Source organism: Apteryx mantelli, chromosome 2 (genome assembly GCF_036417845.1).
Source record: "Apteryx mantelli isolate bAptMan1 chromosome 2, bAptMan1.hap1, whole genome shotgun sequence".
Classification (NCBI taxonomy): domain Eukaryota; kingdom Metazoa; phylum Chordata; class Aves; order Apterygiformes; family Apterygidae; genus Apteryx; species Apteryx mantelli.
The window spans coordinates 63161081-63233169 of record NC_089979.1 but is presented as its reverse complement, the minus strand read 5'-3'; positions in this window follow the sequence as shown (position 1 = coordinate 63233169).

The following is a 72089-nucleotide window of genomic DNA, read 5'->3' as shown; positions in this document are numbered from 1 at the left end:
GCTGTCACTGGGCTAAGGATAAGAATTTTTGAATCATGATTTTTGTCTCATTTGCTTGTAGGTCAGCTCCCTGAAAAGTCTTGTATGTATCTCAGGAAGTTTGGGTCAGGTCCTGTAGGAATATAGTAATTGCTTTTAACTTCTGAGGTCTTCAGTGTTTTACTTATTAGTCAAACAGTTATAATATCCATATTAATATTAGTAGAAAGCTTTAATTGGTAATATTCAGAAAATACTTGTATGTGATATGTTCAATTATTTTTTCCTCTTCTAAGAAAGTAAAATACATTTAAAAAATTGAGGATTTTTTTAAAGTATCAAGCAATTTGAACTTGTGAATATGATTCATTTGATGAAAAATGACTGAGAGTTTACTCCTTAACAGGGCTGTAAATTATTAAGAGTTATTCCTAAAGATGTGAGGTAATCATGTGGTTTTCAAAACACTCTCTTAGAATGCTCATTGCAAGTATGGATGGATATTCAGATACATGGAGACATGAATATAGTCTTATGAGAGCTGCAGGAACTGTCTCCAATCAGAATTTCTGTATTTTACTGATAATAACATATCAGAATGCTAGCTTAGTCTTTTACTGTCTCTGTAGTTCAGGGTATGGTGATACTTTAGGAATCACAAAAAAAATTTCAAGGAGATAGGCGTATCTGCCCTATCTCCTCAGTGCAAAGCTTTTTAAAGAATATTATTCACTGAAATCATTATTCTGACTCTGAGTTTAACAAAGAGCATCTTATTTGCAAAAGGCAAGTATAGAGCAGAGGAAAAAAATCTTATTATGCTCTATTGTGTTGGACCTGGCCATCCTGTAACCTCACATCTTGTTCTCATCAATGGTGCCAGGATTTTGAATGGCTTTAGTTTTGAAAAGCAGTCTGCTCCTGTGCTTCTTACAGTTTTTCTCCTTGATCTGATTCTGTAATCATTTTTTTTTCCTTAATGGATTCATTTTCTCTAGCAATGGGTGAGCAAAAGATTGTATAAATTCAGATTATCAGTACCATTCACATAAGATGCATGTGTTAAAGTCCTCGGTTGAGCTAAGGGAATTGACTATATTCTGTTTTCAGGGAGCTCTGCAGAACTGGAGGTTACAGATGCTTGTGGTTTTGTTGATAGCAGAGAAAACTAAAAATTTCTTTAAACCCATCTAATGATAGAATTTGAATGAAGATGTGAGCCCCCTGTGTTCATCTTTTTAATACACAGTGTGAAGCTTTAGTTGTTTCTTTCAGTAGAAAGGAATCTTTTTTAATTATAAAGAACTTCACTAGGATATTAGATAATGAGATGCAAGAGTCCTTTTTGCAGCATCGTTTTTCCTTCAAGATGAAAGTGGCCGCTAGCTGTATTACTTCACTCTTCCTCATGGACAAAACACTAATGCGCTGTAATGTGTTGCTAAAGGTCAAAGCAAAAGTGGGGTGAGTCTTCCCTGCTGTGCAAGCAGAGGTGAGCAGCTTGGGGAGGAAGAAACAAACTTCTAGGCTGAGGAAAACAAAAAGATGACCTACAGCATATGTCAAGAACAAGTGAAAACCTGCCTTACAAATGTTTTGTTCTTTTTAACAAATTACAGCAATATAAGGTGCTGATAGAGCAATGAGATAAAAATGGGACATGATAATTTGTCTTGCTTTTACTTATTTTACTCTGATTTTAGCATGACTGTGGGTCTGCACTCCAACTCGCTTCAGGGTGTAAAGCAAATTTGAAGGACATTAAGGTCCATGCTGCCTACTTGTGTTGTGTACTTTTTTCAGGTCGCTTTAGTTATTCAAGCATGTCATATTTGTGAGTGGCTCTATACTGAGGCATATGGCTGAGGTACTCCTGAGCACATTCTCATATAAACTGATACAGCTCCAGTTAACTCAAAAAGAAACTGTGCTCTCCTCACTCAGATTTTATGACCTGGTAACTCACTGACTTGACTGGAATTACGATGATTTATACCAACACTTATGGTTGATTCTTGTCTTGCTAATTATTCAAAACAGCCTTTTTTGCTTGGGTTATTGAGAGGTGTTGGAGGAACAGAAATCTTTAAACACAAAAATCCACATTTTTCTGTCATTTATTACTATCTCAGTTTGGGATAACTGTTTAACTCAGTGAAATTTCTCTATTTTTTTATGGTTCTGTAAGTAGGCTTGAACTAGGATCAAAATTCAGAGCCATACATTCGGTTTTCTTTCTATTAATGTAAAAATTAAAAATACAATATACAATACTAGGTTTAAAAGGAACAATTTAGCAGCATGTAATAAACAGAAGTAGTTGAAAAAATGCACGTAATGTCTGTTTGACTATTCCCAATTTTAATGGCTTTAGTTTTTAAGTGTGTGCCTATTGTTTATTTGGATATGAACTAATTTATTTTGACAAAGAAATGATAACTTTCAGACGTTTAATCTGAAAGGGTTTACAACTGTATGAGCGACAAGGAATTTAAACATTGTCCGTGATGTTTTTCTAAGGTTTGGTTTGATTTACCTTCTGCCTTGCTGTTTTGCCTCTTTTGTCTGTGTCTTACAAAGATGCTTGTATGAGCAAGGACTCCATAAAGTATGTGCAGCAGCTGCCACCTTGTAGTAACAGTAAACGGTTCACAGGGTGCTTTTGGCTGCTGTGGCCCCAGGGAGTGACCCCTGTCATTTCACAAGGTTGGAATGGGGTAAAAATCCCAGACTCCCTACTTTGAAAGCTCACATCTCATTGTAAAGCCTAAAAGGACTTCCACTTACTGCAAGCCAGATACAAGCATGCTAGTTCTTGCTCCGACCAGAGCTGAGATATAAGCAGACACAAATGAGTTTGCTGAAATGTGTTTATCCTAGGAAAGCCAAAGCATGTGCAATGATGCTTTGCTCTGCTTTAAGTAATAGGAAAGAACAACAAGAAATTCACCAACATGGTGAGTGTTTGGTGATTTTCAAATCTCCAAACTTTCTTTTTGCAACCTTAAAAGTATCATAGTGGAGAAGATGCAGAAAAAGCCAACAGTTCGAGTGAAGGTAATGAAAGATGAGAAATGAGTCTTCATCTGGGAAAAGATGAAAATAATGAGGGACATGATAGAAGTATATAAAATCATCAGTAGCATAGGGGAGCTGAATGAGGAATGGTTGTTCAAAGGTTTATTCACTCAGGAACTAAGCGAATCAAATTGAATTAGTAGTAGGTTCAAAGCAAATGAAAGAAGACACGGCACATAGCTATGGAATTTCTTGTTAACTGTTTGTGTGGATTCCAGAATTGATTTTTCTTCCATGATTTTGTCAGAAAACTCTACCTCTAGCTCAGAATGTCCTTTCAGTTAAAATGCAGGGGCTGGGACAATATCATTATGTGCTAGACTTGTTCATATACTTTTCCTTATTATTGTCAAACAAGCAGTATTACAAGGTTGATTATGTGTGGGGTTTTTTTTTATATTCTTTTGTTATTTTTCACCTGAGAAGAGAGAGGCTCAGAAAAGCACAGCTGCATGTGCATGTGTGTGTGTGAATGTTTGTGTGTGTCTGAGATGATGACTAACCTGGAAGAAATAAACAGAGGGGATGAGCAAAAGATTTTTTTTTTTTTAAGAAGAATATCTATTGACTACTCTCATTACATAAAGAAGATGAAATCATAATTTGTAAATATGAGGCAAAGAAAGAAAATAGGACCTCTCTCCATAGTACATTCTTACAGCATATTAAAATTCAAGGTTGCAGAAGGTTTATGGAGGCAAATTCCATGACTGGGTTTTTAAGAAGTGCTAGATAAATTAATGAACTGTAGTGTCATTTACATTTATGCAAACTAAGATAAAGATGCTGTGGTTTAAATTGTGAGAGGAAGGCCTGCTGTGAGCCAAAAGAATATACCTCATACACTGTGCTCCTGTTTCTGTATCATGACTGGGTATTGAGGGGATGGGAGGTGTGAGGTGGGTTCTTTCTTCTTAAATACTGGTCTGTGACAGAGAATATTAACTTAAAGTCTGATGTACTATGGAAAATCCTATGAGTAGTACCAGGGAATAGAAGGAAATATAATCCTGAATATACTCACGGAGCTTGGAGTTTATTAGTGACTCTTTGGTACAGAAAGTGCTCAGTTTTTTGAAGTATCCAAAACAGGCAGTTTATTGCCTGTCTTACCAAAATCTTTTGTCAACGGAAAAGTAACTTAACTCCTCTGGCTCTATTCCCCCATACCTACAGTGGCTATAATAGTATGTTCCATGACTCTGGGGTCTCTGGTGGTTTATGTATGAGATGCATTACTGAAAGCCACCACTGCTAAGGAGTCTTAGTCATTGTTGAACACTTAAGTTCCAAGGTCTGTGGCCATTAATTAATCCCATGTTGTTAGCGTGAAGTTGTAGCTAACAATTGATAATGTGACAACTCAAGGACAGAACCTGAAAGTAGGACAAGGCTTGGACTGCAGATCCTGATGGAGGTCGCAAAAAGATATGTGGGTTTTACTTCAGGAATCCGCACACATACTTCATGTATCAAGAAATAGAACTGAGTTTTTGTAGTTTTTACCATGTAGCCTGAGAGTGTATGCCTTCATGGAAGCCACAGAAGTGTCTGTAATATAGTAGAGTGCTACAAAGAGGGTGTTAACCTAGCTAGCTCAGCTCCCATACTAATGTATCTGTGGAAACCCAAAGAACTGGATAAATAAGCTCATTCTAAAGTTGAGGCTGATACAGGTAGATTGCTATAACTTGCGTTTTGTTCTTGTGCTTCTCCACATCCTTAAAATCACATGAATTATTTCAGCATAGACACATTGGAACTGTAACAAGCTATATATGTAAGTCTGTCATAATAGGTAGTTTCTGTTCATTTCTTTTCTGTCTGAATGTACAGATCTATTTTTCCTAAGCAGTCAAGGAAACATGTCTTGTACAACATGCTCTCAAAAGATGTTTCAGAGATCTAAGGATAGCCTAGCCTCTGCAGCAGCCCTCACAAGCTTGCTGTTAGAATTAATTTCCCAGGGTCCAAAACCAAGTAATACCTTACTCAGGAGCCACCTGAACCTACTTAGAAAGCATAGGTTTTATTTCCTTCTCTCTTCAGGGTGGCTTTTTAGGAGGGAAAATTAGCTCAGTTTAGAACACAGCATGAAATAATATCAGCTAATTTCCATCTTAGTCACCTTTTAATGGTTTCCGGGGACAGTTTCAGCTAGCTCATCTAAATTGCTTGCTTCAGTCACTGTTAGTCTTTCTTCTGCATCCTGGAATGTGGCCGTCCAGCAGTTGCTAATTAAGAAGACAGAAGCTTTGTTCCTGAGTTCAAACAAAATATTTAATCTTCACATAGGTTGACATTTTCAAAAGTGGCTAATGGGGGTTTCCAACCCCCATTATACAGAGTTTTGCTGCCCAAAGCCAGTGGAATAAAGTCCTTCTAAATACCCAGCTGCATATTTAAATGCCTGAATACCTTTGAAAATCTGGTCCACAACTTCACCTAATAATTATGTTCAGAGAATTCATGGGCCTGCAACAAAAACAGGGTTCAGAGCAAGAACTTTCAACTTTTCTTTTTTGTGCTGTACATACATGATCAGATGCGTACTTGTAATATAATTCGTATCTGTTATTTTTTATATAATTAGTCCCAAATCTTTAAGATTTGGAGGCTATATGACTCAAAATTCTATCACCAAATACCCTTGTAACAGGAACTAAGACCAAAACATGCATATTTAATGGAAAAATAAATAGACGAAGTCTTGACTTTTAGGCAGTTCAAGGCCTCCCTCTACCCACTGAATTTCTCACTGCAACTAGGAGGGTAACAGATGACGTATGTCAGTGGGATAGTATAGGAGTTCTCTGAGAACACTTTAAAAGGAAGCAAACCCATCTCCCAGGCCTTCTGTAAGCCATCCAAATCTCTGTGATTCTCTCTTCAGACATTTGAATAGTCTGTCTGACATTCAGTTTCATGAAAGAAATCCATGTCTGCCTATCCATTCCTTGGAGCTTCAGGGCTGCTAATTATAACCTGGCATTTATCTTGGACATGTGGAAACCCCTGTTTATTAACTTAGTAGGTCAAGGCTCATCTCCACATGATGTAGAAGTTAAATAGGCTCTCAAATTGCTTTCTGTAAATAAGACTCATTAACCCTGTTACCCCTAGAACATTTCCAGTTTAGGATGTTGTCCAGAGAGAGAGAGAGAAGGGTCTGCATTTTAATCTTGATGCTGAATATTCACTTTCTTCTGTGTATTCATTACCAAATCCAGCTAACACTGTGGCTTTTAGTATTAGAAATGAAGAACAGAGAAACTCAACCAAGAGATTTGTTGAGCCAGGAAACGAGACTACTGTAGGAGAGAGAGAAAAAGCCACATCTGTTGCAAACAAATACAATTCCATTAGAGTTGATGCATCTGAGGCTGGTATAAATCAACAAAACATCATTTATGTTGTAGAATTGTTATATAAAGCAGAAAAAAAGTTTCAAATAAGATAGGGAATCATTTAGGAGGGAAAAAAACCTTGTCAATTTCTCAAAAATCTATTGTGTACTTGTTTTGTTGTTAACAACTTTTGTCCCTTATTGCTTAGAAAGTATAAGCAAACACTTAAGTGGGAGATACTGACTTTTAAAATAGAACGGTACTTTGATTACAAGTTTCCAATTTTCTTTTTATGGCCATTATTGTCAGGGCTTTGGTGTATATCATGAATAGCAGAAAGAGCAGCTTGTCCCTTAATAAGTAGCCTCAGAGTGTGGGCATGGAGTGGTGCTGAGGATCAACAGCTACCTACAAACTAAACTGAGAGACTACTTGGAGTCCAACACGGCCTGTGACGGGCCAATGTAATTTAATCCCTGTGATTTATCCTCGGTGTCTTGAGAAAAGATCTGGCTCCTGCTCTTTTAATACCAGATGAACTGTAGAGAACATCAGTGGAAATGGAAACCAGCATGAGGCAAGCTTGTATTAAATAGCTTTATAGAAAGAATGCACTACATGCTACTAAGCCAGCTAATGCTCTTATTCTTTATATCTCCTTTAAAACGATCAGTATTGGGATGTACATTTTTTGCAGATTGTAAAAAATGAAGATGTATCGTATCTTTTATAGCTGAACGATACACATTTTTAAGTATAAAATTAATGATTCACATAAAATGCAGCAAACAAAAAGCACACTTAAGAGTAATGTGGTGTTATAATAAAAACAGTGCAACTGACATGGAGTTATTATTGTATTCTGGATAACAGTGTACATACTGCAATGTTCTGCAGAAAGAGTACTAAATTCATAGAGTGCTTAGCTTACTGATTAGTCACCTCCCTACTGTAGTGAAAATTGAAAGATGTTTTTTTAAATAGTGATATTAGAAAAACCTAAGAGCAATCTTCCAATACTTTAAGTTTGAACTTTTCAAGTGTCCTTTGTTCTGATGGACTTGGTTTCAAACCCACATTTGTTTTCAAAATGATTTAATTGCTGATTATTAGATACTGTATCTGCATTCCCATGTGTCTGCAACAGCAGATCAGGCACTTAAACATCTAACTACTAATACGTGTGCAAAACTACAGAAAATGAGACATGCAGACTAAGAAAAACCAAGCTGAACTTACTGTCTGTTATGCCCAGAAAATGAATGATGAATTGTATTTTTAACATTGATTTGCCAGAACAATTTAGGACTATTTTTTTCTGGCACAGCCCCGTTCATGGAGCAGCGTACAGGGCTCAGCTCAACTTCAGATTTCGGTGTGCTTATCCAGTGGGATTTGGTGGCATTCCTAATGCCGTAATTCCAGCCCCTGGGCAAAACAACCATGGATTCAGTGACCCTGAACCACTTTTACCCTTCATCTTCCTCTATGCCTCTTTTCAGGATGTACTTCACAAAATTAGTGCCATATCATGGCCCTTAGCGTTAATGCAGCCCCACTGCTCCCTGGCTGGCAGGCTCTCATGCAGAGAGCCTGTGGTTTCACCATGATGGAGCTAGGTGCCTCTTGGGTGGCTCTCACTCTGTATTTTCACTCCTCTTTTTCTTGGAAGTACTATTTGCAGATGAATGCATTTGGCACGGCAGAGCTGCCGGAGCTTTTGCCTTCCCTGCAGGAAAGAAAGGGATTTTGAAGATATCACATACTGTTCAAGTAGGACGTGCTGGCCCAGACTTCACTGAATGACCTCTCCTTTTAGGTGTATCAGTCCCACTGTGACTTACTAATTTAGCAAGCCTGAGAAAGTGAGGGAGTGAGGTGGAAAAAATACAGAGCAGAGATTACCACATGCAAATCATTGCTGGCTCCTCAAAAAGGTCAGTCTGTCCTCACTTCACTTTTACCAGCTTATCCCATTTGCCACCCCTATCACTGCCCAACCATTTACTTTTATAAAATAAAAGAACAAAAAAAAATGGTTTCAAAAAATGAATTCGTATATATGTAAAATTAACCTTTTGTGCATATGTACAGGCACATGCACATGCACATGTATAGTATGTAAGACATAAATGATGGTTAATATTTATATATGTATGTATAATACAGATATATGTTAAATAAAAGTGAATGTATACATTTGTATGCAAGTATGTATACAGACAAGTAAAATATACAGTACATGTATTATTATTGCTACTATAAGTATTATTCCAGGCATGTAATTTCCAAAATGCCTCCCTGAGTTTTCACAGTACTTTCATCTTATTACCTGTGAGCCACTGCTTTTGATGTTGGCATACTTAATATTTTTCAATTTGATGTTTTTATTTAAGATAATGTTGTTTCACATGCTGAAACCATTTACACTGTCCTTTTAAAATAATGATATTGCTTCTAAAATCTTTGTTCATTGAACATTTTTTGCCAAGTAGAGGAAAATCTTTGCTGACCTTACACTGAGCAAGGCCAGGGTGAACTCTTGTTAAGCCATGAACTCCTAGTTCAAATTTGTAGTCTTCTATGCAGAGACACATTAAAAGAAAAATAATCTTTTTCTTCATGCTATACAGTATCTCTAATGAAGCTAAAATGTACGGTGAAAAATACTGGGCTGTAGGAAATAAGTGATGATGTTGGGGTTTGCGTGACCAAGATGGAACTAGCCTCGGGAGAGGTGCAGACTGTACTGGCAAGCGTGCTAATCCCACACAGTGATGGGTAGCGGATGACTGCCCATGGGAGAAAGCAGGGAATGAAAGACATGTACATGCACAAGTACAAACTAGTACCACATGGCAATACGTGAGATATGAGGGTAGAGGACCTGTCTTCTCCTGCCCTTTCCTCCTCGCACTCTCTCTCAAACATATCTTGCTAGTGTGAGGAATCTGAGCAACTCTGGGCTGAAGTAACCTCTTTATGTTCCGGCTTTCTTTGGGAAAAGAGGCGATGGGTTAGCTAGGATTTGTTTTTATTTTTTAGAACTTGCAGGTTGATTTGGGTTATTAACTTGAGGCTTGAGTTCAGAATAGAAGCCTGAAGGCTGTGTTTTTGGAGATGAAATAGGTGGATGACAGACAAAAGGAAAGTGAACTGGGTATCTGTGTGCACAGAATGATGCTTGCACACGGAATGGAAGCCTGCACTTTTTTTTTTTTTTTTTTTTTAAGTCTACTGTTTCTACCTTTGTTGGGAGATTTGATACTGAGAATTGGGGGAAAAAGGGCAATGAAGTTGGGGGATTGATTCAATATCTGTGGTCATATTCTGTGGACATCTAGAGTGAATGAAGATGACTAAACACCTCAGAGATTTTCCATAAAAATGGAAGTTCTCAATGTCCATCAAAAAGTGAGCAAGTCCTCCAAAAAGTGGATAGAGCAGATATTATCAGAACCAAAAAGTAAGTGTTTTCACTCTTCTCATTATCCATCCCAAGTACTCAAAAAATCCACTTTGGAGGTTTCAGCCTAATTATTTCTGTACTTTCTAAAATCAAAGGCAGAGATCCTTTGTAAATTTATGATATTATAAAGATGGTTAAATGTCTCAATAAGCTATCTTTTATTTTAAAAGCTGAATAAGGATTTTTTATTGTGAATAATATTATTATATTGAATGCTGCAGAAGAATATTTTGCTATTTATTTTAAAGGACTGCCAAATATTGTTTGCTAGATATTTTTATTCCACTCCTTTAAAAGAAATTTTAGCACATGGTGAAGTTCTGTGATTAATCGAGTACTAACCAGCCTATTCATTATATATGGGAAAGCTAGGAAAAACTACAGTCCTGGCAGCTGGGAAAGCTCCTTTAATAATTTTCTTGGAGTGGGCTAAGTTGAAGAGAAGGGTTGCACCTCAAGTGCTGATGCAGTTCCATCGCAGTGCTCTGGGTGCTGATCTGCTGAGCTGTCTAGGTAAACCTGGAGAGAAGCATAATGATTTATGCATTCCCTTATTCACAAGTCAGCACTGAAAGAGACAATTCTCGCTTCTCCAAGTCATTCTAACTGCACAAGTTACAACCTAGCTCTGGGAATGTATGCAAAAGGTTGTAACTTCTTAAGAAATTTAAGCTCAGTGATACTTTTTATTTTTTAATTGAGGAATGGCATTGAACTCTATGGCTTTCCCTGGAATGCAGCTGTTAAAAATTACTTGGTTGCCTCTGATGGCCTCCAGTACTACCTCCAGCAGGCATTTTTTCCTGATCCCCACACAGGAAAAAGAGGGAAATCAGCCTAGTTTTTTGAATGATGAATTTTTATAACTAGATTGATTCACAAATGAGCAGAAAATGCTGACAGTTGATATTTTCCTCTCTAGGATGACTTTAAAAATCCCTTTTGTATAAGAGTGGGGTCCTACTTGTCTACAGAAGTGATATGCAATTTGTTGTGGTAGACTTTGTAGCGTGCCTGCTTATTCCCTCAAGAGAATATAAGTAAGTCTTTCCTCTTCTCCTCCTCCAAATATCTATAGACAAATGGCACCAAGGAAAGCTATTGGAAAGAGGAAAAGGGAGCTATTTTTCAGAGATTCTGAGCCCTTGTGGCATATGAATTGATTACAATTAGGGCTATGGATACTCAGCACTCTAGAAATTTCCTTAAATATTTTAACAGACGCGAAAATCTCTCATTTGTTCCTGGAAGAGTGGTTGCATATGAAACTCTGGGGGGAATAGTTCAAATAAATGGCTCTGGAGGCCTAGGCTTTTTCCATTGCAGAGGTATTGCATGTGCTTCCAAAGTCTGTTGAATTCCTAAATAGACCAAATCTGAACTTTTCCAAGGAGAAGACATAACCTTATATTCCTTATTGTGGCTCTCTGTCTCCTCTTCAGCTTCCTGGACAACTTTATTCAAATTTACACATTATTCTAGCTCATCAGAAGAAAAATACTGTAATTTTATGTTCTTGCCATTATCCAGACTTCCACTCAGCTCATGCCTCTGTGGGAGGGAAGGGTGCCACAAAACCTTTTTCAGACCCCTGGTGCCGCAGTGGACGTCCTGCATGTTTGTGCTGGATCAGTCTTTAGGGACTTTTCTCTGTTTTGCTTTCTGGACTCCAGGCAGAAGGATTCCTCAGCAACTGGCTACTTCTCATTAGCTGTGAGTCCCTCCTAACTTTCACTGGAAACTAATATCTTGAAAATACGTGTCTGGGGAACAAAGGGGAAGAAAATTCTACAAGGCAGAGAACTGACTCTGCAGCTTTGTGTCATGCCTCCAGGTCATCAGTTCTTTAGATGTGTTTCCAAATTGTTATTATAGCACCCTGAAATGTTGTCTGGATTTTAAAAATATGTAACCACCATAGATAGTTGTCCTCCCAAAGCAAGCTCCAGCTCTGAAAATTATAGCTCAGCTGTTCAATCAACACAGCAGTGGGCAAATGTTGGTGTGGAAAATACTCAAAGCAGTTTCAATTAACAACAATTAAATTGTATTTGGTTTTAAAATGGGATATCAGGAGTGAGGAGTGAGATGCATAATATCCCTATAGGTGATAAATACAGATCTGGCCTGCTGTTCATCTGGGTTTTTCAGATTGCTTCTAGGCAGTAGTAGTATCAATGGTACCATGGAAGTGAGTAGAACAGCACCGTTAGCAGGAGGATATAATATAAAGAGGGAAGGAAAAAGTAACTTGTTCAGCTTGATGGAAGCAGAATGAACCCAGTCTTTTCTCAGCATCTATTTTCTTCCTAGGCCAGGAGGAGGAAAAGAAAACAGAAACAGTTGTCAGCCAGAATGAAGATATCACACAAGAGAACAGCACAACTTCCTAACTACTGCTGGTCTCAAATTATAGCAGAAAATATATTCATCAGAATATAGATACAAGAATTTCAATCATACTTCAGACAGCTGAATGCTACTAAAATGCTAGCTTTGCAGAGCCCTAGTAACTCCAGAACTTTTTCAACAAAACGATTTTACTTAACCTGAGTTCTATTTTGCTGAGCAAATAATTTAATAGAGAAGCCCTTAACATTTTCAGTGACATTCTCAGTAACAGCTCTGTGTGCTTGCTGTCCAGTTCTTACAGAACTAGGTAATTTATGCCCTCATCAAAAGAAAAAAAAGAAGCCACATTGATTTCATTGATAAGTGTTTCTCAAATGTGGAGCAATATGGGATGATTTTTTAAAATTGAAATAGAAATAATATTAATAGCAATACAGTGTACACTCAAACTATTGCCAGATCTTTCTAACTGTCCAATTGCTTTAAGCTGGAAGAGTCAGGAGCAAGCAGAATTGGAAGCACATGGTATGCTCAACATGCCGTTAAGTAATGATTCCCATTATATAATAATAATTTTATTGCAAATTAGTTATTTGTATTTAGCTAGAACATTATGAGGTAGAATCAGACTTGTTTAGCACTTGGAAGTGGTGTTCTCAGCCTGAATTCGGCCAAGCAGGGGCAAGTGGCGTACCAGAGCTTCACTTATTAGCAGATATATTGCTATACTCAATGACCACCTCATTATCATTACAGTGTATAAACTCAGTTTAACCAGATGAGTCAGGGAGACGGTGAGCCAACAGGGATTGTGATGAGCTTGTCTGTTTGCACATTGTTGTTTGCTCATAGGCAGCTGCAGAGAATGGCATTTTGTGGGAAATATGTTCTGTACCAGCGTCTAAACCAATCAACACTGGAGTAAAAATTGATGTATTTTGCTGGATCGAAATACTTACAGCAGTGCCTGGTAAAACAAGTTGAATTTCTGTTATGGATGCATTAATTTTGGTTGCTCATTTAGTATGAGAGTTCTGGCCCTCCAAGAGTTTTGACAAATGCTGAACCTGAACTGAATATTCCAATTTTTTAATATGGGAAAAGGAAAAGGTAAATAGAAGAAACTGTTTTTGACTTAGCAGGTTGATGATGTTATTTACTGTAGAATAAGAGCAGTTTCAAATATGAAACTGACAAGTTTGTTTCTGGAATAGTTGGGATAGCAGTAATTGGGAGCATAAAATTGGCTAGCAATTACTGAGGCTGAAGCAGCAGTATGATTTTTCAAGACTACTGTTAATCAGCTTTTTGAGTAATTCTGAAAATGAATGGGATTGTGTGTTTAAAAACATTTTATGCGTACTTAGATTAATTGAAAGGAAGGCTGTGGTTTTCAGGCCTAAAATATGGGTTAGATATTTTGTAGGCAGTAAAGTGTTTTACCTCAAAATGTAGTCCAAAATTTGGTCATCAATGGTGAAACCTCACGGGCTCCTCAGTTTTTGTCATTAAAATTCTCAGGCAACCTAGAGTTTTGTTTCATGGCATGCTAGAAACTCTTCTTTTTGGAAAGTATTAAGTAGCTTGGTACCAGACTGGATAATACTTTTTCAATCTTGAATCTCCCTTCTTCCCTCTCCTGAAACAGAGTTGCAGAGAAGGCTAAATGTTAATCAAATAGAAATAATTTTAACAAAAAAAGGCAAAAATTCTGAAAATGTCAACATATTTTGATCCAGCATCTTCAAAATCAAATGTTTACTTTTGGAAATGCCAGCAAGATTTCATTTTTACAGTTTTGAAATGGATCCTTTACTTTTTATTTAGATGTAGTATTTTATTTATTATTAATAAAGAAAATAAAACCCCCCTTTAAATTACACACACAATATGGCTTGTCCCAATTTAAGCTCACCCAAAAGGAAATTTTTGATATTGTTTGACCTGCAGTATCTCCTCTCACTCTCTTTCTCCTTCTTTACACAAACTGTAGAGGGAATCAATGGCAATTTGATTCTTAACTGAAGTACCTAAAATAATTACCTGGGATTAGGCGGAACAAGTTCAGACTCAAATGCTTAAAAGCTGGTTTAAGATTCAGGAAAATAGTGCCTTTTTTAAAAAATGAATTTTAACCTAAATTTACAGGTCCTATAGAATTTTGAAGAGAGGTGAGTTTATTCCCTTGAATTTTTAGAAGATCTGCAAGGCATGCCTACAACAGCCTTCTCCTGTAGTCTACCAATATCAAAGCTAGTTTTGAGCAACCTAGCTTGACTATCAAAAGGCATTTGACTGCATAGTTTTGTAAGGAATCGTTAATGCTCCCAGGAAGTGGTGTATTAAGCCTGTACAAAATGTCATGCTGCTCTGCATAGATTTTTTTTTTTTTTTTTTGTTAGGTGTGATAGCTTGCTCACACACACTACACTGTGCTTTAGTCTTCATTCTAGACATGCCACAGAATGATTTTCAAGGATGCTCGCTGTTGACCACTGTGAACAACACAGAGAGCTTGCAAAAGAGACAGCATAAAGCCAGTTAATGAAGGGGAGAGCCTTTCAGTCTGCAGTTGTCGACACTGATGTGCTGATAGGGAGCGATGAAAAAGTATTTTGAAAATCCGACTGATGCCAGACTGAAACCAAGTGAGATGCATGAAGCAGCACTATGGCAACTCTTCTTTATTATTCAAATAGCACATCTTTATAATCTTCCTTTTCCCTGGAGCAGTGTTTCCATGCTGATCCCCATGCAGTCCTCTTTTTCTACAGACTGCATAGATCAAGCTTAATGTTGGATAAATAATAAATCAAGTTACTTGGGGTTATACGTGTTGTTTGCCCAATTGACCAAATTGTTCCTGCTGCACTGTCCTTTTCCATTTCAAGTGCTATTAATACCCACAGCATGACTTGAGAATTAATTGCCTATTTAGTGCTGTTGTTCTGAGGAACAGTTGAAAACTTATGCTAATAAATTACTTGATTAGTGTCATTTGACACAATGTGAATAATTTGTCAGTGGCAAGTGTCTTTCCTCTTGGGAGAGTGAAAGTTAAGCAGAGACAAAATACAAAAACAAATATGTGAACATCAGCATCATAGTTCCTGGAAAAGAACATGAATATCTTCCTCTCTTTTCTATGTCACTGAGTTTCTTGTTTATTTTTTGATAATCTTTCCTGAGAAGCAAACTTTTTTTTTTGTTGGGTTGCCACTATAAGAGTAATAAAATGCATGAAATTAAATAAGCTACTAAGAGTTTGAGGAAATGAGTGAGAAAATAATTCTATATTTTATGTTTAAGTAATTATTGTCCTTACAATATACAGGATATTTAAAAGATTCACTAAGTTTCTTACTTTTACTTTTTACATTTCACTAAGTTTTTTTTTTTCTTTATAGGATGAAGGCAAGGAAAAGATGAATTGTTTAAAAGGAAAGGTTAAAAGTAAAATCTCTCTTCACAAGAGAGATTTTTCTATTATTTTTCTTCATCATAAATGGAATCTTGCTTCCGCCGGTAGTTGGTCTCTGGTATGAAATCAGTAGTATATGAAATTTGCCATCTTAATAGAATCCATTTAAAGGACAGCTTGTACATTTTGTCTGTCCTTTTGAAGCAGTGGAACATAATGAGTGTGCAAGATGTGGCAAAACCCTCAGAGATGAATATAGGAGACTGTATGTCTTGCTGAGATGTTCCTCTACGTCAACTAATTTGATCTAGTTAACCTCAATATATGAATTCAAACCTTGCTATATGGTCAATGAACCCTTTTGAAGGTATTAAATTAGACAATAGGGATATTCCCTTATATGTGTTATTTGGAAAAACACTTTTTATTTGTCTTTTACCATCTAGTTAATGTGGTTTCATGGTTTAAGGCTAAATATACTGAACAGTAGTATTTACCTTCTGTAACTCTGCAAAATAGCAGTAACAGTTCATTTTTTTTCCAATAAGACTCTTCTGTGTTAATATACAATATGGGAACCAAGCTGGAACATTTCCTATCAAAATAACTGGTGTGACTCCATTGATTATTGTTTGCATTGCTGTAATGTTTGTGTGTGTTAATTTTGGACGATGGTCCCACTGTTCTGGCTGCTGTATAAATGCAGGACGCAAAAGGAGTGCTCCAGAGTTTGTGCTTGAATTTTAACACAAGATATAGACACATGCAGAGGATGATAGGTGATCACAAAGAAGCAAAGGGTAGATTACAGTGTCATGGATAGGCCAGCTAGTCATTGCTGCACATCTGCAGCTTTATTATTGTTTCTTGGGTAGGCTTCATGGGAAGGGTTTTTTAGAGAAAGATATTGTGGTGCTGTTTGAGTGTTAGCACAAGGGAGAGAAGAGAATGGCCAAAAACAAACAAACAAAAAATGGCAACGACAGCTGTCACCATGGAGTAGCCAGAAGTTAGACTGCTATTTCTTGCTTACTATAAGAAAAGTTTAGAAGGGAAGTTAGAAGTGAAGACAAGTTGTATAAGCCTGATGTTATAGTCAAAGGAAAAAGCGGTGGAAGCATTCAGGGAGATAAGCCATCTGGTCAAAAGGACAGACTAGGGATCTGATCTTTCCAATAAAATTCTGAATGGTTAGCAGTGAAGCAACCCTGAATTTGCTCAGAGGAAAGCTTTGTGTCTTAAATGGAATTTAAAATAACAGCTGAAAGAGAATTTTAATTGTTTGCATGGGTAGAAAAATCTAGCTTAGAGATCTTTTGATGAAAGATTCTGAAAATATGAGGCATATCTTATTTCAGTGTAGCTCAGTTTCTTGTATCTTTTTGCAGGCATCTTAGTTGATTTTACTCTTAGCTACATCTGAGAATAAGCAGTTGTCATAAATCATTGCAAAGCATTCTCAGACCTCTCTGACATAAAAAATAGAAGATAACTAAACAGAAGCTTCATCTGGGTTTCTGACTTACATATGCTGAATATTTTTTGCTTTATTAACTGAGATTCATTTTGAAAGCTAAACTTCTAACTTTTGTAATACTGCTGCTCAAAGCTACATCACCAACAGGCTGGGCAGCAATTGGGAATACTCTTGCATGACCTTTTCTTTCTTTCAGAGTGAAAAAGAACTCTCCAGCCCTGTTACATGAATGGTAGTTTATATGTTCTGCTCTCCACAAGACAGCTGCATGCCTTAGAGAAAAATGTCATAAAAAAAAAAAAAGAAGATAAAAGATCCTATTACTTCTTCACAGAATGTTCAGGAGTTGGGAAAAGTCCTGAGGTGAGTATTTTCACCAACAGTTTGGAGAAAGGGGTCTGGTAGAAACTGGGGAAGAAAATGACCCAAGAGTCCATCAATCTGAAGTCTGATGGAGCAAGAACCAGGGAACTGTTGAGATTAGAGCAGTAAACAACCGAGGTTGCAGGCCATATGAGAAGGGAATTTGATGAAGATATAATGAGTAAAGACTTACAGAAGTAGAAATAGGAGAATCATTGCTTAGTCTGCCAAGAAAAATACAGTCATCTTGAAGCAGAACTTGTGCATATTTTTTATATAGGATTCCAGTTCAGAGATGCAAAATAGGAAGAATCAGGATGTGCATACAAGGAAGAACATCAGAGATGATAAAGATTATTTTTCTTTCATTTAGACTTCATTTTTCCAGACAAGTGAATTCTTGACATGCTTGGTCGACCAAAACAGTCAACAGCTCAAATGCCTGCTGAGACACCTGGAGGCATCTGGATGGAATGATATATTCCACACATATACATTGGATCTATGTATCTATGTATCACAAAGAATAGGAGTGTTTAAATAATAGACTATTTAAGGAGAAAGGATGACAAAAGCAGTGAGCCCTGCCTCCAACTGAAAGATCTGATTTGCAAATGTCCTTAGAGATCAAAGGTATTATCAATAAGAAATGTATATGAAAAAGACATTTTGAAAAGGGGGAGGAGGAGCTACACTTAAAATTTAGTTCCAAAAATCAGAGAAATCTGGACACAGAAATTTTTATTTTCAGATTATCCTTGCTAGCCATCCACTGTTGCCAGTTGGTGAAACATCAAGCAGTAAGCAATATTATTTCACACTATTCTGGCATCGATGTGGTGATTGTTTGCACCATCTGTCATGCAAATGTTATTGGGCAGAGAAAGCACTTCCTGAGAGCAATGTTGAAAGAGTATTTAGAATCAGATAAACAGTTCCTGTGGCAAAAATCAAGGAAATCCAAGATACTGCTATAGTCAAAACAGTAGAAGAAAACAGAGGAATTAGACAAACATAGTACTGCTGCTGAGCCCTGCTGCAGCAGTAAGAAGATCCTGAAAGATCCTCTGCTGCAATCCTATTCTTGCCATTCATATTGAGGGAAAAAGGTATGAAAGCTAGAATAAAACAGCATAAGATTTGTGTTGTATTTTAAAGACTGAAGTATTTCAGAGCATACACTTTATCACATGATATCATGATATGGAGGAAAAGTAGGTATAGTATGTTGTTATATTCTTTGGTCAATGTTATGGTCATGCATGTGCTTGTAAGAATATTTCCTAGTGAAACCATTGACAATATTCATAATTTCAGAGGCTAATTTTTTTTATGATATATCTCCCTGTACTGTAAAGTAACTCAGCCTAACTTAAAACACAGGCAGGCTAGCCACAATACTGCAGAGCTCAGCTTGAGGGAATTACAGTCTTCTCAGCAAGGTAAATCAGTTGCATTCATGGAGCTGCATGAGCTCTATGCAGCTGCTTTTAGGCTGTTTCTGGTACCTGAGCTAGATCGTTTAAGCTAAGGTACCGGTATGCTACAATGCTATCTGAAGTATGGATATAGCCTACATCTATAGCAGTAATAATATCTAAAGTTCAGTGCAATAACCATGAAATCTCTAAAGCTCTCTGACTGGAATAATTGTCCTCCCTTAGAAATTTCTTCTGCAATTGAAAACCGATAGCAAAGCAGTAGTCACTAAAATTTGTGGATGGTTCCCTACAGCCACTGCTTTATTTAAAAGGCAGAATAAAAGGTAGTTGCCTGTGATATCACTGCACATTAAACATTGTTGCATCTGGGCATTTTAAGTGGCAATCGATGTAAAAGAAGATGTTTCCAGAGATTTTTCCCCTGCTGTTCTGGCCTGTTCTAATTAAGCATGTTTGATTTTTAGATTTGGGAGATTATCTCTGGTATTAGGCCACTACTTGCAAGGATTTGCAAATAAAGCTAAGGGTTTTTTTGCCTTTTTTTTTAAGTGGTATGTTAACTCTCATATTCCAGTGTAGGGAGATTTTTTCGAATCCTATAAACACCTCTACTGTACCCCAATATTTCCCATAAAGCTTAAACAGCTTTCAGGCAGTCTGAAAGCAGGTGGATGTATAATAACAGTTATTTCCAGTACAGGTTACACTGTACTTGCAATAGGAAGAAACCCCAAAGAAGTAAACATCACTAAATGTCATCACATGTTACTGTACCAGGGAATTCAATTTGAGAAGGTTGCTTATTTGCCAGCGTAATTAGATAGCATTTCCTACACTAGAAAGATGCTTAGCCTTAAGGAGCTAGGGATGCAATTTCTCTAAATGACTGCCTTATGGCTAGAAATTACCTCAGGATAAAAAAAGAGCGCAAGTATTTTAGTGCTCAGTGATGCAAGTAGAGTATGGGTTTCCATCCGATGCCTATTTAATATATGTTTTGAGGAAAGCTTGTACTTTAAAAGTCTCTTATGATCCTTGTAAATATTTTGTCAATTTGGTAGTTGGCAGAGAAACATAGATTACATTATCAGTGCTGGTGAAGAGAGTGGCTATTACCAGCTTCCCTCTAATATATTTTTATATCACTTTGTAATCAATTTCTTTTGTGTACAATTGGTAAGCATGCATGTGTTTGTGGGGGTGAAATGTGCTTGTATGCATTACTTCCATTCTCCCAAAGAAGATATTGCTGTATTCATTTTAGAATATATAATGAGCAAACCAGGCTGAATAGCCTGACTGGCTAAAATGAGGGGCGGCAGAAGGCCCCCTGAATTTTTCAGCAACTGGAAGATTCTCAGTTTTGAAAAGTGGCGTTTCTGGTGACAAAAAATATTTATGGACACAGGTCTTATTTGAATGTTCAGCATTCACAGTTAATTGTACCAGTTAGCATAACTGGATTAACTGCCTTGTTTAAAAATTTAGGATAGCCTGATTTCTACCAAGAGAAAAGTATTAGTGAGTGGCAACACCTTTGCTGAAAGGAGAATGATTTTGCTGGGTAGGTTTGTCTGTGGAGTTCCTTGAGGTTTAGTCTTGGGACTGATCTTTTCCTATTAATGACCCTGGTGCAAACAGCAGGATCTTGCTAATGAAACTTTCAGATGACGCCAAGTTGGGAGACAAGATCAGCACAGAACAGGACTGGAATATCTTATGAGAAGATATAAGGTACAGAGCTGCGAGTGGGAGGCAGGCGGCCAGGCTGTGGGTGGAAACCCTTAAGGGTACGAAGGGCTAAGGGAGAACTGGTGCATCCTCCTTCAGGAGCGGAGGGACAGCAACAAAATCCCCACAGGAACAGCCCCTTGTTCAACCAGAGCCTGATCGCTTTACGAAAGAAACTATCTAATGTTGTTGCTTATAGTGCCAGGAGACTATTCCTATGTTCCCATGTTCAATAGGTGTTGTCCTTGATAATAAAAACAAAAGTAGAAGCTGCACACAGTCGAGCACAAATATAAACCCTCTCGGACTGAAACTCCTCATAGCTGCGTGCAGAAAGGTGTATTTTAATGTCATGATGTAACAGGTTGTAAGTCAAAGACCAGGTCATCTTCTGTTCTCTAGAGAGACTTTTGATTTCTAATTAAAATTCATTTTAAATTTCTCATTTAAAATACCAGTATTTGGAACCAAAATGCAAATGCAGATGACCATGCAGCATAAGTTTTGAGAGCAGAATATTATTCCTGTATCCACTCATCACTCTACTGCTTAGGTATGAATTAAGCCTTTCTCCAGGAGAGCAACAAAAATCAGAATACCTGTGGTACTGGGGATTATAATGCAATGGGAGATGCTTTTCCTTGAGTAAAGATCATGTTTCAAGGTCAAACCAGAACCCTTTTTTTTGGGGGGGGGGGTGTAAAGAGAGGAGAGGTGCATTTTAATGTGCTTGGATTTAGGTCAAAGGTGAAAAAACAGAAAAATAGAATTAAGAAAATATCTCTTCCTAGATGAAGGGACATAAATGAAATGACATAAGTGAAACCATTAGTATAAAAAATAGTAAAAGAATGCTGAGATTTGAGGATAGCTATTTGTGTCTTATTCAAGGCAAAAGCTGTGAATGCTGCTTTGGTTCTTGAAATACCTGCTTCACTTCTCTCCTGTGACCTGGCTGTCACTTGGCTTGAATAATGAACATTTCTTGCTAGCTCTGTATTTCTAGTCAGAGGGCAATGAGCAGATAAAGAATAAAGGGTCAGCAAATGACAGAGGATCTCAATAGAGGCAGATAGAGAAACCAAGGAAGTCCAAGTGATTGCAGTAACACTTGTAATTACAAAGTTCAGTAGTTTCTTCTTGCCCATCCTTTGTTTTATTCACTTCTTCAGTGATGCCTCAGATACAGTCTTTAAAACATAATGTTACAGTAGAGGTAAATATCTATGAGATTAATTTTTTTAAGCTAAACAGATATTTGAGCTAAAGATTCCCCAGCTTTAAGAAATTCTTGAAAATTTACTTCATTTGCAATTTGGAATCCAAGTCAAAAATATCAGCCATCCCAGCATAGCTGCTGCCACCCAGGGTTCTTTGAGAGTGAGGTAATGAATAAACAATGTGCAAGAGGCACTGCCCACTGCTTTGACACAACTGATCATTACTTTAACTTAAAACTTTTCTGAGATGTTTTCTGTTCTCAAGTATTTATTACTATTTTATATGAGCTGGTAAAATAAATTAGTTAAAGATTAAGTAATTTAAAACTAGTTGGTTATTGCTCACAGGGAACCATGGAACCCCAGTTACTTTGCTCACAGACGATGTTATTTGTGCTGAGTACTTTGCAACTTAGTAGGTTTACATCAAATGTTTCAAAAGGGATTCAGCAGAAGTAAAGGTTCAGGTTGGCATCTGAACACAACATATGTTGCAACAACTAATTATAAAAACATCTCCAAAAGCCATTGTTTTAGGATGGTAAATAAAACTTTGTGTTTAACAATTTTTAACGATTTTTAAAAATTTTAACATTTGTTAACTTTTTCAAACAATTTAAACATTTTTTAATGTAGGCAGTGATCCAATATATGTACATATACATACACGAAATCACCAGCTGCAGTATGGTGGGGGAGGGCCTATTTTTGCTTTTTTTCCTGCTATTGGATTTTATATGACTATCCACTGCTGCTTTGGTGTTTAATGAAATGTTTCAAAACAGTTTTATTTTGTATTGCTTTGTTTCCTAAAGCCTGAATTGAGTATTGTATGGATGAATGTTTTAACTGTGCAATGTGCAGATTCCTCAGCTTCATGTGAGACATCTGCTTAACATACTAACACAATCAGTGGTGAAAGAACTTCAAATAAACAAAGTGCCTGAACGGAGTAAAAGACCCCGCTCACTTCTGTAGATATCTTCAAAATTATATATCTACTCAGTGGAGAAAGATTAAGATAATTGCTTCAAACAATGTGAGCTTTTATAAAGGATTTTTCTTCTCACTGCGATGTAAAGCTTTGAAGAAGGTTTCCACAGAGCTATGAAGCCTTTCCTTATGAAAGGAGTCACTCAAATGTTTTTCACATTAATGGAAAAAGAAAGTTTTAATTGCAGAAATGATAAGGTTACTTCAAAGGCAAAATTCAAGGCTGGAATATCTACACCAGACAAAGATCAGGAGAAACAAAATATTTTCCTCATCAGACCTTATAAACATCTCTATTGTGAATGCAGCTTCAGTAGAAATGCAACATCTGCTAGCAGAGCTTTTAAAGCACACTGTAGACTTTACAGTATTACAGATTTTCCTCCACGTAACATAGATGATAAATTCCAGGTCCTGCAGGGAAAAAAACAAATACAGTTCAAGTCTTGAGTAGGGTAGGTACTGCAAGCTGATTTCACTTTGTAACTAAGGTAAGTTCCTCCCGGTGTGGGAAGTGCTATATAATTTTCCAGATAAAACTGTGCTGATGAGTTTAAACTGTCTCCAGGCTACTTGGAAGTGATAGCTGAAGGGGACAAAGATCAAAACACTCTGAATTTTGCCGGGCGTTCCCCACCCCTGGAAGCGGGAGGGCTTTCCGCCACGGCCTGTCCCTCCTGCTCAGCTGCCCTTCAGCCTGGGGACGGCCAGTGCGGGGGCACTGGGACCCACCATTGCTGAAGGCTGTCAGGCCTCCTTTGGAGAGGACAGATGGCCAGCATCAGCTAAGAAATCTACTTCCCAGTGTTCAAAAAATAACAAACTCCTGCCCGCTGTTGTCCATTCCTGTCAGGGAGCAGCAAGAGTGGGGCTGCTCCCTGGGGGAAGGTGAGCTGGGGGCCAAGGGTGGCCACCATGTGGTGGTGGCCCTGCTGACAGGGTCCATTGATAGCCCAGACAAGGCAAGCAATGAACCAGGTCCAGGGTCCAACCAGGGAGGGTCATCAGGAGCAAAAGGGGACAGAGCAAGGGCAGGGCTGGAGACAAAGCCACGACGTGAGTCCAAAGTCCATTCAGGAGAAGGGGCAGGAGACAAGTGACCATGTAAGTACAAGGGGTCCATCCAGGAGACCTACAGCAGAGGTCTGAAGTCCATCTAGGAGAGAAGGCCAGAGACAGGGCTGAAGCCAGCACCGCTGTGGTGTTGGGGGGCAGCAACTGATGCCCCCAGGCTGGGCTGAGATGGGGCCAGGGCTGGGCGGGGGAGTGTCCACGGGGTGGCAGGGACCAGCAAGGCTGGGGGGCCACTTGGAGCCAGGCAATTTCTGACCAAACTGCGGTAAGACAGAGCAGCTAAACACCCCAGATGTCTTTGATCCTCATCAGCCTTGTTATGGGAATAACGCCAACCCATCACTGCTGCTTTCCTACTGATTATCCAGTTGTAATTGCAGGATGCTTCATTAACGTTGATAGTGGAACTCTTCAACTTTAGGGTAATCAGCTTCCTACAGTAACCTGTAGAAAAAGTACATGTCTGTCCCTGCCTGACACCTCTTTCATTTTTGATAGAGCCTAGGCAGTAGTTTTGGTAGTCGTCTCTCTGGTCAACATGCACATGTATTTCTCATCCTCTGCAAACCACTGTGTGTTTGGTACAAAATGTTTAAGGCCATAAAATGTCTTTTTCCATGATTTATTTATAGTATTAGAATTCCTGGAACTACATCAAATGCTTCGTCACGTGGAATAATGAAAGTTCTTCACACAGAATAATGAAATTTGAGGAATTTATTGATGATTTTCAAGACAAATTGAAAATATTATTCCAGTAAGAAATAAGTAGTCAAAATTGCATTATAAGTTATTTTGAGGGGGACAAAAAATCACCTTTATTTAGGAGATGATTCTGATCTAGAGTAGGTTTTGATTTTTTATTTCCCTAGGGAGCATAATTTGCATTTTTATATAAAGAAAAAAATGACTCTGAAGGAAGTTTGAGATCTGAAATGGGGAACATGTTCTCTCATTGTTCATGCTGAAGTTCACAATGGACTTTTGGTGCTAAACTTCTGAAACCGCCAGGCTTAGAAGCATGGGCACAATACTGTTTTTCCCAATTAGTTCTAAAAACACTTAGCATTTCTAAAATACCATATGCATGTAGAAGACAAAATAACGTGATAAAATCATTACTAGTACTTCAGAAAAGGGGGCAGTTAGAGACATGGAAAATTATTTTTAGAGAAGGACAGAACTGTGTCCTGATTCCGTGGTGTCTTGATTCCCATTGATGTCTTCAGTTTGCCAGATCAGATGTGCTCAACCTTTTGATGGCATGTTCCACTCTGTCCTATTTCCTGGGTGTAGAAAGCAGGTTCTGTGAAATTTTCTGGCAGCTCACTCAATGCCACCCTCTTTTTTGGTGACGCTGCAAACTTTCACTGTTACGCAGTCAAAGGTGCTGTTGTGTGACTCCAGTCCCCCTTGCAGGAGGAGGGAGCATGTTGGCAGGTCATGGGACACTCAGGGACACTGGAGCATGGGAAAGCTGCAGCCTGCGTGTTCCCCCATACAACTGGAACTGCACCCATCATGTGGGACAGGTATGTCTGCATCATCCTTACTTAATGGAAACATTTCTGGTCATGGGACAGTAGACTAGAGCTCACAAAACAACAAAACTTATGCGACCTCCCCTCCAGTAAAAAGAACTTGGCTCTCCTTTTCCCTATCTATGCTTGATAGACAAATAATAAGGGGACAGTTAACATCCAGCTATCCAGATGTCCCACTGGCTTCTTTTTTAAAGAAGCATAGGATAGAATGCAGTGGCATCATAACATATACTTCATATCATATACTACTATATATTTATATATATTTGTCCTGCCTTTGACTTTCTCTTCACACTTGGAAAATGAAGGTAATGAAAAGTTCCAAAAAAAATTGAGTGTAGATAAAAGTTTCCACAAGATCCATAAGCAATCCTCTGATCTATTAGTCTCTTAACCTTTAAAAAATTTTTTTAGGAGTAAACAGTTACTTTTTTCTGAGTGTCTGTGGCTTTCTAATCTTGTTGAGAAGTCTGCTCCCAGCAAAATAATGTTCCTCAAGAATCAATTATTCAGCTGTGGTTCAAGATTGTGAGTTAATATCTTCCTAAAAACAGGTTTTAATTCAATTTGTAAAAATGCTGTCCAGTAAAGATAGCTAGTTTCGAGGTGGGGGAAGAGGAAAGAGAGTCCTCTTCTTTTAGAATGAATGTAAGTTTCTACCTAAAGTCATTATCAAATTGTACTTGATTTTTGACTGAACTGAGATTTTTAGCCAAAAAAAAAAAAAAAATTGTGTGTTGGGTGTATCCTACCATGCTTTTAAAAATATTTGAGACTTTATTATCATTTAGATAATGAAGTATGTTTTAAATCAGCAAATGTACATTTACATACTACTTTACAAAGACAGGCAGACGCATGTTGTGCTTCAAATATTATAAAGTATTTGGTCTATCAACTATGACAATGCTCATGACCCCTGTCTTTCCCCCAACCCCAAGACTTAGAACACCAGTAGGTCCATTGTTTTGTAGAATTTGATTCTAGGGATAAATAAGGTGAAGCAGACTCTTCAAAGGCAGTAAAAGAGAGATTTGGAGTACAGAATATGGGTATTTTGGTAAGATTATGTTTTATAGATGTAATAGGGGAGAAAAAGATGGAATCCTGTAGCATGAAGTACAAATAGTACATGTCCAAATCAGGATTTTCCTTTGGACATAAAATTCCATTATTTCAAAATCTTTGTTCCAAATCACCCAAGAAATCTTTTATAGATGTTTGGTGGAAGTTTTTTTCTGTTTTAAATACGCACTAGGTCAAAATCAAAACATTTGACATAAGCCTGACAATTTTGATACAATTTTTAATGACTAGAACAGAAATGCTTGGTGAAGGATACATTTTGATTTTCCCTATTGATCATTTGTTGCTATTTCTGGAAAAAAAAAATTTAAAAAAATTGTTTGCTTTGTTGACAAAGCTGCATTTATAATCGAAAATTTTCAGCATGATCTGCTGGGGGATTTTGGGTTACAAGAAAGAACATTATAGAATGCAAAAAATACAAAAAAAGAAACAAAAGGAAGAGTTGGAGCCTGATACAGACAAGATGAGTAAGAGATGTGAGCAGGAAAAAATTACGTGGGAAGTAGATATATTGACATAGCCAGGAAGAGCCTCTTCAGTTTGAAACTCAAGAGACTAGTGTGTTCGGCTACCCATTGTGTTGCTGAAAACTCAAAACTGAAATTATACAGCTCAAATAATACTCCTTTCAGATACAAATGAAAGACCATTGTTTTTTTTAACATTTAGAAATATGTGTGCAATAAGTATCTCACAAACTTTTATATATATTGCTTACATAAATATAGACATATGTCCCTGTGTGCTTATATATGTTAAATCTGATCCAATTAACATAAGACTTGTGGATAATATTTCTGATGAATAAAGCTGACAACTCAGGAAATCCACACAACTGTGGCTACTCTGCATATATTTTTTTAAAAGTGTCTGTGATGGACTAGCAGGCTGAGGAAAGCCAAAGTCATTGTTTTGTTCTGGAGAAGGAATTTGTAGATAGAAGTGTTATGATATATTAAAAACTGCAGATGATAAATAGAAGAGTAAAAATTAAGAACGTTCATAGTAGACTGAGTATTTTAATAAATTTTCACTTTGTTGTAAACTTGAAAGTTCATCTTTTAAATTGAAAATCCAGATAAATTACATGAATTGGCTTGACTGAAAACACTATCCAAGCATAGATGGCTGCTTGAAATCATGTCTGCTAGTTATGCAGGGCCACATGCCAAGTGACTATGACTGTATTCTGGCTACGTCTGTCCCATTACCCTTTGCCAGAGCTAGGGTGGGACTGAGCAGCTAGCTATGCTGACTCGACAGTGGCTAAGAGTCTTTCCATGCCAGATACCTTTTTAGCTAGCAGGATTTCATGCTTCCTTCTCCTTTTATATTTTGGAGCGAACCAAGATGACAGACTAGTTCTGAGATGATAACTCATTTGCTTTGGCCTTTTTTCCCCTAACATAACAGGCAACTTCTAAATTTTGTTATCCTGTAGCTTCTCCCTCTTTCATTTCTCAGCCTTACTGAAAGACTGTTGTAAGTTTGTATGCCAAGGAAGGGAAGTGCAAGTGGGTTGGGAAGAAAAGTCTCAAATGCCTAAACTTCTAGCTAGTAGTTTTATGCAGAAGACTAGGCTTTGGGGAAGCTGACTGAGGAACTGAGTTCTGAAAAGATCAAGTTCAAGAAAATTGTGTGTTTTGAGACTTGGGCTGTTGAGTCATTTATTCTAAAAAAAGGAGCTCAGTGATGTTAGGAAGATTTTTTTTTTTTAATATTATTCAGTGCTAAGGTTAGGAGTCTCTATGGAGACAACTCATAATCTGTGGAAGTAAAGTCTAGGTCTGTAGAAATCAATACAGGCTTCCAATTCATTTCAGTAGAAGAGGGCTGGAGAGGGACTTGATATTATCAAAAATAGCCAAACTGTTCCACGTGCCCTGATTGGGTTCCAGAGCAATGTGTATTAGAAACAGACAGTATTAAATTATCTAAGAAAAGCTGTACATTATAGCTTGATAGTGACCAAAAATGTTAAATTGGGTTTTATTGACTTGTTCTTCTTAATATATTAATTAATTTGACTTAATATATTAATTAATTAATTAATTTGACTTTTTCCATATACAGCATACATATACTTTTTCCATATACAGCAAAAGGAAATGCATCACAACAGCAATATATCTGTTATTTTTAAAAAGATAAATAGAGCAGTATTGTACTATGCTAAGTTCCCAGAATAACATATGACAGGGTCTTTGTGTGATTAAATTAACTTGTGCTCTTGGCTTCAGTAGATTATTTTGCTCCACCTGTGTTTCAATACTAAAAAAAGTTGAACTATTGATTTTGTTTATTCGTTCATCCCTACCAGTAAGTTGCCTTATGTACAGTGAATAGTGCTGACAGTTCCAAAAAAAAATCACCAGTTGGCAGATATATAGGTTTTCACAGCTAGCTGGTTAGGTTGTTTCTACAATGGAATATTTACAGAGCTGTGCCAAGAAATGAATGACAAATGGAGCTGGAAAATCCTACAGGATATGCTTCTTTGCTTTGCTGTAGCTATTAGAATATTTTATTACTATTATACCTGTTTGATGTTATGACTTATTTGTCATGACACTGTAGTCAGTGTTTTGTTTATACCCACAACCTTTAAAAACACAAGTGGAAGAATGTCAAAGGATCACTTTATACATTCTGAAAGCAACTTCTTTTACATCAGTAATACTGTATTCTGAGAATCATTCAATTAAAAATATTTGTGATGCATGAATGCTATTTGGATTAAAGATGCATGAAATACTAGGAATTGTTGCATGTGAGCATCTTTGCAGCCATTTCTAGATACGTAAACTTGACTCATGAATTCTCAGCATGTCTGTTTAGTAGCTACAGTTTTCTACTACCTAAAACCAGAAGTAGTCTGATAGCCCTCAAAAAGACATTCTACATGAATCACAGTGAAAAACTACTTCTGAACACCAGGTTGTTCAAGATAATAATTAATAAAAAATGCATTTTTCTTCATTAAGAAACCCATAATATTGTGATACAAACATTGACAAATTAATCTGCATATTTATGTCTACAAGAAAGCAAATTAACAAAAAAGCTAAACTATAATGACACACGTGAATTACTGGAAAATTAGAACGCTTGATCTTGATTCTTGTGTGTCTTGTAACATCTCATCATTCAAATTAACAACAAAAGCCCATATGATTTCAAACATGATGTCAAACAAGCAGAACTGAGTAAATCTCTATCTCTCCTTCTTGCATAATGAAGATAATTATGTTTGCTCTTTTTCAGTGTTACCGCCTGCAACTACCGTACAATCCTAATTGTTTAATATTATTGTTTAAATAGGAGAAATTGATAAAATACTTAAATTTTCAGGAAGCTTCTTGACTATACATGGAGAGATACATTTAATAATCCCTTTCCTCTATGCATTCATTATATTCAGCATAGGCAGCCAATTTAAGCCTCTGGACGTAAAAGAGGCGCAGAATATCAGCCAACATAGTTTTCAGAACCCTGTAGCAGTAGTAGCATTCAGTGGTAATTGATTTCAGGCTAGGTTAAGATACATTCTTTGCTGGTGAAGTATGACAAAATTACTATCACGAAGTATTGATATTGGTATTTTGAGAGCTGGCTATATCCTTTGTCTCTGGATAAATCAGAATAGTGTGGTCTTTGCTATAGGCTGTTTGGCAGGCTTAAACTTGCTCCGAAATTTCCTCAGCTAAAGCATATCCTCTTTGACTGATCTGTAGCATACCTTCTCTATTGATTGATCTCCTTGCAGGTTCATGGAGAACTTTAAGTAGTTGGACAGTGCTTGCAGCAGCGTTGATCAATATCTGATCTACTCTCCCGAGGGTTTAGCGAAAAGCAGCCGGTGGAAGGCTGCCTGGCATAGGAGTCCCCAGGGCTCAGTCCCATGGAGTGACCCCGGGGAGCCTTCCTCAAGGTCCAAGGGCAGAGCTGAGGAAATAAGGGAAAGCGCATTATGAAGTTATGCCCTTCCAATTGTGAGACCAGTTCCAAAGAGTGAGAAACAGAAGGCACATGGAGAGGAAGGAGCACCCGAGTCTGAAACCGTGATTCAAAATAATCCTTGCCAACGTTTGCCGATCCCTGGAAGCAGTTTCTCAGTCCCTTAAGGAGTCCTGCAGCAGAGGCACTGTAGAGTGATTTGTAGCGCCTCTTTCAATATGGTGAGGACTGTTCCCTCACAAATGCATTTGCAGTTGCTTCCTTTTAACAAACGAGGCCAAGAGATGAAGTGCTGTGCACTTTTTTTTTTATTAAATAGTGATGGAAGATTTGACAGGGAAGTGAGACACCAGTTTCCTCTGCAGTCTGAGGGGGTCTCACACACACCTCCTGTGCGAATACCCAAATTGTGAATGAAGGCAGCAGGCAGCCTCAAGTGCAGGAGGGCAGAGAAGCCATATCCTGGTGAAGCTGTGCAGCTGCCCTCTGCCTTGAACCAAGAAATAGTCCTGTGTAAAAGAAAACACATAAGCAGTTCTAGAAGCAGAGACCAGAGACTGACGCCTCCCAGGTACGGTTTTGCAGCCTCAGACTAAAGGATAGCCACACATGTAGTCATCTGGCCTCTGAGGCGGGGAGCAGGGATTTGAACCCGTTCTGGCAAAGCAGGAGCTGACCCTGGCTCCATTTCCTGTACAAAGACAAGGCCTGAGGTTCCTCTGCACTGGACAGGTGGTTGTACCACAGGTATTAGCCCCTTCTATAAACTTGCTGTAGGAGAAGCAACGGGCTCAGGTTATTTCTTTGAAAGGAGTGTTTTAGCTCTCTGCGCTGAAGAAAAGATCACAGGCTTTTGATATTAAATAACTTAGAGGTCCTTAACTTAGCATAACTTAGCTTATCCTTCTGAAGCCTCTAAGTCTCCCCCCATATACATTCTTGTACAGATAGCATGAAGCATTCATTTTAAGTTTTACATTCCAGTCCAAGGATCTGGCAAACAAAGAGCTGGAAGAACAGCACTAACTTGTAGGCACCTATGCCCTTTACTGCATATTGTATCCTTTCTGCTGGAATCTTTTAGAGCCAATCCATTAGCTATAAAACATTAACATCACATATTACTGGTAAGACTTTCATGTGTTAATTGACAGTAAGGTTATAGTATATTGGTTTTGTAATTTTAAAGGTAGATTAAACTCCTTGACCTTAGTTAATTACTTCAGATTCTGCAAAGGATCAACAGCTTGCTTTAGATACAGGTGTTTTCTTGAAAAGACGCTTTTTGCATCCTTAGTGGTGTGGAACAGATCTGATGAGAAAAATCAGTCCTGTATCATGGCAGAAGTGCTGAACAGTCCTTAAGATGCACCTTTTAATAGACTGCTGGACATTACTGTGTGCCACTGCAACAACAACAACATCTAAATCACATTATAGGTGACTGAGCACATTTAATGTCAGTTCCTAATTCTTGGACTCTAGATTTTAATATAATTATTGCTATCATTAGCAATAGACAGCTATCATTATTGCTATTATAACATCTTCCCTGGAAAAAGGATCACTAGTCCTGCAAAAAAATTCTAGTAGCAATTTTTTTTCAGTTCTCCCTTCCCCACAGCTCTCTTTGGTGAAGAAGGAAGGTAGTTGTGAGGGTCATTCTGGTTAGAGCAGGAAATCTCTTTCAAATAGGAAGGGCTGTGTATTTTTAGAAGTTCATAAATACAACTGTCTCTTGAAACAGTACAAAAGTTGAAGTACACTTAAAACTGACTGAGTTATTTTCAAGTGCATAGTGCATTTCTAGTATACGTTATATTCCTTTGAAATATTGTGCAAGAGCTCTTTTTGATAAACTTCCTCTTGTGTTAGCCACGTATAATGTATGTAACTGCTGAATTAAGCATTTCTAGTAGATAAAGAGCAGGCTTTAGACATAAAAGTACACCCTTCGGCTCCATGGAAAAAAGGTCAGAATGGGGATCTGGGAGTACAAAAATTCTTCTTCAGGCTTACAGATGACATTCTAAATTAAGCAGTTCAAGAATAATAGCAAGAATCCTTGATAAAGAATATTATATAGTTTTATATGTGTTAGCAGCCTTATCTGGGATCGTACCCTCATTGACATAGATATATTTAATCAAAGATGAGGTGCTTCCATAAATCAGATGACCAGCTCTCAAAGTGCTTGTGGATCAAATTTGGACCATTTGCCTATGAAAATCAGATTTCATGTTGAGATGTCATATCCTCAATAGAACATCGATACTCTATACTGTAATATCACACTAGTTATCAAAATATTATCAATATAACTAATTAACTACTAAATTAATTAATTTAACCTGCAGGTTCCATTTAACACTGGTTAACTTTTATGATCCTTGTAATTTGATCTTTTAAAAAATATTGTAAAGTGAAAACGTTTCCCTTTTTATCCCCCTTACTTGTGTTACACTCAAAATCTTGTCATGGGCAAAAAGGAACACACCTTGTACATGGAGAATGTATTAAAAAGAAAGAATTTATTGTTAGGCTAGCTAATGATTTAACAGCCTAATCAAAATACATCCAAGAGTTGTTATAGTCGTCATCCAGATTAGATAAAGATACAGAAAAGCCTCATTAATAATAGTTAAAGGTGTTATACAAAACTTCCTACTATCTAACCCTCCTGTGTTAGAAAATGATCACCCTGGTTTCTGAGACTGTTATTTAAGCAATAATCACTCGAGCACTAGACAACTGCTACCACAGCGAAAACAAGGTAAAACCAACTCAGGCCAAGCCCTGACACCCCAGACTGTCAGGCTGGTACAAAGCCTACGGCCTTTTTCTGGTAATGGCAAAACACATATTTACTAACATACACCTGAATTTGGACCCATACTATATATAGCCCTAAAGTAAAGCCCTGTACGTTGGCCTAGCTCAGAATGAGTTGCTAGATACACCCTCTTGAGCTCTGATATTTTCTAAAGCATCTGTTCTTTAAACTGCTGTGTGGAAGGGATGCAATCCTAACCCATCCAGGGACTATCATCAGCATAAGTAGCTGCTTTATAAGCAGAGCAGTAGCAAAACTAGTTTGCTGTTCTTCATTTCAAAATTCACTATGTTGACACCATTTTTTCACCATATCAGGGCTAATGTGTTTTTCATTTCACATTTGTCAGATCAATGATTAGATTAGAAAGAGTGGGTTGCTGTGGCTCTGCACTTCTTGTGATGAAGTTTGTCTCACAAATCAATCTGTATTCGGGTCATTTCTTGCGCTGAGATTACAAGTTAGAAGACGTGATGTTGATTGGCAGCTGGTAGACAACATAGCTCACTAGAAATCATTTTCAGCATCAGCAGTTAGTGGCCAAACTTTGCTGGAACCTAACATTTAACAAGTTAAATATTTCCAGTGCAGGCAGGTCCTTGGCGGGCAGTTCTGCCTGCTGCTAATTTATATTCATAGTTTCCAAATGCACAAAGGGGACCAATTTTCAAGGTCATAATTCAATCCTTCAGTAAATTCCCCACTCCCAGATCTTTTCCTTCCCTAACCCCTAGCTACAGTGAAGTTTTGGAATGAGTGCAAATACAATATTTGCTCCCTACAGAAAATGCTTGTGAGTGGTATGAGTTACAGCCTTGAAAAGATGAGTTTACAGTATCTTATGATTACTCCTGCTCAGACATATTTTTAATATGCCATATACAGATTTTTAAATGAGTGCTCTTTGTTTAATGTTGCTGTTAAAATGTGATTAAAATGTAATTGCTCATTCTCACTTGTAATTGGCAGCATAGGTGATGGGGCATTCTTATCTCCAGTGTGGAAAAAAAGAATTCCACATAAGCAGCAACAGTGAGACTATGCTGTGGTAAAGAAAGAACAATGCAGCATTACAGCTGGGAGATGAGAGGCAGAAAAGGATCATAGACCAACTGCTTACATTTTCAACCTATCTTGCTTTTCGATACTCAAGAAACTTAAAATTTTCTTGGCTTATAGGATATAGTTCTGAGTCCATGTAAGTAGCCTACTAAACTTACGTAAGGAAGGATTTCAGTCTTGGATCCATTTAGTAACAAGTTCTTCTCTTAGATGCATTTGGACAACTCTTGTTGATTTTAATGAGTGTATCAGCAGGCCAAATTTGGCCCACTGTCAAGGTTAATTTTAACAGCAACTTTTATTCTTGTGCTTTTCTGTTCAAGGGCAGGGTAAGGAAAGTTGACTTTATTTCACTGAGTAAATATTTCCTTTTAATATTAACCTGTTCTTTCTCAGCCCACTCATTTACAGAACTCTGAAAATATCCAGAGTTGTTTATTGCCTTCTGCTCATTAAGGCTAGAATCATTCATCTTCCAGCTTCTGTATTTCTGAGATACAGCCATTTTAAAGAATTTGTTCATCTTGGGTATTTCTCTCATATTTCTCTTGTGACGTGCATCAATTTCCATAATTTTCCTATTTTGATTAGACTTAGAAAATCACAAGCAGATTAGTTTTCTTTAAGATATACTGTAAATGAGAGATAATATTTAAAACCGCTAAGTACTTATGAAATAACCAAAGTTTAAGGCAAATAAATAGATCAGATATATTTATGTCAAATAACATTTTCTCAAAGTTAGTCCTTTCAAGATCTACGATGTTTTTTCAAATTTCAGATTTGCCATCTAAAAAAATTCTGTATTTCAGCAGACTATTTTAACTCTTCCCTAAAAGTCTATAAATTTATACTTTCTGGCAGTTTATCACCCATACTTCAGTTTCAAAGAATATGTGCCAAATTGCCTATTCATGTTATACATAAACTCATTTTCTGATTGTAAATCTATCTCATATCTTTGGTAAATGAAGGATAGCACACCAACATTTTTGATCCAGTTTTATATACTGGCGTTTTCCTGTCCTTTTTGTTCAGATAATTAACTGCAGCCTTTTTCCCCCCTACCTGTATAGTTATACTTCAAACTAAAAGTTCAGGCCTCAAGAATCTTAAATATGCTGGGAGAACTAATTGTCCCATTGCAAAGTTATCTCAAATATAATTCATGATCAAGTAGTTTTCTTGTTTAAAGTACGCATATAAAGGCTGAGAATCATCTAAAAATAGGCATCCAGTCCCCTATCTCTGTTGCAAATATTAAAGTAAGCATCATGATTTGTCTTTTGAAGGTGCTTCTCTTTCACTACCGATTTTTCAAGAGGGCAGTCAAGTTTAGATGCATAATATTAGGGGGCTATGCCACCCAGAGATACTTTTAGCACAGACTTTTTTATCTACGTATCTTTTTAATCTTATAATCTACATCCTTTGTAAACTATGTTTCTTCCCGCAGTTCAAGGCTAAGTCCATTCATGAAAGCAGTGTGGTCAGAGGCTACCTTATTACACATAATATGGAAACAGTAAATTTCTCCTCAAATATGCACAGCACAGTTGAAACAAATTTATGCAAAAATGTTGAAATAGTCAAAAGCAAATAATGAAAATAAAATAAAATATGCAAACCTGCTCAAACTGTAGATTTGCACTGCTAAACTCTAAAATATACACTCAGCCAATGTTAAAGAAAGCAATTGTACAGTACTACAGAAAGATATTACAGAAAGGAAGTATTTGACTAATTTTTACAAGGAATACTAAAATCCTAATTCCTCTACTTAATAATATTAATATGGCATTTTAAATATCCCATCTTAAGCTATCCTTCAGCTTTGATTTGCATTTGCAGAACTTTCTCCCCCACGCTGAGCGGGGCCATTTTTCATTTGCTCTCATTACTCGCTGTGATGTATGAGTAATTCCTCCAATAAATTCAATTTACAAATAAAATATTGATGTTTAAAGAAGTCTTATGGGAAAGAGCTGTGTGTTTTGAATTTTGAAAACAAATAACTCCTGCTGCATTCATCAAAACAAAGTCTGCACCTCTTAGAAAATGGAGGCTGGAGTGGGTTGCAGAAAAATGCTTTTCTTTTCCCAGGCTCTTGTGGGAGGGACTGTTTGCTTGCTTTTGTTTTCAGTCTCTACTGATTAATCTCAGCCATCAGCCTGGTTGCCATCTTAGAACTCATGATCACTTAAAGTCAACACAATTATCGTCATTTGAAAACTAACATTTTGTCATTATACGGTATTTGTACTATAAAGTTTTTAAGCTTTTTAATCTAAAGCAAATCTTATCATTCCTTATCGTAAAATACCTATCTAAACTTCTGGCCATTCTTAATATTTCATGCTAAGCAGTGTGATAACATAACTTGTTGAAAATGCCCTTTTTGTTAAATGACCACATTTGTAGTTAGTTAAACTTGGAAGCCTCTTTTCCTATTAATTTTCTCAAAGGCAATAAGATATATAAGAAAATGTTTATTAAGGAAGCTAAAGGTATAGTTGTATAGAACAAATCACAGTGTATTTTGGTTACTTTCTCTTTTAAATTTAAAATATTTTTAATTATTTTAAAATGTCATTCTCCAAGGAAGGTGAATGGGAAGGGGCATAAGGTAAGGAAGATAAAAGTGGGTTTATTTGTGTTATAGATTAAGAAGACTTAATTATAAAGCTCCTCAGTTGTCTTTGCTAATTTAATTACTTAGTAAAATGTAAGTTTCTTCAACAAAGATTTTGTCCCACATACAGATAAGATATGCTATCAAACTCTTATTTTAAAAATTGGTCTTGCTCTGTTTCCTCTAGGAGCATATATGCACCTGTTCAAATGTATCTAAAGTTTCATTTGGTCCTTAGTCCTCAGGACAATTTCAGGGGTTCTATTAGCATTTTATTTCAAAGATCTCTTAGACAACAATCTTACGTTCTCTCTTGTTTTAACAAGACAAATGCTGTAGTGCCATTTTTTGCGGCACATGCTGTGGTTAAATAGATTTTCTATACAAGTCTAAAACTTTTTTTTTTAACTTTTCTGGATGGTTTTTAACAACGAACTTTCCTGGTAACCTAGATATTCTGTGCCTATGTTCAGTGGGTAAGGATAGAGGATAAGCTCAACTTTCAGAGATCAATAACTTGCAGGGGGAGTATTTCCTCTTCCTTTGGCTGTTAATGTTCAAAAGGACATAAGCTTATGTTTTGAGTGTTTTATCCTAAATGTAGGTGCAAAGGGGGTTCTAAACTGCACTGTTTCAGAAAAGGATTCTTTTCTTGTGGAGGGAAAGAGAAAAAGAACAATTTAAAGGAGATTTACTTTGTCAAAGAGTATAGATACAATCTGTTGTCTTTGTGAAATGAGAGAGTGCTCACTTAAGTTGTTCATTAAAAAAGAGAAAAAATAAGGAAAAAATATTTTTTTTTCTTCTTCAGTCAGCAATTAAGTAGACATCAAGCAGTGAGGATTATTATTCAAACTTAACAAGCGTGCTTGAGAGAAATCCTGTTCACAGTTTTACTGCAAAGGTAACTACATTGGCACTTCCACACCTTTCATTGAAGGCTATTAAAGCAGTTTCCAAAAGTAAGTGAATTAAGCCTTTCAGCATTGTTGTGAGATATTGAAAAATCTGTATCCCTGTTTTATGACATCTAACAGTCTAAAGCCTAAATCCATATAAGGACTTCGATGCCCGGTGTGGAAGTTGGATAGAATTTTAGGAGTCCAGATCCAAAATGTAGGTCCTCTACTCTTCCTTCATTTACAGCCTAATCCTGGTGATCTTTAAAACTGTATTACCCTTCCAAATAAATTTCTTGGAGAGAAGGAAGATATCAGAGTTAAACTCATGACCGTACAGATGATTTAATAAATAACTGTTGAATAAAAACGTTAAGCAGTTCGAGCAGGGATTGGAACCCGTGTCTCCTTCCTCTCAGGTGACCACATCAGTTATAATGAAACAGGGTCATTCTCTTATGCTCTTTTTCTCACTTTTTTTCAGCCCAATGAAATTGTAATTCTCCTTTGTAAAGTGCAACATTTTCAACAATAGAAATAAACAGAATCCCTACTGCCAGATGATTAAATCATTCTCTAGAGATATAGGAGGGAACTTAGCCAGATTTCAGTATCCTGAGTTATTAATAAAATAGGTGAAACAAAACATGTTTGAAAGAAAGGAACATGAAGAGTAAGGAATCAGAAAAGGAGGAAAGAAGAAAGGAAAGGAAAAGGAAAAAGGAAGTATGAAAAGGGAAAGGGGAGGGAGAGGCTAAGAGTAAGGGAAGACTGAGTTGAGTTGCCAGTAACCTGTGAAGACCTGTGTTACATTTAAATGACTATACTGCTTCCAATTCTTCAGATAGACTGATTATCTCTGTACAGTATGGCTTTACACAGTATTGAGAAACCAACAGTAATGTCTGTAGAAGTATTGTTGAAAATAAAAAGATACCAATCAGTCTGGTGTGTGTACTAACAGTCAAGACCAATGTTTGTTTGGATGCATCTTTTGTATTTCTGTAATACTAGTAGAGAACCACTCAAATCCAGTTCAAAGTATATTGCAACTTTCTCCATGAGATAAAAGTGAAACCAAATCAAGAAATGTATTCTGAAAAGACCTGGCAAGAAAGCAGAAGTGCTGTACTGCAGCTATGGTATAGCTTTTGTTCCAACCGGCATAAGTGGGTAAATATGCTCATTATTTTTTCGACAAAATTCTAGAAGGGAAATTCTTCATTCAACAAATGAAAAGAAAATGCTAGTTTTGCACTGGCTGTCCTCTGGCTATCTCCCAAGCATTTACACTTTTCCCATAAAGCTGATGACTCAGTCTGGCTTCAGTGCTTCTGATTCTGTTAATAAAATCCAGGCTGGAATTTAAAAAGGAATCACAAGTCATGAATTAAGAATAATGATGTGCCTCTCAGCTCCTTCTGCTTCTACTAAACAAATGAACATGCATTCTCAGAATAGCTTAGAAAGGATGAAGAAAATTGTTCATGGTTTTTAAAAAATAAATGAACACACTAAGTACACTTTCTTCCATATATAGTTTGCATGACTTTTTACTAAATATGTCCACTTGCTTTTGCAATGTCAGCATTTCTTGTAAAGTTAGTAAGAAATTGAATATGTTTTCTGTGAAAATTGCTTTTTATTTTTCCTTTCTCCATTCGAGATGGTATTTCTTCGTTTTTATGGTTTGTTTTCTGATTTTACAATATACATTTTGAAGGTTGATTTCCACCCCCCACCCCCCCCATTGAAAATAAAGACTCATATACTTTGCTTATGGAGAGTTGTTGGCACTATAAAGAAATGGCTCCCATAGTAGTTTATACTTCTTGGATGAATAATATCTTGTGCCCCTTGTTTTGGGTGTTTGCCATCATCTTCCACATCAGGTCTTTAAGAAGAGGAGCCAATGCTACTTTTAAGAGCACAAAATTTATACCAGTCATTGTTGGTACAAGTAACATACCTGAAGTATTATAAATTGTGGAAAGAATAAAGCAAATCCGTTACAACATTTTCATTTGCAGACTCACCTCCATACATTGACTTGCACAGACTCCCCACCTTCGTTCCCTGCTTATCTTTGTCTGCATATTCCTTCCCTCCTTTGTTGCCTTTGTGTTTCTTCCTGTGCTCCTCTCACTCTTGCTTGGGATGTGGCTCTTTCTCTCCACTTCTGCCTGTTTCTCAAGTACTATCTCTTCCAGTTCCTTCTGCCCATTTTTTATTGCCTCCATTTGCCTGTGGAATAGCAGACGTCATGGTGAGACACGCATCACTGGTGAGTGTATAGCATGAGCAAGCGCTGCTTGCTGTTGATATTGTTTACAGAGTGAAGCTGGCACCAAGTTCACTAAACAAATGAAACCATTTTCTTAATACTAAAAGTAATACACAAGAAATTTACTTATTTTGAGCTATCTGAGCTGTATGAAATTTGTCCAATTCCTTTCTTTCTAGTTATCCTCCTCATCTTTCTGTCTCACAGGGACTGGAACCTATGATGTGCTTAATATCTCTCAGCTGCCTCTTCTGAGAATCCAATAACTCGAATAATAGAAGGGACATCCATAAGTAATAATAGTATCTAGCTCATGCAAGGATCTGAACAGTGGAAGTTGTTGGTGTTTTTCAGTCTTAATTTCTTATAGCATCTTGTAGAACTTTGATAAAAATTTCTCTTCTAAAACAAACACTTTTTGGTTTGATTTTGTTATGTTGTAGGTCTCTGATATTTTTCTGAAAGCTTTTATTTATTTATTTGTTTTTCACCTGGTTTTAGTTTCATATCCAGAACCCGAGATCCAAGTACCAAGAGCTATATAAAAGCTCAGAAATAATTTTTTGGGGATCTGGAGCCCAAAGGCCTAGCTGAAACAGACAGTAGATACTCAGAATTCATTGGAATTCATGAAAAATCTTGGATGATAAATGTACGTGATCACTGAATAGGACGTATAGTAGTTGCATTCTGCTATAGTTGTTCTGCAGAGATTGGTCATACTTAAAAAAAATATAGTAGCTGTTGACTTCAGAAATAATGACCATCATTCTTAAGAAATGGTTGTTGCTTGTTGCAACAGTGCTCAAATTCATTGCCTTTGCATTCTAAGAACGTCTGACAGATACTGAAGCAGACCTTAAAATAATTTCTGTGTGCTTTTGGCCTTTCTTAGAGCTGACTCACTTTATCACTTCTCTCTCACTGATGGATAGATAATATGTGTGGGTGACTGACCTGATGTATACATAAGTCTTCAAGAATAAATATACTGTTCAGCACAATCAGCACCAAAGTCTAACTAATTTTCTTAAGCACTTACTAAGCTCCTTGTTTTCTGAATATCTGATTATCTATTGAGAACAATGAAAATATCTTACAAGACAGTGTTCTCATAGTATATTTTCTATTTCCGGTACCTTTTTCACATGACTGTTTTTCATAAAATGTTTATGCATATATGGTATAACAGTGACATTCTGATTAAACCAGAGTGGAGGCAAATGATGTATAATAGTAAGCATTAGGTATTTTCTAATGTGTATTCAATCACATAAATTGAATCTTGATTTTCCAATGTCTTATTCAGCCCTGAACAATTAATATTTCCTTACTGTTTTAAGCTTTACTTGCAGCTGCTTTGTGGAAATCATTCCTTTTTAAGGAAAGCTAGTTTCCATAAAAAATCAAGTAAGGAAGTTTCTTTTTCATTTTTTCTTAAAAAGGAATGACAAATACTGCATTTTCAGAGAAAGTATTTTAAATTTTGCATAATTCACAAAAGAAAAGGGATAGGTATCAACAGAAGCAAATGTTTCAGTGCCTCTAATTCAACTGCTTGTAAGAAATTGAAAAAAAGCCTGTACAGTTTTTGTAATATGAAGCTGTACTGCACTACATACTCTCCAAAGTATCTTGTCTTAAATAAGACCTTTCTAAACATTTCAAACTTTCTTGATATTTAATTACTGCACAACTTGAGTTTATGTTAATGAAGTCCAAATTTGAGGCATTCATTACCACTCAGTATCGTTACATTGAATGGTTTATTTGGAAATATCCTAATAGTTCAAGTTTATCAAGATCACAGAATCACAGAATCGCTGAGGTTGGAAGGGACCTCTGGAGATCATCTAGTCCAACCCCCCTGCTCAAGCAGGGTCACCTAGAGCACGTTGCACAGGATTGCATCCAGGCAGGTTTTGAATATCTCCAGAGAAGGAGACTCCACAACCTCTCTGGGCAACCTGTTCCAGTGCTCTGTCACCCTCACAGTGAAGAAATTTTTCCTCATGTTCAGATGGAAGTGTCTGTGTTTCAGTTTGTGCCCGTTGCCTCGCGTCCTGTCACTGGGCATCACTGAAAAGAGTCTGGCCCCATCCTCTCTAACCCTCCCTTCAGATACGCATTGCTAAGATCCCCCCTCAGCCTTCTCTTCTCCAGGCTAAACAGGCCCAGCTCTCTCAGCCTTTCCTCGTAGGAGAAATGCTCCAGTCCCTTCGCTGGACTCTCTCCAGTAGCTCCATGTCTCTTTTTGTCCTGGGGAGCCCAGAACTGGACACACCACTCCAGATGTGGCCTCACCAGGGCTGAGTAGAGGGGGAGGATCACCTCCCTCGACCTGCTGGCAATACTCTTCCTCATGCACCCCAGGATACCGTTGTCCTTCTTGGTCACAAGGGCACATTGCTGGCTCATGGTCAGTTTGCTGTCCACCAGGACTCCCAGGTCCTTCTCTGCAGACCTGCTTTCTAGCAGGTCAGATATTAACATATATAGTAGAAATATTTTAATCTAAACACAGTAGTACTTTCCATCCCAAAGCACTCCATCTATTCTATTTTGACATCTACTGTAGCACATTAACTGAATTTTAGTTCTGGCATAAGGGGAAACAGCTGACGTACAGTATGGTCAACATCTCCAGTGTATCCCTCATATCAGACGGCACAACAAATTCTAGTTATGTCAGATCTATTGCACGTTTACCCATTAACTTTGTATTATGAACTCAAAGAATTCAATATGCTCAGACTGTATCAGACCCACTCTTCATGTGTAGCGATGTTGTGCAGGGGCTGTGCTCATTTCCCTGGATTAGAGCTGTGCTGCAGCTAGACAGCCAGAAACTCAGTAGATCACTGCCAAAAGTAGGAAAGCAATAGATTCCTGCTAAAAGAGGCAGGTCTGTGAATAGTGTTTTGCACAAAGGCAAGAGGATATCACATTATCGCTCTTGTCTCCTACCACCAACTATTAGTGTGTGGAATGTATGGTAATTCTGAAAGAGGTAGCAAAAAGTTTTGTTTTGGCTTTATGTGAAAATCACAGTCACCACTTCATCACTCATAAATGGCTGTTTCTCCCTGGTGTGGAGTGGTGTAAGCCAGCTTTTGCCTTGTTTAAGCTTGAGCAATCTAGCCAGAGTAAATATTTCAGACCACAGGCTCCAAGCTATTCCTTTAGGCAGCGCTTAAACCCTTCATTTTACTCTTTTGTGCCTTGCCTGTGATTCTTCTCCTGGCAGCAAAAATTGTGGGTTTACAAATGTTTACGTACTCCGAGATGACTTCCCCCCTCAGGAGACTTAGAATATGGGGAGGAAATTCTGTTCTCTAGAAAATGGTTCTGTTGCCCTACCTTAAGCTCCAGAGAGCAGGTATGAGAAGAAGTAGTGAAAAATATTTCCTTTTCCCATTCTCTGTATCAGTCATGATTTTATTATTTGAGAACCAGCCAGCCAGAGTATGAAGTTAAACAAGACATTAAGCTATAAACCAATCTTTCAAACTTCAGTAACACTTTAAATTGCTTGCAACTTATATCAGTTTTGGATAATTTTGTTTGGATTTATATAATTTGTTTTCGGTTTCATCAAAAGTGGAATTTTATATAGTCTAACTAATTTCCTAAGCCCAAGCCAAGGATCAAAGGAGTGCTTTAAAATGGAAGTTGACTGTAATATTTGTAGAAAACATTAAGAAATAGTGAGAAAGTAATTTGCTTTTATTCTATTCTCTTTTCCCTGTAAAAACATCCGACGTATGTTTTCCGATACTCCTCTAGAAGCTTGACATTTAAGTCAAAGGGAGAAACGTGGAAAACAATCATACAAAAGATGAAAGTTCCAGAAAAGTAAGAAAAGAAAAAAATGGGTAGATTAAAATGAAAACAATTTAAGCCACTCTTAACTACCTAAGCCTTTGACCAGAGCTTTTCTAATGATGATTTGAGAAAAATATACTTAAGCAGATGGTGTCGTTAACTGAAGATGTAAATCATCATAAAACTACTAATGAAGCCTGACATTTTCCTACAAGGTTAAAACAATGTTACATTGCTGGTTGTCCAGTCCTGTAAAGGAAAATACATTTAGGAAGAAATTGCTGAACACTAGGAGCTACTTAATTGAGATTGCCCAGAGAATGACTTATCATTTTGATTATCAAGCTCTTCAGGTCTGCAGTCACGTAGCAACAGCAACCTTTTGCCTGGACCACTGGAGCTTAAGAACTCTGTGGTTCCTAATGGAATGTTTTTCACTCCTTGCCACCCCTTGCAATACTTTGCAGCTTTGCAAGAGTTTACTCAGAGTGCTTGTAAGCATCACGTTTTGGAAATGTTTAGGAAGTATGACAGCAAGAAGTTTTGGTTGCAGGAACTCAGAAGGCTTGTTTGGTGTTCAGTGGGAAAGATGTCATTTCGATCAGGGCCACGGCATGTTTGCCACTCTGTTAGGACTGACTTTGTATCTTGACTTCCAATGGCAATTAAGCTGCTTTTGTAGCAGAAGAGTGCGTCCAGGCCAGATGGTGGCTTGTTTATGCTACTAGGTAATGGTAGGTAACAGTACATGAGGAGAGAGGGCAAGACATCTTCCCCTTATTGTAATAACTCATGAGTTGTTTTGGATTCTGGTCAAAAGGCATGGAGCGTGCCTGCCCATGACTGGCATGCTCCTAATGCACTGCTTTGGTTTTGGCTTTATTTGTGAGTTTTACATTGAAGATTTACAAAAGATTGCATTTTATTTTTCTGTTTTTTTTTCTACATAATTTTCTGGACCTTCAATGCAAAACTCATCCAGACAATATATGCCACTCTGTCACTCTCTGTGCCACTTTTTTTTCCTATGACAGCATTTTTTTATGTTGGCCAGCAGAACAGGATATCTTTGATATGCTAATGATGGCTGTGGACATTTTTTCTGAGTTCAAATACTGGAATTAGTTGGCAATCGGTGTCTAATAAAAGCAGTCAGTAAAAGAATCAATTCAGCAAAAAATACTTCAACAGTAGACTGAAATATACTTCACACATTTTGCTTTTATTCAATTTAAATTTATTTAAATTATCAGTTGCTAATACAGTTTTCCAAGGTGAAGTGATTTAATCTTGGCAGGAATTTAATTCTAGAATACAGTTCATTTAAACAATTGTTATGTACCTGGAATATTCAAAATACTGAATCTAAAATCTGAACTAACAATATAAATCAGTGACACTGAACACATCACAGAATCCCAGGTAATGTGACACTGGGACAGTTTCTGTGTTACTCAAGCTTCCCACTCATTAACCACAGGCTGATATCAAGACCAAGATTCCAGTCCATTTACTCAATGATGTAAAGAACAACCTTTATTTCAATTTGTTGCCTCTCCTGTCTTTTTTCTTTTCAAATAATTATGAAGTCTTCTATTTTTTAATGTCTTCTAAAATATTACATAGTTTATGACTATTTTTCCCTTTAGGAAAATTATTGATTTTGTATTCACTTTAAATTTGGGAGAAATTTTTGTTTATCAGCCTGGAAAACATCACTTTCAATGAATATTTGTTCAGTTTATTTTGGCAAGAGTTTATCTGTTTACTAGTAATTTCAGTACTCGCTTCACAAATGAGACTGGTCACAGAACTGATACATTCCATTGTATCATCTTCAGCTCTATGAGTGTAGCTCATTTTATTTTTCCTAGATGTAATCCGTTTTCCCATAAGTAACTGACTTGATATGGCTCTCTAATTTTATCTGTTCCAGATTCTTCATTGCTGTAAATGCCCCTTTCTTCTTCTGGTATCAGTGCATAATTGGGCCTGTCGTCTCTTTGCTAACACATGCTAAAAAATGCTTTGACATTCTAATTCCATTATCATTTATATTTGTGTTATTCTAACAGTAAAAAAAAAAAAAATCTCTTCTCAGTAATGCTGCACATACACTGTGGAAAGAAATATGCCTCCGCCTTTGTACTGACTGAACACTGTCTACCTTGTCTGGAGAGTCTCCTGTTGGTTCCTCTTCTGGAATCTGTCTTTCAAATGCTGAGATTTTTGTATAGAATTGCACTGCAAAAGTGGATCAGCAAATATGGGAGCACAATTTTTTTTCCCCTGAAAATATCCAGAGCAGCTTGATTCGCTTATCCCTTCTCTGCTGGCTGGTATCTAAGGTGGCAGAGGGCATTATTCCTTCTTTCTTCACCATCTGAGTAATTTGGTGGTTGAAACACAAAATAATTAGAAGAATTTGGATCTTGCTTCCACCCATTTTCTGATCTTCACTTGTCCTTGAGGTTACATGCCTAATTGCCAAACTGGAACCAAAATGTCTTTGAATGTTTCCTGTCTGAATATTTAGTTTTTTCTCACTACATCTCGATGTTCAAAAAATGCTGTTCTTAGAAAAATGGATGACTTGCTGACAAACAGTCTAACATGCTCTTGGAAGGTTTTTTAGCCTTTTATATCTTGTACATACTGTTGACCTTGTGTAATATTAATCTTTAGAATTTAGTTTTGGTATGCTATCAGTACTGCCATTCTGAGCTACAAAATTTAAATAATTTATTAACAAGCAAGTAGTCTGTCCCTATGCTTGGCATTCAAAAATACTTCTCTGGTATTTCTGTGGCACTGGCATATTGTTTTGTTTTCTCAGTAGGGAGCATGAGGGGAAAAAAAGAAAAGGATTATTTGTGGGGTTTTTTTTGTTGGTGTTGTTTAAAAATGCTTTTAATGTAGTTGGATGATTGCTCTCTTATGCTACTGAGTTTTTTAGGCAGCTTGATTACTGGCGATATATGGTCTATATTTTGACTGATACCTCAATTTTGTTTGACCTCAATTTCTTTGAGTCTGATTCCCAAACTCTCTCTGGAAAGGAAAGGAAGAATGAAATAGAATCACTAAGATGACTCTTTAAACTTCAGGTTAACCTCAAGGTCTTTTGGGGGGGATCATCTGGAGAATTCATGCACTGGCTGAGTTTGGTCCTTAGTACTGGCAAAAATTAAGTTATTTGGTTTCACCTCACAGCGTATCAAGTATGAACCTGGCTTTCAACACCACCTTTATTATTACCTCTACAACCCTTTCCCTGCATGGCTGTCATAGACTATAAAATGTGTGCATAACATTTTTTTTTTCTGATATGGAGGTATTTTGTGTAGGTATTTTATGTCTCTTTTGCATCCTCTTCCACATGTGAGTGACAGTGTTGGATACCGATGGTTTGGTGTGCTCTTGCGGCTTTCTTCCTGCAGAAAGTTAGTGAGTTCAGTTTCCAGGTTAGCTTGCTGAGACTCACTTGGATCCATAATGTAACAAAACACAAGAACAAGCCTCCATCTAAAATGATCTTTATTTTTTCTCTAATGATTTATTGTGATAGAAAGCCTTTTACATTGTCTTAATTTTAGTAATGAACAATAGATGGTATAATTATACAGAAATAGTGTTTAATTATGCTTTTTTTCTTTGCACAATATGACCTATTAGCTACAGTTATTGAGGCTCATTAAATTGATAATAGTGCTCACACAGTGCGTCTTGGTCATGCCAGAAACATTTTGTACTATTCTGTACTGCTCGACATTGCTTTATTATTTTTGAGTGACTGCAATGAATTATGAATGCTATTGTAGCTAAAATTATAAATTCAAAACTAATTAATATTTGAAATAAATCTTACTTTGTAATCCTGGTATTGTTCTTGAATGCGGGCACTTTAAGCTCTTTCAGTATAACTTTCTAGTGTATTGAACTAAAAGGAAAATTGATTTATTAATAGAAAAGCATATGGAGTGTTAAATACATTTAGCTAATTCTAATCATGGCACATAACCCTACCCTTTGCCACAAATTAGCTCAATCCTTGAAAAATGTATGGGATAGCAAACAGTTAATGAAATCTGAAAATATGAATAAGTAAATGAAGGATTGTCTATTCAGAGTGACAGATATCAAAACTGGAAGATGAAAAGTTTTGTTATGCATAGAGGGAACAACCATATGAAACAAAAGGATGAGTAGGGAACCTTCTTGAATTAGTAAATAAGAATCCACTCACTCATATCAGTGAAAGTGCTGAAGGACTGATCAAAAAAGAAAAAAAAGTCTTCTGGTGAACTCAGGAGCTGAAATATAATAAATGGCAAAATGATAGAAAGTCAATGCCAGTGAAGTGCTATGAGTAATACTCTTCGCTGTTTGCCTGAGAGAATCTGATGTGATTTCTGGATTTGTTCTTTTTTCCTTATCAGACCACCAAGTAACTGCAGGATTCTAGCCAACATCCCCTTTCACTAAAATAAGCCTATGTCTTTGGATGTTGTCCAGCCATTGCTGAAAGCATAATGACTGCTTTTTTTTTTCCATAGAGTTGGTGCAACTTCAGTATTTAACCCCTTCGTAAATACATTTGGCTGCCATGAGTGTGAAAGAAACTACTTAGGAACCAAGCTATTCCCTTCAATTACTTATGGGAAAGGGGGCTGCAGTAAGTAGTGTGATTCTGGGGTGTGAATACTCAATAAAATTCACTCATGGAAATCATAGCCTGACTTTAATGGGAGCAGGAAAAGTCAAAGATAGCCGCTATAACAAATGTTAAGACACAAAGCTGTGAGGTTGCTATTACAAAACTGTGTTCAATGGCAATGGTACCTTAGAGCTGAGCTGGGCTGCCAGGCTTCACAACATTTTATTTACTGTGAGTGCAAAGTAGCTAATACACAATCAGAAGATAAATAAGGATCACACTGTCCTTGCCATCTCATCTCCCTCCACCTCTTTGAGAGCATGATGCTGCAATCCCAGCTTACTCCTCTAGCCGTGATAGCTGTGGCTAGCCCCATCCTTTGCAGTGGATGTCACACACTGAAGAGGAACAATTAAATCTGTGAGTAGGGTGCACACAGATTTAAATATCTCATTGAGAAGGAATTGCTCAAACTGAGCCAAAAAGGCTTGGAAGTATTTAATTTATGGCTATGGAAATCCATAAAACACACTTTAACAGAGCTAGGGAAGTCAACTTAGAGAATATCTTTGGAGCCTTCGCCTCCTTAAGGATGAGCCACCTCCCCAAAGTGAAATAAACCAATTAATTCAAATATGCAAATATCCAAAGTACTGCAGGTATATTATTCCAGTGTTGTTTTACATATATCAGACTCATCATATATTATACAAGCAAGTATTAGCAACCTCAGCTGTAATTTGATTAGAGTACTAGTTAAGTTTTCTTTATCTTTTTTTTATTCTCAAAAAATGTGTATATCTCTTGGAATCTAATCTTCAGATTAAACAATGGCAGCCTAATATCTTTCATTTGCCCTTTGAATTGTTGCCATTATATACCACTGTTGTTGTGCTGGGGGTAAAATAGACTATTTAGTAAGAAATGCCATTCATGCTGATATGAAACAGTGAATTAGGCTTGCTGCCTCTAGCACTATATACAGATGTCTGGAGAACTGTTATTCTCCCATGTAGTACTGAGGATATGAAGGCTGAAACAAGGATAAGAATTTCCCCTATTTCCACAAATTTGCAGATATTAGATCAGAATTTTTTATGACTTCAATATGTTCTCCTTGAGCAATAAGGGTTTAAAAGAGTAAAATAGTTGCACTTGCCAGTTAATTTTAGGAAATAGCACTTAAAAAAGCTTAGGAGACTCTCTCTTCTGCTTATCTTTTCATTTGAAGAGCAACAAACCAAAGTCACTTATAAAAATATTTGGCAGTGATATCTGCTAAGATCATTAGAAGCTTTAAAATACCAATGAATTCTTGAGGCTTGGCAAGCTGCCAATGTGACTTTCCAAACTCACCAGCCTAATGCAAGTTATGTAAGACAACATAGAGACAGAAGACTAAATAATTCCAACAGTTTGACACAATTTACTCATACAGCATCCCACTGTACTGCACAAAACACAGTTACTGTTTGGGATGCATTTAGTATGCTGCAGGTGCTTTGGTGTTAAACCACAACCTTCAAGTAATGACAGATATGATGCAATCTGGGATGCAGCAGCTGCTAATGAGTGTTAATACTGCATAGGAGAAGCAATTGTTTTTCTTGGCCTGTTGGGCTGGCTTTGATTAGAGAAACACAGCAGAAATACTCAATTAAACGGTTCTCAGAGAAATGGCCTGTGCACCTTCCCTGAGCTGTCTTATTCTTTGCTTTGTTGATGAGTATTTCCAGTGTGCGACTAGACCTGTATAATTCCCTGTCAGAGTTGCCAGCTCTTGCTGAGTTTTAGCTTCTGTCATGCTTGCCTTAAACATTTTTCTTGTGCGCCTTTTTTTAGCAAACTGAATTAATGTGTCATCGCAATCATGGCTGAGTAAAAAACATAGCCACTAATATACATCACAAGAACCACAGCAGGAGGTAAGGAGACTGCACTAGCAACTATTGCAGACATCTATGTATTTTTAGTCAAACTAGTCTTGTCTATATGGTGCATACTTATCTTGCAATTTTGCATATTTTTACAGAAAGTAGATGAAATGCCCTGTTTTGTTTAACATATGACAATGGTAGTACCAATCTCTGTTATAATGATTTTTCATCCATAAATTCATTTTTCAAGGGAGGTTAATATGGAGAAGAGGTGTCACTGATATAGGATGTTGATTTGCTTATGGCTGTCCCAGCTGGGTCCTCACTTAAAAGCCAGTGCCTCCCTGTATTTTAAATAAATTGTCTGATGATATATAACCCTCCTCTTCTCTTAACAGACCCTCACTACACCACTGGATTGCTTTTCCCATTAACCGAGGAGCTCTCTTTTAAGGCTCTGAGACCTCAGTAGGAAGCCCAGGCTCCGAAGTGTTAAAAGCTAGTCAGGACACAGCAGCTGCTGTCAGGCAAGTTAAGGAAGCCTTCAGCCTGCCCCGGCTTGCCCATTCACTTGGGAAAAGACTCGAAAGCGTAAGCCCGGAGTGACAATATTTCAGCGCTTATCTGTCTTTGGGGACTGTGAGTCTACAAGGTATCTATCATCTCACCTCAGAGGTTTTATATACCTGTAGCTCACAGCTCAGTGTCTTGATTGCAGGAATGTTTTGGAGCAGAGACAAAGCAAAACTCAGACCCTTACTTTGTTCCTATATAGGCTACATTTACCTCATTTCTCGCTGAAAGTTAACGGGACATAAAGGCAGTGAGCTGGCATCTGGCTGCATGACTGTAATCTGGCATGCCTTTGAACATGCCCTTGTTAGGGGAAGCACAGCAAGTAGGCAAAGACGAAGAGTATTACCGCTGGGGGTGAAGCCCCTTCTCAGCTGGAAGTGCATTCGCTGACAGGCTGGCACTGAACCTGCCTGCTTAACTTGTAAACCAAAGACATGGGCTTGTAGGAGTGCATGCTTTATACAGGTGGTACAAATAATTGCTTGTTTTGCTTCTCGCCTGTCATCTCTAGAATGAGTACCTAGTGGGTGCTAGAGTTAGAGCAATGAGCACAAAATGTGAAAGTGTATCACTGTGTATTTGCAATGGATAGTGCATGTATTTCTTGAACTGTTTAATTTCTTTGTCAGTCTCTAATTTCATTTTTCTTTAATATTTACCTTCTCATATCTGTCCTTACTTTTAACTACGATAGTATTTGTTTGCAATCTAGATGGAGAAGTATGATTTTTACAAGATACTAGCCAATAGCATTCAGAACAGAAATAGCTTCCAATGGTGACAGTCTGAAAAAAATCCTGTGCCAGTTAGCATGGCTGTTTATTTCTGAATCTGAATTTTCTAAGATGTGTGTGTATAATTCATTTTATTTCCTACATATTATCTCTAAGCAAATCACATCAACTGTAGAGACATTTAGATATATTTTGTTCAGCTTCACTGATTTTGCTGACCAAGATGGGGTGAGGGATGCTAATTCTAGCAGAGATCAGCTGATGTACAGCATTTGTTATTCCTGGAGAAATTTGAGCATGTGCCTCAGCCCTTTCAAAGTGCAAATCATGATAACTGATGGTAGAAGAATCTTGTTCCTTGTGAATTTGTAAGAGCAGATCTATTTTTTTGCTTCAGAGCAATCCACGTCTTCCTGCTAATTATTTTTCTGATTCCCTTATTTACCAGCCTGCTCAGTCAAGGGCAAAAGCTAAAAGAATTAACAAGGTGTTCATGTCTGCGTTGTATAGATGCCTTCATATTAAATTTTTACAGACCACAGCTTTGTTCAAAGCGCTGTAATAGGTGTACCATATGTGTATAGGATGGACCAAACTTAATGAAGTTTCTCACTTCTTTTGTTTCTCCTGTAATACAAAAGTTCCAAAAAGAACTCAGATTTTTGGGCGCCAGTTTTTCAGTCTTTTTTCTAATCAGTCTGACCTAAAATTGAATAAAATTCATTTCATTTTTTTAATAGAAACCTCCCCCAAATAATAATCCCCTAGTAGAGGAAAGTAGCACCTCAGAGTGAATCACTTAGACAGGAGTGTATCCTAATGGACCACAAAAATAGGAGTCTTGACATCTTGCTGCGAGAATGCATCAAGCCATGCTTTTTTCTTTGAAAGCTTTGTTCAATACAAGTCAAAAAAAAAAAAAAAATTAAAAGAGCTGTTCTCCTTAAACCTTTTAAACACAGCTGTCCATCATGTGATTTATTTGATGCTAAAATCTGAATCACTTTGAGGTTAAACAGATACTGAAGAGGCTTTTTCTCTCAAATGGTGTCTGGAGAGTCCTTAACTGTAGATCAATGTTTTCTTAATTTTTATGCAGCCTCTAAAGGAAATGTTGACAGGAAGTGTTCTTTTTCCTAGAGCTAGTCACTGGTTGTTACGTCTAGAGGTACTGTATAAATTAGTTTCCCTACTGTATGGTCAGTCTCCATACCTGAAGGACCTTTTGGGCTTGGGTTGATGTACCTCGTTCTTTTTCCATCTATTTAAATTACTAGACAGGGATAATATCGCAAATTCTTTACAAATATGAAAAGAACTCTTGGTGCCAAAAAGACTACTGGAGAGATGAAAGAGAGCAAAAACAGGTCATCTAACATGAAACCATTCCTGATAGTAATGGAGGAGTGTTATGAAATCGGAAGGGGGGCGCTCTTCATATGGTTTCAGACTACATTTGGAGGGTTTTCTTGAAGCCAAGTTGAACCTCATTAGGTATAGAAGTGCAAATCTTAATTTGAAGTGTCATTTTAATTTTGCTTTTGGCCCAACAGTTTCAGGCAAGCAACATGAGCAAGGAGAATTGGACAAATCCCTTTTTTTTCCAAGAATTCCTAAAATCCTTATGCTCTTCATTCTTAGTGCATTCACAACCTCATCAACCTAGTTACCAAGAGATTTATTTTCTTTTCCAGTCCCCCCACCCTTTCCCCCAAAATCCTTATTTCTTATCATTGTCTTTGATGCCTTTGAATGCTAACTTTCCAAAATGCTAATATGGTAGTACCTCACATCTTCTCTTATTTGTTCAAACAATTGATTTCTGTAAATGTTTTCTGTAAAATATTTATGTAGGAAATCCATAGGGTGTGTACTGGCAGCTTCTGAGATCACACATCTGCCTTCAGGCTTCGGTTAGCAGCAGAAATCACTAAGGAAGTTTTACAGAATTAAAAGCAAAAACATATGTTAATGCAAATTTAAAATAGGATCAGATTGCTTACATTCCTGTTGGTGCAAAGATTCATGCTCACTGACAGTGCTGAATTACAGTACCCTATATAAAGCTTTTCTACTGTACTCTCTGACTACTTGTATTAAATTTTAGAAACGATCCTGAGTAAAACCATTGCTACAGCATCCCATTTATAATTCAGGGTGGTTATTTTTTTGATGGCCTAAAATCTAACTAAATGCAGATATAATCAGCTTTATATTTACACTATGCTGAACCAAAAGTCTATATCCAGACATTCCTGGATTTCAAGCTTTTGGATACTTATAGCTCTGGATCTGGATGTAATTGCTTGGGCTGATTTTCGTTGCATTGGAATTTGTTGACCAGTAGAAATATTTAGTTTCTTTCTTCCATTTTCTTCCCACTTCCTGCCTTTCCCACCCACCTCTCCCTGTTGGGGTTGGGGGAAATGGAAAGGAGAAAATGTAGAAAATCAAGACAATAAGCTTGTGAGAATCTGTTTTGGATGATTTTTTGTGCATCTTAGACCTGTAGATGAGATGTGATCACGTTACAAAACAGAGACCCATGTAAAATGGAAGTTGCAGAAAAATATTGTGTTACAAATGTAAAAAAAGTTAAAATTATTTACAATTTTATGAGCTTATAGTCTGCTCTGTGATGTGATACTTGCTATCAATCACCAATGAATTCCACAGGAGTAAAAGTACTTTATTACCTGACAAGTTTCACAGGTCTTTAACAGAACAATGCCATAATAAAGTAACAAGTTTCCGTGTTTTTTGTTAAAGAAATAAGAGAAAAGGTGATGTATCCTGCTGTATCATCACAATTGAAATCTTTGTAAAGAACTGAATTTGATCATTAATAGAAGTTATCTTTAGGCTAAGATCAGAGAAGTTGAAGTATTTAACCCGAGCTTTGAATACAACCAGAAATTAGTTGCTATATGGGAAGCTTGGTGCTGCTAGTTTTGTTCTGTATTTCAGATACAACTGTAGATAAATGACCTTGATTTCCAGAGTTCTGACTCAAGTGCCTTTCAGCAAACTGAACTGCAATTAAAGAAAAATAAAAATGTGGATCACAGCTCTCTGCTGAGTTACAGTGATTGAATAAACACTACCACTATTTCATTTCCACTGATTCAATGGGATCTCTAGAAGTGCAAAATACATGCACGCACGTACACACAAAGTAGAGGGCATATCTTCTTGTCGAATTACTTGTTAAGCCACTGGTTATCAAGGGATCTGACCAAATATATTGAGGAGAGGAATCTCACTAGATACAGCAGATAAACAGATACACAGGGATGAGTAAGAGGGAAATGGTTGTTTCTGAGATTTCAGGAAGTGTTTTTTTTCCCTAAAAAATAGATGGATTTTTTTTTTTTCAACAAAGAAGGATATAGAGATTCATTGTGGAGTAACCCTGCTCAAATTTCCATTCTACCTGCAGGCGGAGCTACAAATCTGTTCTCCAAATTCCAGCAAGGGGACTAAGTTTTGGGGCTATTCTGCTTCATTAGTGTAAATAATTAGTCCTAACAAACGGGCAAGAGCCAGTTTCCTGATCAGATGTGTTCAGCTTAATGAATGAGGAATGTGCAAACTTCTCAGTCTTGCCTTGTCAGCTTCCCTTAACTGTGTCTTAGAAGTACCTGAAAGAACAATTTATTATCCTGCTAGCTACATTGTTGGCCTTTGCTAAGTGAGCTCAGAGGATACTTTTTTAATATTAACTACAGCAATCATTTTTTCAACCTTGATTTACCCTCTGGGTAGATAAGTAATACACTCGCCATTGCTGAAAAATATTTTCACCGGAAAACTTTTAGTTTTGACCAATCTGGATAGACTTTGAATCAGGAGCCTGAAAATGACAGTAAACAGTTGTTACTTCCTGAGCCATCCAATCTCTTCACAAAGGGCATCCAAAGACATTTCAAAATTATGGTGGATTAATGTTTTCAAGTGGATTAATTAAATCACATTAAACCTCTGTCTGGTGATGCTTATTCAGAATCACAGTGGCCTCAGTTCAGTTTAGTTTAATGTATTTTTGAAGTGAATTACACTAAATCAAGTTATGCCACTTAAATTACAAATGAACATGTTCATATGAGCAGTAGATGTAGTTAACTAATCTACTTTAAATTCACACCTTTAGTTAACTTAATTAACTTTTCTAACCAGGCCCATGTAGACAGGGCCTAAGCCTATTTCAGCATTTATACTGCCACAAGGAAATTTAGCTCCTGCTCCCCCTCCCCCTTCTTTTTTTACCGTTTTTGAGGCCAATATTTGAGAATAACTAGAAAGAATCTAGAATTACATTTTTCTGAAAATGTTTTCTCAGTCCGACTTCTTGATTAAATCACATCAAAGAGTTATTGAGCATATTTCACAGATTAATTATTACATAAATCATCTGTTAATGCTTGATCTTAAATAACTAAAGAGAAATACTTACTTGCTTAGGTAAGTAACATTACCTAAGTTCATAGTTAAGGAAAAAAACAAGTCTTAATAGTTTCTCAGAAAAACAGAGTGCAGAATCTTGTGTCTCTTGTGTCTCTTGGTTAATAAAAATGGCATGGGACATCCTAGGTCAATATATTTTTTCAAGTGAAACAATTCCAGAATCTCCAAATATTCTTTTTACACCTATATAATCTAGAAATAAACATCTCTTTGATGTTTCCTATAATGCTTCTCTTTATTAACTATGTAATCATGAACTTTTATTTCAAATTATTAAAACCATGTCTTCTCAATTTAAGTATACTTTTAACTACCTTGGATGCACATGCATCCAGTACAACAAGAGCTTGATTAACTGTGCTACGTATTCAGGTTTTTCTCAAGAGCATAGTGCTTTACAAAAGCAGTTTAAAAAAGTTTTCTTGCCTTTCTCAAAGAATGAGTCTTCTACTCTGCAGGGTAGCAGCCAAAGATGGTTTTACAGGAAAGCTGCTAACACGTGAAGGAAACTTTAGTGTCATTATGCAGATCATCATTTAGCAGCCACTCATATCTGAACAGATGGTGAAATCAATTCAAATGAATATGTAAACATATTTTCAAAGATCACAGCACCCTACAGGAGAGTGCTGGAATTTGTTTATCTTGAACTGTTTTTGATGTCTTTAAACAAGACAGAGATAAGACTACCAAGACAAAAGTTTTGACTGATGATTGCCATTTCAGGTGTCTAAATCCAAAGTTTAGATTCTTAAAATCTCTTCCTAGGTTCATCTCTGCACAGGTTCCAAAATTTCCTAAATGCCAAAGTTTCTGCCAAAAAAGACCCTTATAAACCAATGTTTCTGAAATGGAGTATATTCAGCACTAACTAAATTTGGCCACTGTTTGAGGCTTAGTTTATGCTGAAAGTCCAGTGCAATCACAGGTTTGTCATTTTTGTATGTTTTCTGATTCACTACCTTACTATCCTGCATAGAACCAAAATTCAAGAGGATGCGTGCTTTTCTTACATCCTACAATCCATCTGGAGAACTCACATGGAAAAGGAGATACTCAAGTCTTGTACTGTCTTCTTGTCCCCCTCTCTCCCCTTCTTTCCACTCCCCTCCTGCTCTCAGGTCTCCCTTTCCCTCCCCTCCCTTCCCCTCCTTTATATTCCCTTCTGTTTTCTAAGTTCTTATTGCCTAACTTCCAAAGAAGAATTAAAATCAATTGCTGGCCATTTATGACTGACTGAAATCAAAAAGCTATATTTTTTCTTACGATTTTAGTCTTTATGTGTTACACTTTGTCATTTTGGAGCACAGCAAGACCCTAGCCCTGTTAAGAATGCCCACTCACACCTCAGTCTACCCATCTTTGTTCCATCTTTCTCTCTTTCTCTCTCTCAGCTTTTGGTCTTTTGTTGGGGAAACACAGTAAAAGTCTAAGGTCTTGCTAGCTCATCTGAAGACCTAAGCCTTATCTGGTCCCTGAAATGTCTAAATGCAGCTATTGCGTACTTTTCCCAGTTCAGAACAAGAACAGCCTGTGACCCATGGGGTTAGAGGACCCTGATCACAATAAAACTGTGGTTTGGTACCACTGCAGGGGACTAACAGGGTAGGAGATGAGGAACAGGCCATTGGTACTGTGGAGCACACCACAACGTGCTCATTTCATTCCCAGTAGAAACTAGCCACAAAATAGATGAATGAGGTACATAGGCAATAGAATTTTTAGTGTTGGTTCCTTAAAAGACTTCTCATATTGTGCTTCTTTGAGAAAGCAATTAATCAATTACAGCCTTTTGAAGCTCTTATCTTTTAAAGAACTGCTCAGAATTTTTGTTAGTGCAGCCATTTCATAAGTATTTATGCTGCAGTCTTTAATATTTGCATGTACCTTTACACAGCATAAATTAAAAACCTGAACTGGATTCCTGTCCAGAACTTTCACTGCACAGTGACTGTAAAGAAAAAGAGAAGGGATATATTTTAGTTTTGGAATGAAAGGCAATTTGTTCCAGTACCACGATATCTTTATATGCAACTACCATAGGATTAGCTTGTCATAGGATAAACCAACAACCACATTTATTACTGCCAAGTACAGCCAGGGCTGAGTTTGATTTAAGGCAGGATGTAGTTCCTTTAAACAGTGAATTACCTCTCTGTGCGGTGTTAGCAGAGGATACAAATTTAAGTCCTTTTTCAGCCTTGCACTTTTCCTGCTTGACTACTATGAAACCACATCTATTATATTCCATTAAAAGCTTTGAGGGCTCAAACTGATGATGATAGAGAGAGGTGAAAAGCTCATAGCTTTGATGAAATCTAGTATACATGTAATGAGAGGTTGTGTTTAGGATGTTAATTCTTACAGAAAGAATATGCATCTTTCAGTAAGCTAGCCAAGCATTGGGTGTCGCCTTTACTCTACAAATATTCATGTTAAGAAATATTTGTCTCTGAGAACGAACTGTGGAAACAATCAGACTTGACTTAGACCCTGTCAATATTGTCTTTTAATTAATTCTTTGTTCCATGGTTATTCTTTAGGTGAAGAATTTTTCATCTGTGTACATTACTTTGTCAAAATAAATCACTTTACAAAATCCTCTTTGTATTTTCTTTCAGTCTGAAGGACCACTATTTTAAGGTACATTATGGTTGCTCATATTCAACTCTTTACATCCTGAACAACTGTGGATTTTCACTGAGATATACTATTTTGTTTATTTCTCTTGTTATTCTGAAATAGAGAAACAATCTTGTTACTTATACTTGCTAAATTATAACATAGTCTTTGTGACTAGTATGCTAAGGTGTTTGAGTTAGAATTTATGTTATTTACTATGTGAATAATAGCTCTTACATTGCATAAACATCAAGACTACTGTGTATTTTGCCAAACAAAATATGCAGCCCTTTCTCCTTCCCTCCTTTCATTACTAAATCCCAAGATCCTACCAGAGTGGCCCTGAGAAGAAAGCAAGGAACAGCTTTTATATGTATTTAGCAAAAAGCACATTAAATATGGCACGCACAATAGAGTATCCTATGTGAGACTCGAACAGACAGACAATTTGGCCATCGTGAAAACCTTTTGAAATTTAACTGACTAACATCTCTTTTCATCTACTCTGTAATTTCAGTCTCATCTAAAACATGTCTAGTTAACAGGAACAAAGAGTGTCTTTAAACCTATCTTGTCATATTCTTTTCATCTCTCACCAAATCAAGAGTTCTTCAGCTTTCAGAGTCTTGTTGAGAACAGTGTTGATTCAATATCTGTTTTTCTTGCTTGACATGCTTTTTTTACTACTGTCCTACAGTTGCAGGTAAATGTTGTTTACCAAGAGCTCAGAAGAACTGAAGACATTGGCCATAGAGGATGTGGATATGGATATGGAGAAGCAATACTAGTCAAAGAAAATCACTTACAGTTAAGTAATTTTTCTTCTTGGCAGTGACCTTTGCCTACTTGTGGCTGAAAGCAATTGCACTGTAAGCTTGTATATGCAACAGGAAACCAGAAATTCTGATTACAGTGATTAACTCTGTGTATTTATAAATACACACAAGCATATATACAGATTTATATATATATATGTATATATAAAATATATAAATATGTATATATAAAAATATGTATATATAAAAAACTAAACATAAATCCTAGATTGAAAGAATAATTATGGCTTAATCATTAATTATAAAAGAGCATGATTTGTATGACATGCTGAACAATTCACTTTCAACATGTTTTATGATACTTGATTGGAATGAAAGACAAACAGGGAAATTATGTTTTTCCTATTATTCCTATTCCTATTAGTAAAATCAAGATTTTAATGAAGCCCATTATTATTATTATTCATTATTTCACTTGTCACAGTAACTGTCTACTGTAATTCTGACAGTAGACAGTGTTTTCTTGGATGTGCTATTATAGGTAATATATAACTTGATGGTATAATTCAAAACAGAATACATTCATTGTTAATGTCATAGTAATCTTTAAAAGGAAACTGATTATATTTTAAAGTACACTTTTCTGCTCCCTTTTTTATATTTATGCTGCCTTTTTCTAAAATTTCCAGGTTTCTTTTGTATCTCATTGGAAAAGGCAAATCTCTCATTTTCCATAATATAAATGTCTGCTGTAGCTCTAGCAAAATGCTGTTGTAGCTCACCTCAGAGCAGAAAATATGAAACACGAAAAGATATATATTGAGAAAAAGAGCACTTTATTGCCTGGCATTGTGGAGAATTTATGTTGTATATTATATGATTACACTACAAAAAAATTTTACTTCAGCATATGCAACAATCTGACAATTTAATTAAGAAAATATTCTTGGGAAAAGATAAATCTAAAAAAAAATAAAAGCAGATATTAAAATTGTAGTCAATTTGCTTTTCATATCAAGACACAGTAATGCTACAATAAGTTGATGCGGGTTGCCAATGGCTTAAAGAGAAATAAGACCGACAACAGCAGTGACATTGTGAGCCAGTTTGTCTCTTTGTTAGATTTATATTTGACTGGTTTGATAAATCCTTTTCCTGAAAACAGGTTATGGCAGGCACTTGATATAGCAGTGAGGTCTCTGCAGCAAAAGGCTGCAATTCTGCATTGAAGAGAGCCTAATAATCTAAAACACAGTAGATGTAGATTCTTTGAGACTGAGCTCACTCATTAATTAATGTTAATATGAGTTGAGCCATTGCATTAGTCATAGAAAGAGGAGGACATTTAGATAGCAAAATTACAATATAGCAGTTCATGGATAGTAGAAGTTAAAGGAGTTCTGGTGTGTTTCACCTAACCCTGTACGATATCATGAAATGATTTTTGTAATTACTGCAATTCAACTGGAAATAGGGTACTGAATTTTTAGTGACTGAAAATCTGCTGAAACCAAATGTATTGCAAATGCAGTAAAACTAAGTAACAAATTCAATGTTTATTTGGGTAATTGAACATTGAATGTGCATGGCAGATGATTTCTCTCAATATCAAAACTTTTGTCTCAGAGGAGCATACAGACACATTTTCTCATTTGCTCTTTTTAGTGAAGAAGTTTCTGTCTACCTACTTCCTTTTCATGGAATTGACTTGTCTGATGTGTCTATTTAAACATGCTCACTGAAAAATCTTATGTTACGGCTTATGCTTTGCATAATGTTTGCAGAGAACATCATATATAGAAAACCATCCTGCTGGTTAGTGACTCATTCTTCAGGTGGCCAATCTACAGGGATTTATTAAGGTGAGGATACTATATCTATGTTTGTATAACCATCCAGAGCTATACTGGTCATCCCTAACTGGGAGACAGGAAGACCATGCCTTTTGAGGAAAAGCTTAAGATGCTTAAAACACATATGCTGTTAAAGGTTAAGATAATAAGGTGAAGATAAGACTTTTTTACTGGTGCATTTTTGTATAATTTTTGTTCGGTGTAAGCACTTCATTCCTTCATAGATTTTTACTTGTATTGATAAGTCATGTTGGTAAATTCTGAAACTTGCTTGAATTATCACTGAAATATTACTGGGCATTGTCTTGGCCATAATCCCCATTCATTCTCCCTGGTAGTCCTTGAACAGAGTTTGATTGTAGAAAGAAAGAAAGATGGCTCAATAATTTGTGTTAGTACCTTAAAGCAAGTTTCTGCTGAATCCCTGTCCCCATCTGAAACTAGTGAAAACTGCCATAGAGTTTCAAACCATTTCTACAGATGCATTTCTTTAATATGACGTTACATCTTCCTCTGCATTGATTTAATGCTAATTTTGCCTTAAGACTGCAATTATCCAGCTGGCAAACACAGAATGGTCTCCTTACTTATTTTTCAGCTTGAAATTACACAGAGATTCATCCAAACTGAGTCTAGCAACTGAAACGTGTAGCTGCTTTGTAAAACAAGGGGAAAAGAAGTACTTAATATTTTCACCTGTGGTTTGCTTGGTGTGCTTCAGGATGCAACTCCATCTGCAAGTAATAATTTAGATATGAATGAAATGCAAGTCACAGTGCATGGAGCAATGGAAGCTGGATGTGTTGATATCGCTCTGTAACGTGAACTCCTGAGGAGAGCTTTTAAGATTAAATTTACTGTGCCATCATCTGCAGGTGCAGGATACTTTTCTATTCGTAAGCATATATGATCACAAATGTTTCAGAAAGTAGCTGAGAACATAAATAGAATGAACATTACGTAGCTCTGTTTCTTGGCTCCTAACAAATTACAGTTATGTACTTCACAATTCAGTGTCCTGATTAATTAACTAACGTTGAAGTGAATGGAAGTATAACCCCTTATTGACGATAAATATGATCGGACTTGTTTCTGTCTGGACTATCAGTTCATGTGATAAGGAACTCTTGCTTTACTGCATTTGAAAGAAAGGAGTTCTTGCCAGGAAACATGTATTAGCTGTAACTTTTAGAGGTCTTCTGAAAGTGTCTTGATAGAATTAGATCAGAGTAGAGACCCCAAAATGTCCTCAGAAAGAATTAATTGTGACCTCATATTATGTCAGGAAATTTTTTGTTGCATTGGTGTTCTGTGCTGGTGAAAATGCTATCTCAGACCAGTTGTTCAAGGTCCTGACCTCCAGGTGAGAAAGATTTTGAGTAAGATTTTTCAGTGTAGACTGAAAACTTTTTTTGAATCTTGTCATCCTTTACACTTAAAAGGCACATACCATCCTTAAAGCATTCAAAGGGTTTCATTTTATTTCAAATCAAAAAATGAAAACAAATCATAAGAAGAGTGCAATTATTATCTTCTGCTGTGCTCCACTCACAGACTGTGCAGCTTAAGGCAATAATCTATATCAGCTTTGCAGAGGATTACAGCAGTCATTTGGTAGTTCAGAAGACACTGGAAATTCAAGGGGTCCCTTATTTTTAACTTGAAACCAAAAAAAGGCCCAAATACCTGCCATTAACATCACCTATCAATACAGCCACCCTCATTAGGCTGCCTTTTAAAACCTTAAGTAATATTTACACTCAAACTGGTTCTTGAACAGCTTGTATAGTACTTGCCTCCCTCAAAAATACATCACTACCAAAACTTTCATTTCCCCAGATATGTGACTATACCATCAGCAGTGTGTGTTCTCCTGCCTGACCTTTTTCAATATATTTGGAAACGTCCTATTATTCTTGACACCTGCATCATTTGACACCATGTAAAAAATTTCAAAGTGAGCATCTGCAGGTGTAATTGCTAAATGAAATCTTGTCTGACTTTTCGTTACCCCCTGGAAGAACTACATTCTCTTTTCTGAATGGTTTTCCTGTAGGAATGGTAGAATATACTGCTTGAGGGCGTTCTGCAGACAGCAAGGCATTTGCTGCAGAGTGTTTTTACGCTATGGAATACCCTGATGGTTTTGAAACTCTAACATTATGCTAATACATCTGACAAGGTAAGACACTCCTGCAACCACATCAACATTAGTCACAAACCTAGATATGTCTTATCATCTAATTTTTCAAGCTAGTAAAGAATGCACACACGTTGCTTGCCCCAAGGATAGTGAACTGTAGGTGCCAAAGCAAAGAAGACTAATTAGTCACCATTCACTGCCTCAAGGTCAGAGGAACAGGCTTTTTGTAGCCAGCATAAAGCGATCATCTATGCTTTCCTATGGTCAGAATGTCCATCTCCAGATTTTTTTTTCTCCTATATCCACCATATGGGCAGCCACGAGGAAAAGGCTCCAGTATTCAAGTCCGATTTTTACAAAGTTCTTTGATCATCATCAAGTCTGTGGATAATGATTTATTTTTCTTGACTCCATTGATCATGCTGTCATCTCAGGCTGTATTTTAGTAAGTGGAGAGTCTGACATCTAAGCCTGTGAATCTTCACATGCAGTGTCATGTGTTTTGGATCTTTTTTGATGTGTGTCAGGATTTTGGAACTCTGAGTGCTCAAACCATCTTGTACTCCTGTGTGTTTAATGTGCATAATGGTAAAATGATTGTCCACCTCATTCAAGTTCTCTTATGATATCTTTGAAATGGCATAGTGTTACATCAATGCTGAAAAGAAGTTCATCATTTCTGTGTACCACACATGCACTGTATGATGTCTGTTCATTCATAGACATTTACAATTTCACCCGATGGAAGCTTTTTTCCCTGTCACAATTATTATTTTCTTTAAGGCACCTTGTAACAGCCACATTTTGCACCATCCAGTATTTATCTAGCCCTAACTATTGCTTGAATAAAAGTTTTGAACTTTAATAATTAAAAAATCATCTCTCTGTACTCCTGTAATTAATTATGCACAATGGCAATAGAGAGATGCATATTCTCTTTTAAATAGGCTCATTTTACCTGTAAATTTTGTTCTCCTTTCCTTTAGTCAGTCACACAAATAGAACATTTGCTCCCATTCAAACAGCAGTGTCCAAATCTAAATTAATTTAAAAGATTCTTGTCCATTAAGCTTGTAATTAGTCACAGGGGAAAATACAAACATCAATTGCAGGTCTATGTTAAATCAAGAAAAGAAATAAAATTCAGACTCAAATTAGGGATGTGAGACTAGCTTTGAAACCAAGACTTTAAAAAGCTTTTTTTCTAATATTTAGGTAGGAGTACTTCATTGTATATTGTGGAAACTGCAAGTTTTCAGGGGTGTCATTCATTCAGTGCATTGAAAACACTTGTAAATGCAGTACACAAGGCAGACTAAGTAACAGCAAAGCTTCTGAGTGAATTTCATTTCTTTTCATTTGCGTATTGAGTCATAAAATGAAAATGAATTTCATTCTTGCTCTTTTAAAAATGGCCTTTTTATGTGGCATTATGAAAAGAGGCAAAAATTAAACTAACTCAATTTTGCTCAGGATTGGGAAACAGATAAAAGAAGACTTGACTCAAAATCCAGCTTTTATTATAATCAAACTGTTAACTTTTCTTTAAACTTCTGCAAAAATGAGTGCTGATTTGTTGCGGTTTTCTTGTTTGTTGGGTAAGATTTCTCTGCACTCTTCATAGCAGTCTGTAGCAGACCTGGGCTGTAGAAGCAACAATTAAATGCTGATTAAGTTTAGGCTGAGATTTTGCCTCTGGGAATGTAATTGCATCAGATCAAATAACTGAGTATACATTTCAAGCACTAAAACTGGGTGACAGTCCACAGATTTTAGCCCAAATTGCAGAATAACCATTGTCTGTGAGACATTCGTGGCGTAGTGACAGCGAGCCAGGAAGCCACAACCTCCAGACTCTGCAGCAAATCAGTGTTAAATCAGGAACTCCAGAAATGATCCCCCCTTGAGCTGTGGCTCAGCCAAGAGAGGACCTACCTACCCTTCCATACGGAGCAGGATTTTTCAGACTTTTAGTCTCATTCAAGGAAAACTTGGGGAGTTGAAGAGTTCTTGGGGTTTCCAGGTACCTCAGGGAGTCTGGAATATTTTAAGAGTCACCAAAGCAGAGGAAGACTGCTTGGCTTGTGTCCCTGAGAGCTAGAAAATCTGAATTAAGTCCTCTTGACTTGCTCTGAGAACAGCCAGAAACAAAGTCAAGAATATTCCAGGTCTTTTTTTGGAAGTTCATTTAACTAGGTGCCTGACTGAAACATCTGTCTTTGGAAGAACCAGCATCGTCCAATGGAAGTCTGTATCAGCACATACCAGTACTTGACCAGGAGTTCATGCGGTATCACCAAGTTCGGGTAAACATTTTCTGCTTTTTAGACTTTTTGTACAGACTGCATGCAAATGGTAATGACATGCATATTTTAAAAACAGATCCTAAAAGGCATACTCATAAGAATATTTCAGCAATTCTGCATGGCAAGTTGTTGTTAGTACCCTGTCCCTCACAGTCAGCAGTAGCAGATACTTAAAGACAAACAAGAAATAAAGTATTTACCCTCCAGCTTTCCCAATTCACCCTCTTCATGTCACTGATAATTTTGTAGGCTCCTACCATATCTACTGTCAACAGTCTTTCTGCAAACTGTCTTATCCTGTAGAATCTACTCGAGAAAATTCTCTTCCCTTCCCAACTTTTGCCCCTTTTTTTTATTTTAATGCAAATTTTTTGAGATGAGCAGAACTGTAGACAACATGTAAGAATGTGAGCTCATAACCATATTGTCTGTTTTGTTTTTTATTCCATTCCTAATCATTGCTAACATTCATTTTGCCTTTTTGCCTTCTGAAAATTTTTCTGATACTTTCAAAGAGTTACCCACAAAAACTTCAAGAGCCATTTCATACATCATAATAAAATACGGTCCATTATTGTGAGTATGTCACTGGGTGATTTTTTTTTTCATGAGTTACCTTATATTAGCTCCTTTGAGTTTAATCTGCCGCTTTACCTTCCAGTTTCTTAAGGCATCTTCCAAATATTATGATGTCCTTCTGTAACTCTTCACACTCAGCTTTGATTCTCCTGCATGTTTTTGTATTCTCAGTAAGCTTCATCACATTGTTGCTCATATAATTTTCAAAGTTATTTTTGAAGGCGCTTAACAATGGAGACTTGAAAAGATCTCTCTGAAAAGTCCTACAATTGTGAAAACTGACTGTTTACTCCTATGCTTTGTTTCCTATCATGGGAAAACCTTACCTGGTATCTCTGACATCTTAGTTTATTTAGGAACTTTTGCGTAGGATATACTGAAAAGCCAGGAATGATCTATTAACCAGATTGTCTTTTATTTTTTTCAACATGCATACTGCTGTCTTGAAGAACTCTAATGGATATATCAGACATGGCTTTCTTCTACAAAAGCTGTGTTGATTATTCCAACCATATAGTACTTAATCCCAGGTCACTCTTTACTGTTGTTTCTACCATTTTGCCCACTGAGGAGCTCAGGCTGATCTATAGTTATGCAGATGACTGTTTTTTCAGAAGCTGGCATTGCTACTGCCACCCTTCATTCTTCTAGTACCAAATTCAGGTTAAGAAGTGCTTTATACTCCTCCATAAAGAATAGTTCCAAAGAGGAACATCCTCAACTCCTCTGCAATGGAAACCAACACACAGAATTCTTTTATTTTTTTTCTGATAAAACTTCAGCTTCCTTACATATTCTCTGTATACATATCTGCTTTATATATATGCCCTGTCAAGTTTTCATGAGTCTATGAAGAGATGAAAAACAAATGAATACATTCTCTATTTTGCTATATCATGTATTTCTGAGTCTGAAAAGTAGTATGAAGTCCAGTGCTATTCCTATTAATATTTTGATTCTATAACTCAGAATGTGAAAGTGGCATGTGGTGGACTTTTTTTTTTAAAGCAAATAGAGCATTTCACTAAATGAAACAATAGTGATACTTTTATTTCATTCAGATCTACTATGGAGCTCCACCCATTAAATCTGATCAATAGGATATTTTTTCATTGAAACCTTTTATTCTGTAAGGGTATAGACAGGTAAGTGATGAATGTGGTTCCGACAACTTACGGATGGTAGAGCTTTTGTAGGACACTAAGTAAGTCATCATACAAAAGGATGAGCAGACTATAACTCTCAGAATATGTTTGAATTAACCTCTGAATGATCTCATAAATGCTATCACCTGTAATTTCTCACTTTCTGTATGGTTGCCGAGTTTCTGAATATTTTGAGAGTGGACTGGTATGATTTATGAGGATTACTGCTTTATTATTTTCACAAGTGCAATCATCTGTCTGTTCTTGAGATTTATTAGAAAATTTAGGGATTATCTGGGAATTACTTCAGATTCTAGCAAGCATGTTCTGATTGCAGGGCCTTGTGCTAGACTGTGCCTCCACTTTATATGCTGTGGATAAAGCATAAAGACCTTTGTGCTTACTTTCCTAGCTCATTAAAGGTTTATGCAAAAATGGGCTCTGAGAAGCAAACCCTGAATAAAAGCAGCAACCCAAATGGGCAAGGTGAGCAGTAATGAGGGTCACCATTACGTGTGCTGCACTCAGCAGCCGGGAGGGAAATGAGGAAGGAATATTTGGCACCCCAAAAGTTTCAGGCTTATGGTGTCATATTCTGTTCCTGACTACAAACTGTGCTTAAATGGTGTAACTGAACTAAAACTGCAATGCTTTCCATCAACCACTGAGTAATCACTTAAAGTATCCTATATATAAACTTGCAGGGGCAGTATAAGTTTGGCAAAGAGCTTTGCTGCAGATAGTTTGGAGGGAGGGACTATGAGTGGTAAGCCCATAGTTTATGCTTTGTGATAGCTGTTTTCAATATCCTTCCTCTGCGATTTTTCATAACTTGCCTGAGTGAGCCAAAGACTCATAATGTTTAAGCAGAAAATCTAGTTCACCTGATGGGGGAGTAAGCTTCAGCTGAACACCACCACGGCACCCAGATCAGTGTGGGCTCGTGTTCCAGCGATACTTAGACACACTCTGCACGACTGCTGTGCTTTGCCAATACACAGTGGACTTGCATCAAGAAAGATTCAGGTTAGGTACTAGCATAAGTGTTTGTAATAACAGGGTTACTGAAGCATGGAAAGAAATTGCCCAGCTATACTGTGTTATCTCCTTCACTAGAGATTTTTAAGAACTGGTTAGACAAACACGTATCAGGAATGACAAAGATACAGTTGATCCTGCGTTGTGCCAGAGAACTCAGTGACCTCTTACAAGTCCCTCTCAGCTTTATTTCCCGACGATTCTATGAAGATGTGAAAATAAATATAATAAAAACTTTGAGATGCTCACAGACTGCAGTAATGGAGCCATATAATATTTTGAATAGATGACCCCAATGCTGTCTTCCTGGGACTTTTGCCAGGTAAATGGTTTTGAACTACTGCTTTTTGAATACTTATACTACTGAATCTCTAAATTTATTTCCAGTGAAGCCTTTATTCTTAAATCCATATAAATAAAATAGGCATCATAACAGAAGGGAACACATTCTGATGGTTATAAATTGATTAGTGTGCTATAAATACTAATAAATGTAAATTCCTCCAGAGAAGAGAGTTCTCTGATTTGGTCCACTTCCTCTTTGACCTGTGGAGACTCTGCTGTCTGTGCAGGTCATCTGATTACTTATATCTACATGCAGATTTCAGAAGGTTGTATCAGTCTTTTGTGGCTTTCAAGACTTTTAATTTTGTAGAGGAAAAAGGCAAGTCTTTCTGTGCTAATAGACTCATTTTAGTATTAATTCTAAAGACCAAATTCAATCAATAGTGTTAATTAATGCAATTTAATTTAGTTATGTCAATATGTATAAAATTGAAAAAGACCTTAAAATACCTGAAAATATCATTATGATGTACATTCAGAAGTTGGGTGATGCTATATGTGAGATTTTCTGGCACCTTAATACAATCCCCTTTTTTGTATAAGGAATAATATAAACCCTAATTAAATGATCACAGTCAATTTCTTTTTTTCTAAAAAGATTTTTTTTTGCGCAAGGGCTAAGCAATAGCACCATCTAGAAGGAATATACTTTCAGTTATGTGTTACAATGGAGGTCTGTCTCTTCCTATCCATCTTTTCCCTCTGTCCTTACTACTGGGTGGAGGATAGCCCTAATATACTTCTGAAACTAAGACTCTCAAACTCTTAGTTTGAGAATTTTCATTAAATTTGGGTAGACCAAAATGTGGGTTATATTGATTTTTACAAGGCATTAGAAATTTAACTGAAATTCATGTCCCTCTATTTAAAGCAATGTGTCTTCAAAACTTTTCAGTGAAAAAATTATAATAAAGAAATAATGAGTAGAACAGTTCTTCCTTTACATCAGACTGTGAAATGCTTGAAGCACTGTTGACATTTTTCCAAGGTATGGAGATAGAATCTCATAGTTGGCAGAAAAAGTCTACACAAATGAGTGAAGCTTAGAAACGGTATAGGAAGCCAAGAATGGACCTTAAAATTGAAAATGCTGAAGAACTTTAGATCAGCCTTGATACACCATCCAGGATATATCTCCTACCAGTAACACTGGGTCAATACTAACAGGCTACATGATAATACTGTAGCATGTAAAAGTTTGTATCTCATATGACACCATGATGACTCTGATAAATCTTTATCCCAGAAAAAAAAAAGACATTTACAAAATTTTATCCATAGGCAAAGAATAGTTTTTCAAGTGTGCAGTACATCAAATGCAAGCTTCACTGATCCTGGATCACTGAATGGTTAAATCAATGGTTATATTCATTCTCCAAGTAAAGAACAAGTGTTTAAATATCCCTTTCTGGATCTCTTTTCTAATAACATAAATTCAGGTGCCAAATTCAATAATGTTTGTGGTATGGATATTTATCCCTTAGATTCAGTTTCTGTCTCTCTTTAATCCTGCAGATGACTCCATCTGACTCCTGAGGTGACACAGTGCAGCACTGATGGCATGGTGCAGCACCCTATTATAGCCAATAAATCGTGTTTTCCATGGGTGCTGAGTGGCTCAGGCCCACTCGGGCCATAGCGATTATCCTGTTGGAGATTCCCATTCTGCAGGGAGTTGGATCAGTGCTAATCTGGGAGTCTCCATCCTGTGCTTTGTGGCACACTGCAAACATACCTGCTTGGACTGTCAGTGCTCTCCATGAGGAGACAGAATCACCAAATTAACTGGAGACTGTGTAAAGCTGTAGTAGAAGCTTGACTAAAACTCACATGTCTTCAAGCTCAGAGTGCCTTCCTTGTGTATAACCTAAATTTTAGATAACCTGAAGAAGATGTAAATTTACAAAGCATAGAAAACACTACTTCACAGCTTCAGATGAAAAGTGTTGTGGACCTTGCATCTTGCGTGGACCTATAAGAGGCAATTGTACTAACTACGCAATTGAGGTCTGATATCATACGTAAAATGAATATGTCAAGAGGATCTATTATGTACCAGTTGATTTCCCTATCCAGTGCTAGTTGGAAGGGAATTAATAAGAGAAATGGCACAGCATAACCAAGAAATATAGTATGTCTATATCTTTCTAACTTTTAAATATTTCTTTTGAGTCAATTTATAAATAGAAGGAATAGGGCATATGTCTTTATATTTCAACTTATATTAAAATGGATTTAAAATGTAACTTATTTAGACCTTTTGTTCATGTTCTAAGTAAAAAGAAGCAGGACGTTAGTATTTAGCACTCCTTTAATTAAAATAACAGCTTACACTAAGCCCTGGAATTAATTAGTTTTTGAACTGATTCTCTTTCACTAATAATGTTTGACAGATTTAAAATAGAATAGCTAAACTTGAGGCTATTCATTTTTTAGAAAGCTGATGCAAAATATATTGACTAAGCTGAACTGTAATTTAAATAACTGCCATGTGCAAGTACATACTATTCATTTAAACATGAAGACCTCTGTGAAAACTTGCATGCATGAACTGTGAATGAAAGGCCATTCAAAAAATGGAAATCAAAACTAATTTTAACATTATTGACTTAATGATACTAAATTTTGCTCCAGCAAGGATTTTAAATAATGGTGATTATCCTTCCATGAGCCTAGTCCTTAGAAAGAAACAGTTTGCATTTTACAGGAAATGTGTACTACAGATGCTGATTTTTTAACATGTTTTACTTAACTATGGAGATATAATATAGAAATTATATCAGAGGGCAAGCATTTTAATCTAGAAATTCAGAAAAGTTTTCACCTAATAACAACTTACTGATGTAAACAATAGTCATAGAAGGATTCTGTATATATAGTTAGTTTCTTGGAGAAATTACAGC